The 72,089-nt window shown below is 37.2% G+C and overlaps 2 protein-coding genes and 1 long non-coding RNA gene across 4 annotated transcripts; 2 read left to right on the top strand and 1 right to left on the bottom strand.

Moving 5' to 3' along the window:
- Positions 1 to 16,160: 16,160 nt before the first annotated feature.
- Positions 16,161 to 35,466, bottom strand: LOC124172381 (zinc finger protein 501-like). Of its 2 annotated transcripts, XM_046551829.1 has the most exons (5): positions 35,180 to 35,466; positions 34,894 to 34,943; positions 34,649 to 34,780; positions 32,997 to 33,134; positions 16,161 to 19,565 (listed from the first exon to the last, which is right to left on the bottom strand). In XM_046551829.1, exon 5 carries the CDS (start codon positions 19,372 to 19,374, stop codon positions 17,899 to 17,901), a length of 1,476 nt encoding a protein of 491 aa, XP_046407785.1. In that variant the 5' UTR covers positions 19,375 to 19,565; positions 32,997 to 33,134; positions 34,649 to 34,780; positions 34,894 to 34,943; positions 35,180 to 35,466; the 3' UTR covers positions 16,161 to 17,898. The 2 variants fall into 2 exon arrangements, with proteins under 2 accessions (XP_046407785.1, XP_046407786.1); XM_046551830.1 differs by lacking the exons at positions 34,649 to 34,780; positions 34,894 to 34,943; positions 35,180 to 35,466 and adding an exon at positions 33,251 to 33,304.
- Positions 35,467 to 36,440: 974 nt separating this feature from the next.
- On the top strand, positions 36,441 to 47,425 carry LOC124172325. The gene is made up of 4 exons (XR_006868126.1): positions 36,441 to 36,534; positions 39,894 to 40,061; positions 41,011 to 41,130; positions 47,386 to 47,425. It is a non-coding gene; the product is annotated as an uncharacterized LOC124172325 (long non-coding RNA).
- Positions 47,426 to 51,467: 4,042 nt separating this feature from the next.
- Positions 51,468 to 57,223, top strand: LOC124172427 (zinc finger protein 260-like). The gene is made up of 2 exons (XM_046551866.1): positions 51,468 to 51,529; positions 54,864 to 57,223. The coding sequence occupies exon 2, from the start codon at positions 54,884 to 54,886 to the stop codon at positions 56,924 to 56,926; it is 2,043 nt and encodes a 680-aa protein (XP_046407822.1). The 5' UTR covers positions 51,468 to 51,529; positions 54,864 to 54,883; the 3' UTR covers positions 56,927 to 57,223.
- Positions 57,224 to 72,089: the final 14,866 nt, after the last annotated feature.

Here is a 72,089-nt window from a genome sequence, read left to right as displayed (position 1 = left end):
TTATAAGGCCAGCTGGATGCCTTAACATTATTTATGTCTTTTTGATGAGAAGTGCTTATCTATAAGTCTCCAATGAAGAGTAAGGTGGATTAGAGAGGTTAAATAAGGTAGAAGTGCAATATGGATATGGTGACTGAATAAGCCAATGCAATCATTTCTTCCAATTGCACCTTCTCCTTCATCACTCCCTCCACTTATAGCTTATTTTACCTCTCCACCTTGAGATTTTTTGGTTTTTCTCCAGTAATTAATAACTAAACATCCAGTTGGTATGCTTAAGTACAGACCTGACCTAATGGTATCATGCAGCTCCTGTACTTGTGAGCAACCATTCCAGCCCACTTAATTCTTTCTTACTTCCTACTCACTGACCGCTTTCCCTAAAAAAATACTGAAAATAGACTCAACCTGAACGATTTTACTCTCATATGTTGACTAAGCAATTTTGACGTGATGCTTCCTATCATTGGTGGTGAATACAAGTTTCAAGTGGGGATGGCAATAAAATATTTATAGAGAGTTTACTGTTAGAGAGGGGTCTGAGAAGTACAGAATTTTTCTGATTATTGGTGGGCAATCCTTATCCCTAATTCCTACAACTGCTTCACAGAGGAAAAGCCCTCTTTTAAAATGATGTACTGAAATTGGTAAATTAGAATGCAACAAACCCCAACTGTACTGATAATACATTCCTAATTATAAAACTTAATGGCACCCCTAAAAAGCCTATTTGGACCCATTGGGACATTGAGTATTTTAGAAATTAATTATGTACAATAACAACTACCCATGCACTGGAGAGGATAACCATCTCAGGCAGTTCTTGAACCCATGACCTTCAGCTTGCAAAGTGAGGCCTTTGCCCCACCACAACAAGGCCAGCATTATTGAGTTTAATTTACAAATACCCCTCGATGACTATCACTTGGTGTGACTGGACTCTTATAAAGTGATGGTGGAGTGGATAGATTAAATAAAGTTAAGGTGCAACATGTAGACAATAAACTATATTGACTCAGGATCAAATGTGTGAACACAACTTATTTTAACATTAAAAGAATACAAAAAAGTTTTTCTTTTCATCTACGATACAGTTGCAATTGCTAAGTTGGACTAAATTCTTCTCCATACTGCAACACTTTGTTTACTAGTACTTACCTTAACACCTACTTTTTTACCTCTCCACTCCAATGTACTTTTCATCATCACAGCCCACTTACTACTTTCTGTCAATGTCCTCGACTCTTTCCCCCATTATTCATCAAAATTAGCTAAGAACAAGTAACTAGGTAAAATAGATTCCATGAGCTAAGGTACCAGCAATACCACAGAAAGTTAGGATGGCCTTAAGCAAAATTGATGAAAATTTTATGTGAATTCAATTTTTTATTATACTTTTTGGACATTTTGAAAACACCATACAAGAAAGAGGTAGGTAGAGAGTACCAAGGTTATGAAGTTTATAAGAGTGTTGACTATTACTTAAGTGATGGGTTTTCTACTCAGATCAGGGATGTAAACTTGGGAGGAAAGAAAAACATTTGTGGTACACTACATAGAGAAGTGGCGGGTGGATAACATAAAGGACTTTTAAGTCAATATAAAATAGGTTCAGTTAGCAAGCTGGTTCATAAATACAAAGCCATTGAAGTCAACAACAGTGAGGTCATTACAATCACAGTTCAATCGTGGGCCTAATCATCAAACAAGTGATTTCTTAGGAGGAGCAATGATAAAATGTTTATGAAGTAAGGTTCAGTTGGCATGCAGGCTCATAAATACAAAGCCATTGAAGTCAATAACTGTGAGGAAATTAAAATCATAGTTCAATCATGGGCATAATCATCAAACAAGTGATTTCTTAGGAGGAGCAATGATAAAATGTTTATGAAGTAAGGTTCAGTTGCCATGCAGGTTCATATATACAAGGCCATTTAAGTCAACAACAGTGAGGAAATTAAAATCAAAGTTCAATCATGGGCCTAATCATCAAACAAGTGATTTGTTAGGAGGAACAATGATAAAATGTTTATGAAGTAAGGTTCAGTTGGCATGCAGGTTCATAAATACAAAGCCATTGAAGTCAACAACAGCGAGGAAATTAAAATCACAGTTCAATCATGGGCCTAATCATCAAACAAGAGATTTCTTAGGAGGAGCAATGATAAAATGTTTATGAAGTAAGGTTCAGTTGGCATGCAGGTTCATAAATAAAAGGCCATTGAAGTCAACAACAGTGAGGAAATTAAAATCATAGTTCAATCATGGGCATAATCATCAAACAAGTGATTTCTTAGGAGGAACAATGATAAAATGTTTATGAAGTAAGGTTCAGTTGGCATGCAGGTTCATAAATACAAAGCCATTGAAGTCAACAACAGCGAGGAAATTAAAATCATAGTTCAATCATGGGCATAATCATCAAACAAGTGATTTCTTAGGAGGAGCAATGATAAAATGTTTATGAAGTAAGGTTCAGTTGGCATGCAGGTTCATAAATACAAGGCCATTGAAGTCAACAACAGAGAGGACATTAATATGAAGTTCAATCATGGGCCTAGACGTCACTCTAGTGATTTCTTAGGAAGAGAAATGAAAAATGTTTATGAAATAAGGTTCAGATAGAAAGCAGGTTCATAAAAACAAAGCCATTTAAGTCAACATAAGTGAGGATATTTAAATCACAGTTCAATCATGGGCCCAATCGTAACACAAGTGATTTGTTAGAGAGAGCAATGATAAAATGTTTATGAAGTAATGTTTAGTTAGCATGCAGTTTCATAATTACAAAGCCATTGCAGTAAAAATAAGTGAGGGCATTAATAGCACAGTTAAACTATGGGTATTATAAGAGGAAGTTTATGGAGAAGCCTGTTTCAAAAAAGGAATCTGAAGGGAATGTATGGGAGCGGAGTTCCTATTTCAGAGTTCGATAAGACCACCGAATAACATTGAGAAACGCTTAATTTCTCCTCATCGTCGTTTTCCTCGGTGGGACCATCGCCTTGTTAGTGTTTTCCATGACGCTTTACAAGTTGAAAATTACGATAGAGCTCTAAAATGAAGTTAATAATGAACCAGCGGAATAGATAAATGTGCACCAATGTAATGGAGAGTGGTTCAAAAAACGATATATATTGAATGAAAAAGAGCACTACATACGGAAAATCCTCTGTACTGTGACGTGCAAATACGATACTTAATAACTCGATAGATATTAAGGAAAAATATAGCAGAAGATGGAGCAAAATAGCCATATAACGCTCGTTGCGATCTAATCTAGCAACATACTTTATCACCAGTGTGTCCGCCATCTTGGAAAATTACGTCACCGACGCTAGCGCCGCTAGTGGTGATTTGAGTCGCCAATAACTTGCTAAAATCTTGGGTATCCTGCTGCGTAGGCCACCTAGTCAAACATTCACGCATTCGTCGTTTTTTCATCCATCCCCTTGAAAAACGATTGATCGAGGTTCCATTGTATACCTTTATATTTATACATTCATCATGGGAAATAGAATGAGAAGTACGTTCAATATGCCTTATTCAATTCTAGTATTTGAGGTATTTGAATATTCGAGCAATGATTTACCACTTGAATTCAATATTCGAGATTGAGAAATCTGATATTCGACCCATCTCTACTTTTTTGTGTAATAATTGTCCATAATCTTTCACTAGTAGAAAATACAAACTAATGCTTCACTTGCATACACATGCAGAAGAGAAATCTTTTTCATTACTTATTGTGCAAAGTCGTTCCCTCATGAGAGAAACCTAACTGTACTCATGCGATCACAAATACCTTAACACTGCAAAATTTGATCCAAACACTAAATGCACACTTGCAGAAGTAAAACCTTTTTCGTGAAATGATTGTGCAAAGTCTTTCTCTAGGACGATCATTCTACTGATGCACTTGCATACAAAGACACAGTAGAAATCACTCTGATGCAAGATAATCTGTAAATATTTCATTCAAGGTTCTCTCCCTCAGCAATCACATGGTATACAATTGGGATAGCTAGCTTATTCCTGATATTATTGTGCAAAGTCTTTAGTGTGCAGCTTTTTCTCGCATTTGCATGCACACAATGGAGAGAAATTTTATTCACGATTAACTTGCTCAGATTCTTCTCTACAAGGAGTCATACAATGGCTTGCACACACATGTATGAAACCTTTATCCTACAGATTCAGGCTCCAGGTGCTTCACTGTTTTTACCAGCTGGGTGACTTATCCATAAGGATGGTACATATAATTTTTCACACTTCTGACACCTTTTGGGTATAGCCACAAAGTAGATAAATACAGAGGGACATTAGGTGGCAGTAACATAGGTTTCTATGTTATGAAAAATGGACACGGCGGCCATATTGAAAATAAGTAAAATTTTGCTGTAAATTCAAACAAATAGTACTAACGACTTACCATCCACCGAAAAAAGAGAGTTTAGAATTTAAAGTAGGCTAATCATTTCTTTACTAATAAAGGTAGAGCAAGGAACGCCAAATCAACGCACGAATCCGGCAGTTATTATGTAAATAACTGACAGTCTTGTTTTCTAAATCCCACCAACGACATCAAATCACCCTTTCCTTGGACCTGCGCCAACACCACAAGTTGTTATTAAACTTTTTAGACAATTTCATTTCGTTTTCAAAATAATACTCGAATATAAGTTTAGTTTCTTCGATCAGCAATGTAACTCAGAAAATATATGTAATTACCTACTTATCCCACAGGGTCTTTTGGGAAACTGAAGAAACTTAACTTTGCTTCCGTCATGCCCACATTGTTTTTGCAGTTAATGGCTGAACACCAAGCAAAACCTTTTCTTTTCATCTTATTTTCCACATTTCTTTAAAACACTAGCACACTACGTGAAAGCATTGAAAAGTGGAGGAATAAAAAAAAATTGTGCGACAACACTCCACGCCAAGCAAGAATGATAGCAACGATAGCAACCAAATAGCAACTCTAGCCACGTTTCCTTATTTAGAATAAAGATATCAGTAGTATTGATCTTTCGCATTGTGTAATTTATCCTCACTAGTGCTACTCCAACATAAGAAACTATTTTCATGAATGTAGTCTTATGACAAACTTACTCAGTGTATTTAAGAAAGTTATCATTGTGCATGTTTGCTTTACCTAAGTTATTTGGCATTCTGGTAGTTAATAACATGAGTAATCTTGGTAACTCTTACTTTCATGTGGATGGTCATTTATTGATAAGATAACTGAAAACAGAAGTAAAATAATATCAATTAAAATATGACATATTGGAAATGAATTAACTTGAAGTTTACAATTCCATGGACATGTGACATGCACATGCACCAAACATCAGTGACAACAGTGTGTTGCAATGAGATATAGATAGTTGGCGGAATGCAATCATCACAGAAAATTTCAAAAATAACTGTTGTGACTCAAATGATAAATGACAACCTCCACATGATAGGAGACCAATACGATCACTAAGTAAACATGCCACACGTTGAGACAGGGTTACAGGATATAAGGTGATATATGTCTCACTACAGCTATGGGACAGGAAATTGAAGCAATGTTGGAGCAATAAACCATTTAGTAGACAATGAGCATGAAGTTTGGGCATCAATTCATAGAAGAAAAAAATCTGGAAGATATGAAATAATTAAGAGAAAATGAAATGATAAGGAGAAGAACTACGTGTATGGGGAAGTACTTTATTATGAGCCACATGAAATGCACATACTAGGTAAACTGACTGTAAATGAATGGTACTTAGTAGTTACTATCTTTATCTCATAAGTAAGATAGTATGTGAGCGCAAACACAGTACAGAGAGAAAAGTAATGAATTTTGATGCAACTGTAGTGGAATTTAAATCCTAACTTCCCAATAGGAGAGGTTCCTTGAGACGACCAAAACAATCTTGTGATCCAAAATCTGACAAGAGGCGACAGGCTACAGCAGTGCCACTTTGTGGGGTTTGCCTTCAGGACATTTGAGAGCTTAACAAAAGTTTTTCTAAAACATTTCACATAAGATATATCACTGTAAATAATAACTAGGTAACAGTAACATGATTAGAAATAGGTGAAAGGAGTTTTAGCTATTTCTTTAGTTGATTTAAGGAAGGAATATTGCAGGAACAAATGCATAGTTTGTTAGCTATCTTGAAATTCAGTCCATTTGAAGCCATAGTCATGTTTAGGGAATGTGGAATGTGTCAAGCATGGGATATCTCAATGGTGAACTTCAAAATTAGAAAGATTTATCTGCTAAAGTGTAGGATATTTTTTACCATCATCCTGGAACCAAATCTTCCTTTCAGGTCAAGCAAAAGCAATATAAGACTTTATTCTGTGATGGAACTGTCAGTAAAATTAGGTTTTGGCAAGAGACTAATATGTATGTTGGAAAAAGTGATTAAGTTTGTGAAAGAGTGCAAGTGTTTCATTATGCAGTGGTAAGGTGAGTGTCGCGTGTTCCTCTTGTGTGGACTGCAAAGGGTAAGGACAACTTTGGAATGCTTAACTTTATTTGCTTGTCAGAATATGGAGGAAATGGAGGAACACATTTCAAATTCCATGAGTAGGCAGATGATTTTATTGCAGAGAATTTCGGATGCTGTAGGGAAATACTCCCATTAGTGAATATATCCAAAAGTATTTGTACCCAAATGAAATAAATTATTATTCAAATTTCACTGTTTCATTCCGTGATCATTCCATTTTTATCTTTTCTAATGATTTAGTGCATTCCTTCAAGAAGGATACGTTGGAATCTGAGAAAGTTGAGATACCTTTGCATGGTGAACTGGTAATTGAAAAGGAAGGGAATGAGGTGAGTTTTCCTCTTGCATTCACAATCTGTTGTGAAGACTAATGCAATGGTTTTGGTGGTTGAGTACTTGAAATCATACTAGTGATTTCTCTCACACACTTGTGTGACACCTCCTCGGTTGTCAAATTTGCACTTTCATCAGAATAACTTGCAAATAATTAATTCTTCAATATTTTGTTGACAACTAATAATTCTAATCTTTTTGTACCTGTTGAAGTCATCATAGCGATCCCCAAGCTTAAAAATAACCCCGCACAGAAAGTACACCCAAGGAGAATTACATCACAACCTGAAAGAACACCACTCAGCATGAATGATTATGGTGTACTGAAATGCATATCTTCGAATCCTCATCAACGGAGACCTGGGTAAATGGTGATGTTTCCAATTAGTAGAAGACTGCAAAGTTATTTTTAGTGAAGCAATCATTAACTTACATCCATTCTGAAGGTAGTTACAAGGTTTTGATCTCAAGGAAAAATTGTTTGGCACCGCTGGGATGAGAAGAAAATTTCAATAGTTAAAATTGTTGCATCTTTGAATCCAGTGAATCGAGATGTGTTGTAGAGTAGTTTAAAAAAGGAAAAAAAATTAAATGAGATTTATGGGATCGAAAGAACTAATTAATAATGCCATAGGACAATCTAAAAGATATTTATAGATTATATTTTATGTTATTTATTCAGCTTCTTTTGTAAACATTGTGAATAATTTAAGGTGTGTATATGATTGCCTACATAATAAGTTAATAAGTGCAGATTCCGTGCTCTTACCTCCTACTCCCTTATTTGTACCTCTGTAAATTAGTGGTGTCTCACCAGAACCTTTTTATGTGAAAATCTGGGTAAGAAAGAAACATCCAGAGGTGAGAAAATAAGGCCGATCCTTTGACCTCCTCTTTATCAATGTTTACGACTGTACTCACATTTTTCTCATTACGACTGTAAAAAATAAACCACTGATTTTCTGCACACTACAAAAACCCATGACAAAATACCTAGCATATCCTGAATGCTATGCAGTCCAGTCTGGCCTACGAATTTAACAGTGTTGCATGTTATAAGGATGACCACTCGTGGCTGGAAATTGCAGGCCCAATTGTAGATGTATTGTTTTCAACAAAATGTTACACATACGGCATATTTGACCCCTCAACACTGTGAATTGTACCCAGTACGCCTACTGATCTTCTTCATGCAAAAATTTTTCTCATAGAGATATTTTATTTTGAATTTAAAGAAAATCCGGTGTTTTTTGAAGGTATTTAAATAGTCACTCGTACTTTGTTTTTCTGACCCCCAAGTCAAAAGTATTTGGTATTTTTCATTTCAAATACATTTGGAGCGGTATTTTGTATTTTTTGTAGCATTTTTCTCGTTATGTCTGTAAAAAATAAACCGCCGATGTTCTACACATTACAAAAACCCTTGATAAAACATCAATCATATCCTGAATCTTATGCACTCAAGCCTATCCTATGAATATAGGAGTGTTGCATATTATAAGGGTGACAACTAGTGGCTGTATGTTGGAACGGGAGATTGTACCTTTGCTCTGTGAATTAAACATGTGGAACCAGACGTCTGACTTGTCATCTCATTCTGCCTTCTACGAACCTGGCCCTTCCTACTAAGCTTAGCACTTATAGTGTGTATTTTATTTTGCATTTCAAATATGTACAGAGTTTCGGTATTTACCCATTCTAAAATAAAAAAATACATCTTTAAAATACTTTTGGAGTAGCTCTGATAACACTTCCGTAACATTATGATTCAAAGAATACTTCTTTTTTGTAATAATAGTTTTCTTCATGTTTCCAACTATACATAACTTGCCACGGAGGTTATATTTTTTAAAGATTCTTTAGTTTCCATAGAAATGTTTTTTATATTTTAAAAGGTATTTACACAGTAATTCGTAGTTTGATTTTCTGACCCCCAAGTCATAGGAGCGGTATTTTGTATTTTTATGTAGCATTTTTTCATTTTTATCGTTATGTCTGTAAAAATAAACCGCTGATGTGCTACACATAACAAAAAACCATTGATAACACATCAAGAATATCCTGAATCTTATGCACTCAAGCCTTTCCTACGAATTTAGGAGTGTTGCATATTATATGGATAACAACTTGCCAAAATTTTTCTCATTGATATTTTTTATTTGGAATTTAAACACTGTGCTTTTTGAAGGAACGTTTTTTTCTTTCCAATAAATTTTCATTGTGATTTCATTTATAAAAATTTTATTTTGTAGTTTTCCATGACTTTTGGTTTCACACTGGTGAGTTGGCAAATTTGGTCTGAAAAGTAAACGCCTTCCTTCAACTGTAGTATCTTGAAAACTGCTGCCTACTCTGCTAGTGAGACGTCAAAAGGTGTCAACTCCTTTAGCATGAGATGTCTTTGTTATTAGCTCACTGCTCTCTCTTAGTCTTTTGCTTGTGTGTCATCACCTTGCGACCCAATATATACATACAGCTAATAAACCACATGCACCAATACCACTCTATTTCTAAGACTGTGGCCAACACAGAAGAATATAAAACAAGTGAACACATTCAATTCACAAGCAAATTGTTGCAAGGTGATAGTACGACATATTAAACTACCACACAATGATAGAATTATTAGAGACATTTGAGTGAAGCAAGATTGAAGCTGGTCAGTAAATGATGGCTGAAGTGAAGGACTGTCTATTTAAATCATTCACAATAGTTCAATTAATAAACACGTGAAAAGAATGTAATTGACACAATGCTTGAAAATTTGAAAGAAAGTCCTAGAAATCGATGCTTTCATTTCAACTTATGTAATGATCTTTGAAGTTGTTTTTGATTGAAGAAGAACATTGTTAAAGTTCTCCTTGTCAAACGTAAGAAAAAAAAACAAGGGTCAAAGGTCATTGACTACAATTCTTGTTGTCCACTACAAAATTAACAAAAATGGAGTCAAGGAATGGAAATTGTGGTGTTAGGTCAAATGCATTGTCGCTCCAGATAATTCGTCCAGAAAATTTATCCATTCTATTTATTTGATTTGTGTAATTAATTAAAACGTTTACTATTGGCACCACAACATGTAATGTACGACTACTCCTTCAGACAAATGCCATTGGAAAGCTGAATTATAGTTGCGTAGATTGTGGAACTTTCATAATAGCAGGCGTGACCAGAGATTTTACGAGGAAAAAAAATGATCAGATTTGAAAAACATGCTGAGGGAACGAGGATCAGTGATTCAGGGGTAAATTTCCAATTAATTGAAACTGGTGAAGGATGGCCTCGATATAAAAATGGATGCATTTATGATTGAGACTGAACAGAGGAGAGAAATTGAAATACAGGTACTACTAAAACATTCGCAGAAGAACAGGAGAGGTGAGATAGGCAGCTGAGAGAAGAACAAGCACAGAGGGATGGGACAGTAGGGGTGACATAAGAGAGTTTAAAGGATATGCAAAATGGGCTGGGAATGTTCTAGAAGGCATATAGTGGGAGATCCGACAAACATGGGCGTACCCAGCAAGGAGCAGGAGGCGACAGCTGCCCCCTCCTTTTTTGAAACTATTTAGGCACTGTTTTATTTTGTTAAAATATTGGTTTCATGCTTAAACTTTACTACTTGAACAACCATGGCTTGCCCCCTCCCCACTTATATCCTGGACACTCTCTTTCATCGGAAAAGAGAGGAACATACGCAAAAATGTCATCAGATGAGACAGGTGATCGCTGACGTAAGCGGTTTATGGTAGATAGCAAAACAAAATGCAAAAACAAATATTTTGAGGTGTAAAGAGAGGGTAAATAACTGTTGTGGGTAAAAAGTGTCATGACTATATGTATATTAAATGTATTTATATTAGTTTGAAGTGAAGAGATGGCCAAGAAGGAACAGAAATGGAACTACAGTACACTCAATTATCTGGGCAAATGATGGGGGAGAGAAAACACGGATAACCCAAAGTTTCACTTTAATGTCTTTTAATGCTCATAATTTACCAAAAACGGGAATATGCTGTTACCATGTATGCCGTTATTTTTATTTAAGACTGCTTCCCGGACTCATTGACAGCTTTCTTCGCCAGTTCGTGATCTTTTAAGCGACGACAACATGATTGTACTCGTATTATCAATGCTCCATGGAAGGCCTGGTTTCGAGAACCACACATCAGTGGCTGTGTTCACGGACACAGAAAAGTGGTTTGCACGAATGCTTCAAAACCACTGCTCGTCGTCGAAAACCACACAGTCAGGCACCACGCTGTGTAGTCACGTCTCGCACAAGTTTCCCGGGTTGCACTTTCTGCGGGACGTGTATCAGTGATCACAGAGCATGATCGCGCACTGCGAGGCTTAAAAAACAGGATCACGGATCTTCCGTGAACGCAGGTAACGTGATATCGCTTCTGTTTTACGAAATGGATTCTAACGGAAATAATAAGCACGATGTGTCCTAGCATTAATGAAGTAATTCCGATGAATTTGCGTACAATTTCATTTTTTTAATAGCGCGAAAAATGGTAAGCGAGAGTGTATATCATGCACGGATAACCCTGAGCACGAATTATCCGCAACTCGGATAATCAGCAACACGGATACGGTGCAGCCGGATAATCGGGAGTCGGCTGAAGTTGAAAACATACCATAATTTTTGCATTGGAGCAGTATGAATGTGTAACGCGACATATTCACAGTGCTGGTTAACCCTTTCACTGCTGTTCGATCTCCAAAAATGTTCTCCTCTCATGTGGCGAAAAGGTTAAAATGCGTTTCGTAGAGCCATGGAGAAGGTACTACCAGGATGGGCATGGTACACCCTCGGAAGGGTGCAACATGATCATTCTCCGAGCTCACCCTCGCTGGTCCATCTCCTCGACCTTCCAAGCGAGGGGCCTCCCTCCCCAAAAGTGTCCGCATTGACTGCATTTTGAACATCTTTAGCAATCAATCAATCCGATCATCAAAAAATGATTGTTTGCATCGCACTCTTGCACATCAAGCAATCAAATACGCTTTTGAACCGTGTTTCTGCGATGAAAAGTAACGATTCTATGAAAAAACGAGCCAGCGGACCACCGGAAAATGCAAAAGGGCAATGTAATCGTTTGATGTTGCGCGCTTTGCCTTTCCTGCTTTTTCCAAGAATTTTTCAAAATCATCTTTTAAGCCTCTAATCTCCCCATGATTTTATCCGCTGCAGCTTCCCCAAGGTATAACGTAACGGATCAACCATAGCCGTGATATTATAGCAGTAGAATTACTAGTAGGCTAGATGTATCAATTTCAAACCACGAGAACATCTTCTTGATGCGCTATCAAAGGGAATCCCGCCGATTTCCAGCAATTTGCGATTTTAGTGGACGGAATAAAGTACATCTTTTAACCGTGTTTCTGCGATGAAAAATGACAGTTTTGTTTACTTGGCCATTTTAGCAAAGGAAACGAAATCGTCACCTTTCATCGCGGAAACACGGTTCAAAGACGTACTTGTTTAGCAGAAGTGCGACGCAAACAATTATTTTTTGACGAACGCAGTGATTGATGAAGAGATTTTCACATTGCAGTCAGAGCGGTCACTTTCCGGGAGGGAGGCCCCCCCGCACGGAGGGTCGACGAGAGAAGCCAGCGAGGGTGAGCTGGTCGAGGAAAGGGTCCCGGATTAGCGACCCTTCGGAGCGCTTCGGCGAAAGTGCTGACCGCATGGCAGGGACGAAGAAAAACTTCGTTCACAGCAACCTGCCGTGCGAATGCACCAGGTACGTTCACAGCAGTGAAAGGGTTAGAAAATGAACAGGAAGGAGAATTGATGCGACGAATAGTAACATGAGGATATTGTTTTTTTTACTGCCTACATCGAATGATTATTACTCTTGAAGTGCGTATTACACGCTTTTAGAATTTTAAATGACGATACCTATTTTTCGCAATTAAATCAAAAGTAAAAAATTTCAAGCTCGCAAAAACGCGACGGTTAAGTATGAATGATGGGAAAAGCCCAAGTGACGTCATTTTGGTTCCCGCTGTCGGCGAGTGAGGTGACCTTGGGGTGAGAATATGTGAGCCGCAGAGATGCAGGCTGCTTGCTGGTAGCAGAGTTCCCTGGTAGTAGGTAGCGCTTGGCTTAAATAAGGATTATTATATTTTATCAAACGAAGGAAACTTTCTGACCATAGGCAATTTCATTAGGTGATTATCAAGACATGTTTCCCTGAGTTCTGTGCCTCATGCATGCATTGGTAATCTCAGACGATGTAAAACTCCTATCTATTCGCATAGAAACTAAGTCCCTGTGACGTCACGTGGAGTTGCATCGTATGGGCACCAATCTGGCCTTTTTTAAATGAGGATAAAATTGACCATTGCCATTCGTCTAAACTGGGATTTCTAAAACCAAATAATTTGTATATTATGAATACAAAAATGGTGAGTAACGAATCGCAATCTATGCCATTCGTTTCCTTTGATGAACTATCCTATTCATGCATTCGACCAAACATGACATGAGGTTACAATCGAAGGTGTTGGGGCTTTGATTGTAGAAAAAAAAGACTATGGTTACACAATAGGGTAGTTTCCTTCATAGGAAAAACGAAAGGAATTGATTGTGATTCGTTGCCCACCATTATTGTATTCACAATATACAAATTATTTGATTTTAGAAATCCCATTTCAGACGATGGCAATGGTTAATTTTAACCGCATTTGAAAAACGCCAGATTGGCGCCCATGCGATGCCACTCCAACAGGGTGTTTCAGAGGGTGCGGTCCGTAGATAACCAATGCTTCGTAGCGCCACAGACGAGCTCCCAGGCGGTCCGTTATTTGATACGGAGCAATACAGGTTAAGGTGTGACGTCACGGAAAACGTCACACACACGTTTCACGCCTCACCCCAGACGCTCCCTGAAAACTTGGGTCGCGGAGGAGCGAGTCAATTGTTGGCGGAAATTCGAAGGGAATTCACGGAGGCAGTGGAGAGCTTACTCACGTTGCAGCTGTTGGACGCTGAACGTGGACGCCTTCTTTCTGTAAAAGTGACTACGAAGTAACGTAGTAGGCGCACGTAGTAAATAGATGTAAATTTAATTATGATTTAAATAAATATATAGCAAACACTATCTATCCGCAAACATTCTCGTATCTCCCCCAAAATGAACTCAAATGTCTCTGGAAACAGCCTTTACATTCAAAAGCCAACAAATAATTATTAAAAGGGGCATGTAACATAAGAAAGGATTGTAAGAACATATATCGACAAATCAACTCATGCAAAAAATTAAAATCCGAAGAAAAATATGATTTACATGAAATGGATTAATGTTTTTTTAATAGTCGTTAGCCATAATAAGTTAATATGTTTCAACGGAGACAACGGTAGAGTACCTACTTTTTCCTTTACTCAGGTAATGAGTTTCAATTAGAAGGGGTAGGTGAGGGTAGGTGTGAGAAATATGGTCCTAAGTTTCTTGCTTTACTTCGTGGAACCTCGCTATTAGAAAATAAAATTCATTTTAACGATATTCGAACATGTTTATCAATATTCATTGACCATAATCGCCTCAATTTGCATTTAAAACCATTTCTTCGATTTCATAATCCCAGTTTCCCCGCCCTCGTTCATTTCCGTCATTTTGACTTTGCTCCTGACCGGTCCGAAAAGAAATTCTCGTAGCGAACGTAGCGCCTCTGGACCGGTGCTCCGGAGCACTTCCGTCGGTAGTGTCTGGTAGCGAAAGTATCATTCAGTGGACCTCACCCCATACGAGTAGATAGGAGTTTTACGTCGTCTGAGATTATGCCTAAGAATGCATATGAATAGAATAAAGAATATGCATGCCTAAGAAACAGAGCTCAGGGAATCATGTCTTGATAATCACCTATTAAAACTGCCTGAGGTCAGAAGGTTTCCTTCGTTTCATAGGGTATTAATAATACTTATTTAAGCCGAGCGCTACCTGCCAGCAGCCTGCATCTCAGCAGCGGACCCATTCTCACCCCAGGGTCACCTCACACGGCAACAGCGGGAACCAGAATGACGTCACGAGGAGTTTTCCGAGCATTTATAGTTAGCCGTCGCGTTTTCGTGCACATTAAAATTTTCACCCTTCATTTAATGGCTAAAAATAAATATTGTCATTTAAAAAACTAAAAAATGTGTGAAATACGTACTCCAGGACTCTTTCCATTTAGGCAATAAAAAATAAAAGAAAACCACCATACTGTTTGGTTGCATTATCAAAGTTTCGATGTCTTTTTCAAGAAAATGGTTAGGCACATAAACTGTTTCTGTAAAATATAGAAATTTACAGCTAATGCCACATTTTTCCGGGACAATGTGAGAGAAAACATAGGGAATATATAATAATGGATAACAATTTTTATTTTTACAGCTAAAATAAGGAAAAAGAGTATCATATAATTGAAACAGTGGTGTTTGGTCGACCGTGTTATCTTTCCTAGTTTTTCGTCCTGATTACCAATCAACGGCGTCTTTCATTTGTATTAATTCGATAAGCGTAAAGAAGGTGAACATTTCATTATGAAAGAATAATGGGCGAATCAAAACATTACCTCAATAGTTGACTTACTAGCATCCTTTACTTCAGCCATTGGTATTTGGGATTTTAAGGTCCTATGCCAACGATGACATAAAAATTGTAGTGAATATGGCATAAGATGAGCTATGGTTCCAATCTTAACCCACTGTAACCCGATGTTGCTTCACATTAGGATACAAATATAGAATAACAACTACAAAAATCACATCAAAAACACAAAAATTTTCAGCTCAGTTCAGGAAAGATTTAAACTACCCTTAATGTTGTATTGTTAACTTTAAGGGTGAAAAAAATAGCTGCCACAGCAATTATGAATGATTAGAAAACTTTATAATTGAGAAGTCTAAAATTGAAGAAGCTCTGGGTTAAAAAGGGTGAAATTGGATATCCTATAATTCTTTTTTTTCATATACCTACAGTGGTTATTAAAAGACTTTTCTAAAGTCCATTCCTTAAAATCTGTAAAAACCCTATGCAGCAGCCATACCATAATGACTTATGGAATCTGGGCCTTCTAATAATTTGCAATTGAGTGTTTATAGATGCCATATTATATTGAAAGTATTCTACTTTAGAAAATATCATCTCTGGATATAGTCATAGCCATACATAAGCAAAAATCTGCAGTAACCAATTTTTAATACCTCAGGGACCAATGAAACATGGATATCATGGAATTGTTGGTAATTGTAATGGAAATAAAATTCCCTACATTTCCTAGTGGATTCACTGTTAAGTACTAATGCTGGCCCACAATGTTTTGTATACAGATGCAGTTTATTGTCATTTGTTTAACACATATAGGTACATAATTACAGTAAGAAACAGGTTACCCTAAAACCTAACAATCACAAGGATACTGGGAAGCACATGGTAGCAACAACCATAACACAGACCCCTAAGTCAGATGCCTTAGGTAAGACACTTCCCATGTCCATCCTACTTTACCATCTAGTTTATCTATAAAGAGAAATGTATTCTTAAGATACAGTCCACAAAAATCAAATAATAGACTAACAAAGGATTGATTAAATTAAAATAACTACGATAGGCGAAGGGAAAAATTTTCAGTAAGAAAGAGTTGTGACAGTTGTATGACAATATTTTACAATATAAAAAGACAATATTTTACCAATGACAAATTATCATTATTACCATTCCCAACTGGGTATTTCCTCACCATTTTTTAACGATACTTCTGTAAAAGACAATGAATTATGCGCCTATGAATAGATTAGTTAACGGTAAAATGAGAATAATCGTGATACAAGTGTAACAATATTTTTAGGCTATTGGCAAAATGTGTACGATTTCAACCCAGATAACATCATTGATTTCATTAATAATACACATTGAGACATACCAAAGAATGAGAGGAACATAAAAAAAGATATTAGACCTTGAGCAGACAAATTCGAGTGAAACTCAGTGGCATATTGTCTTAATGCAGAGTGAGCTAAGTGGGTGGCCTTGCACTATTTTGCTACCCAGCTCCTTCAAAATACAAATCAAAAATCTATGACTTCTTCATGCATTCACTACTATGTCTCACCATCCCTATTGGGCATTTGCTCATTATAAAACAATGCTTGTGTAAACGATGATGAATTACGTGTCTCCTGAACTTTTTGCTTGAGGAAAAATGTCAACAAATGCAATCTTAATTATGTATCATTCCAGCGAGTATGCATGCCAGGTGCATTTCAGTAACCAATTTGAGTAAACCCTTCATACCATCAACTAGAACAATAATGCCTCTTAGATGTGGGGCGGAAATACCTCACAAAGTCGCTCTTCCCAGAGAAAGTTTTCCCACATTCCCTGCAAGAATCCTCCTTCCAAGAATCTTCCTCCTATCTGGGTGATGGTCGAGGGTGGACTTGTGAGCAAAAGCCTTGCTGCAGGCATTGCATGAACAAGGTCTAACTCCTGTGCACGTGAGCTTATGTACGGTGCATGGAGATTCTAAGAGAGAAGGATTGCAAGCAAATGCTAAATGCATATGGTTTGTCTCCTGTGTGCGTATGTTTGTGTGTGGTTAGCTGGCTACTGTGATAGAAATATTTGCAGGAAATGATACATGAATAATGTCAGTCTCCTGTGTGCATGTGCATATGGCTTTTAAGGGCAATAGTATGCGTGAAGGACTTCCTGCAAACACTGCAGAAATAGTGTTTCTTCCGTGTGAGTGTGTGTGTACGCATGTGCTTCCTAAGGTCATAATTGTGACTGAATGATTTACAGTGTATTCTACATGAATAAATTTTCTCCTATGTGCGTAAACATATGGTTGTACAAGGTGCTTCCCTGAGTGAAGGATTTCCTGCAGACACTGTAGACACTCCTGGGTGTATATGCATATGCTCGGTAAGGTGATAACTACGACTGAATGATTTACACCATATTTACATGAATCAGGCCTCTCTCTTGTGTGTAGCCATATGCTTGTTGAGGTTGCCTTTCAGAGAGAAAGACTTATTGCAGACAATACAGGAATAATTCTAATCCCCCGTGTGTATACGCATATGCTTGGTAAGGGCATCACTGCGACTGAATGATTTACAGCATATTTTACATGAATTAGACCTGTCTCTTGCGTGTGTAGCCATATGCTTGTTGAGGGTACCACTCTCAGAGAAAGACTTATTGCAGACGCTGCATGTATAAGGCTTATCCCCAGTGTGTATACGCATGTGCTTGGTAAGGGAATCACTGCGACTGAATGATTTCCAGCATATTTTACATGAATAATTCTTCTCCCCCGTGTGTATACGCATATGTTTGGTGAGGTCAGAACTGTGACAGAAAGGCTTGGTGCAAATGCTGCATGTATAAGGTTTCTCTGCCGTGTGGGTACGCATGTGTTTGGTGAGGTCATAACTCTGAGAGAAAGACTTATTGCAGACACTACAGGAATAAGGCTTATCCCCAGTGTGTATACGCATGTGCTTGGTAAGGGAATCACTGCAACTGAATGATTTACAGCATATTTTACATGAATAAGACCTCTCTCCTGTGTGTGCACGCATGTGTTTGGTGAGGTTGCTCCTCTGAGAGAAAGACTTATTGCATACACTGCAGGTATAAGGCTTATCCCCAGTGTGAATACGGATGTGCTTGGTAAGGACATCACTATGACTGAATGATTTACAGCATATTTTACATGAATAAGACCTCTCTCCTGTGTGGGTACGGATATGCTTGTTGAGGGTACCACTCACAGAGAAAGACTTATTGCAGATACTGCATGTATAAGGTTTCTCTCCTGTGTGGGTACGCTTGTGTCTGGTGAGGTTGCCCCTCAGAGAGAATGACTTATTGCAGACACTACAGGAATAATTCTTCTCCCCTGTGTGTACATGCATGTGATTATTGAGAGTAGAAGATTTAGCGAAACACTTATAGCACACACTACAGGAATAAGGCCTCCCTCTTGCGCTTGAAAACTTTCCCTTTTTGATGTCTCTAGTGCAAGAGGAGGAATTTAAGGAATCACTTTCTACACACGTGTCAGCTCCTACAGCAAACCTTCCCCCTTTTCTATCTTTTCCTTTCTCCAGAGTCCCTCCGGATACTCCCTTTAGATGCCCATTTCCTTCATACCTCAGCCCTTGTTTTCCACTGTTTGTCCCTTTTATATCAAGCACCATGGATGACTCATCATCCACGACTAAATTGCTGGCACTAAAATGAGTTTCAAGGTGTTTGATGAGCCCACTTTTGGTGCTGAATCCACCTGTGCAGTGGTAGCAATTATACGTAGTTTCGTTTGACATTTGTCTCTTTACAGAATTTTTCGCCTCACAATTACTGAACTCATCTTTGTTCCCCATGACTGCCTCTGCGCAACTCCTCCTCTTTTCAGTGATTCTGATCATCCTGAGGGCATTAGGGATTATTGGTGCATCACAACCACTTCCACCCCTCACCTCACCCACTCTGCCTCCACTGATTTTGGATGCCTGCTTGTCCATCATATGGAATTCCGCATGATGTTGACTTATCAGCAAGAACAGCTCCACATTTTTCCAAGTCTTCAATAATCACATTCCTTCATTCCCCTGCATAAGATGCTCCATTCGCAGAATTAATAACAGTCAGTGAGGCCGAGGAAGGAATAGTCACCACTTAGATGTTTCCCTAAACTTCCTTTCACCAGCTGGAAGCCCTAGAAAAGAATTTTAATATTTTAATCACAAAAGAAAGCTATGCTGGTCTAATTTATAAAAGCCCTTTAGTTGATAACTAATGAAATTTGATAGAAAGCAATATACCGGCCTCAAAGTATCAAGATGGGCCGCCCTTTTTATTCTATGTTCATTTTTCATTTGATCTAACAAAACGGTGTTGTGTCTTTCAACTACAATAAAACTGAAATTTGGAGCCAGTACTCAATAAACTTGATAGCACAAACAATGAAGTACATGAATAATGGTCATAGTTGAGCTTCCTATTGAATTATTTATGTACATAGAAGGAAGGTCAACCAGTAGTTGTAAAATTGTGTTACAAAATACACAATAAAGGTACAGTGCCAAGGGAACCTGTAAAGACAATTATGATACAGATTCCAAACAAAGGAAACACCAGAAAGTAAGAGGAACACCCAAACAGTCTGATTTCATATATGGCTAAGGCATTGCTGAGAGTTCTGAATCTGAGACTTGAACGAATAACGGAAAAGAATGTTGGTGACGAGCAGTTTGGCTTCAGAAGAGGTAGGGGCACCATACAAACTATTGCACATATAAGAACATTGTAGAAATGCACTGGGGAAGAGGAAAAGATGTTGGCTTTGGCTTTATGGACCTGGAAAACTTTAACAGGGAAAAATGGGATAAGCTATTGCGTATTCATAAGATAAAGAAAGTAGACTGGATTGTAATTCCTGATGGTAAGATGCAGAAGCATTTTATTCGCTTCCCTTATCTCAAATTTGAAGATGCAATTAAGCAAAGCAATGTAAAGTAAGAAAGCTGGGAGTAGTCCATTGCAGTGATGGCTGCTCTTGGGAAAAAGGAGACAGAGGACAATTGCTATCTGCCACCTTTACCATTGATTATGCTGAATCAATGAGGGTGCTTTTTAAAGTGGACAGAGTTTAGAGTAAATTCCAGGGTAATAATAATATGGAAAAGGTAATGAGTAAAAATGTGATGATATCTATCAAAGGATATTGTAATGCACAGAAATGCATCAATCGATGGCCTGTCAGGTCCAAATTTTCGGAATATTTTTTCTGTTGATAATGTATCAATAGTAATTACCCTGTAAGCCTCAGTGTTTACCTTTGTAATCAATTTATTACAATTCATACTTTCTATGTAAAGTAACTTAGAAAGAACAATCTAATACTATTATATACGATTTTCTTCAAATCATTTTAGTACTTGCTGACATTATGCAAAATGAATTATTTTCAGTTCGTAAGTCAATTTTAAAAGTACTAAAAATAAATTAATATCAACAATTTTTTTAAAGTAAGGAATTCTCATATTATAACATATTCAACAAAATATTTGGCTTTTTCTCCAATTCATGTTTCTTAACCATATTTATGTATTAACTGTAAATATATCACTTTGTTTGTTTAAAACCCTCCTTTTAAACACCGTGAAAACATTGAGATACATAAGTTGTAAGTGAATTTCGAACACTTCAATATTCGTGACATATTCATTTGGATTATCAAATTAACCCATTACCGGCCGAGTAAAGAAATACTTGAAAATATGTATTTTTTTCTTTTCATTTTACCTAATAACATGCTAAATAAGGTAAATTGAAAATATGGGCCTTCAAAAAAATTTGCTTACGGTAAAAAAAATGTTGCGTTTTCGCAACGTTGGCCGAATCCGGTATCTATAGGCAGTTATGCAACCCGCATTACAATACATAACCGTCTCATAGGAATATGTTGTTTTTACTGTCGGATATAATCCTATACCTTTTTATGCCAATTATATGACAAATATCGTCATATTGGATAAATAAAATCCTTAGATATTATGTTTCCAACGAGATGTTGTTATTTGACCTAAATCCACTATAAAATATACATGCTTTACGGTTTGAAAGAAATAATTCAAAGCGAAAACTTTCTCAAAAGAGAATGTATTTCACATTTTTTCATTGACTTTAATATTATCATTGCAGATTAAAGTACAATAATTAATGGCTAATTATGAAATACTCAAGCATTTTGGGTGTAATGGAACATAAAATTTTGTACATTCAAACATGGTTTGGCTTTTACACTGTTCCGGCAACTACTGAATTTTTGTTAACTCTATGAACAAATTCGTCCCTTCATGCTTCACGAATCTGCGATGAATTATATGGCCTAACTTTTTCCATGTTTATGGACGCGAATTGAATAGGGGTACGTCATCTACTGACTTATGCACTTCAATTTTTAGATGCGTCCCTGCTAGATACGATTTGAAGTCTACCAGTGAAATTTACTTCCGTTGCATAACCTGTACAATCTCTTGGCGTTAGTGCAAACGCTGTCCAGTAAGTTGATAAGCTAGGATCTTTTTTCCCCTGAATTCTTGTGCGGTAATTTGTATTTGCATTATCAAGTAGGTCCACACCTCTCACGTATTTACTATATTCCCCAATGACACGAATAGTATTTTCTTTTATTGACATAGAATAGTATGTGAAATAGTATTTTCTTTTTTCTGCTGAAACTTTTCCCTGTGCCAAATGGAAGCGAAAAACTTGTATTGCTGTCTACAGAGACAATCTAGTTATCATTCCATCGAGCTATACTAAGACCTTGGGCTTTATCAAATGTTTTTTTTTTCATTTTCCTCTCGGTTTCACGTCGATGGTTTTATTATATTCTATCAGGCACTCTTCCGTTATACGTATTTACTCGTGTTTTCACGGATGGCTCCAGTGACAAATAATCCTTTTTCTTTCAAAACAATAAATAGTCTCCAAGGTGAAAAGAAGTTATCGAAAAGCATACAATGATTCGAGGGATCAGGGATAACCTTGACAAATTCAAGAATAACACTTGCTTCCAATTTTCTATCACCTGGTTGAACCATAAAACCGTCTGAATAACATAAGCACCAAAGTTAAAAGCAAAATCTTCAAGGCTTGTTTTAAAAGAACATTTATGCACTGTAGTGACCAAAGTAAGGTACCATTTGCTCATTATTTCAAAATTTATGCGCAAATATGCCGAATTGTATTAATTTTTTATTCAAGTCGTCAAATTGAGGTCATTATTTACAAATCTGTCATTTTTGTCCAGACAGGAACTGTCTGAAAAGTGTAGATTATTTTTTTATTAATCTAAATACGTTGTGGTTCAATCATTGCCGAACCAAATCTACGCTTTATCGTCGTCATTCACCCAATATCCTGTTGTGGAGGTTGGTGAATCGTGAAGTAAGGAAGGATGAATTCGGATTAAAAGTACAAAGTTTTGTGTTCCATTGCACCCGAAATGCTTTCATGTTATTCATAAATAATCATTATTTGTTGTAATTCAATCTGTTGTGATAAAAATGTCAATTGAAAACTGGAAAATACGTTATCTTCTGAAAAAATATTCACTTTGACTCATTTCTTTCAAGCCGTAATGCATCTCTATTTTATATTGGATTTTGGTGAAATAATGCAGCATCTCATTGGAAATATAGTATCTAAGGATTTTAATTGTCAAATATGACGATATTTGTCAAATTCGAGGCATAAAAATGCGTAGGATTATATCTGACAGCAAAAACGGCATATTCCTACGAGACGGAAATATGTGGTAATGCGGGTTGCATAACTGCCTATAGATATCGGATTCGACCAACGTTGCGAAAACGCAACATTATTTCCGGATCTGATTTTCGCTTAATGTTGACTCCATGACGAAATATAAGCTTTAATATCTGTTAATTGAAATTTCTACGTCCATATGGACGAATAAAAAACTTAATAAAGGGAATAGTTACTCTTAGGAAAAATTATTTATCTTGCTTAACAGGAGACTCGAAAATTGACACATTTTGAGTATTTTTATAAATATCGAAATACTTATTAAATGTCATTATAATCTCACTAAAAATCAGTTTAAAATTATTTTTATCGAAAAAAGCGAATTCTACATTAATAAAATTCAATTGAAACATTTTTTTTGCATTTCTCAATAATGTTGCGTTTTCGCAACTTTGGCCGTAAATGGGTTAATTAGCCTCAGTCCTTTAATTTTCCAAAAATGCCATTTTTAATTTGTTTGAGTGTTTTGCATTCAAACGTTCATTTTCAGAAATGGAGACTAAAATCCTAGGGTTAGGGCTAACAAATGAAAAATCAGCCACATTTCACAAGTTCATCTGTTATTAATTTCATATTTTTCTACAATACAAGAATATTCAATTCAAAACGATCCCACGTCCCTTATATCACTATGAGTACTAAGATAACAGACAACAAACTTTTTTCAATTATATCCAAGGGCTTAACTATGACTGAACAGGAGTATACACATGTGTAAAAAGAGTTTTTAAGTGTGGAAAACTGCATTAACAAATTTCTCAGCATGGTACATGGACATCCATTTGTAATATGTACCAGGGGCACAGCCAGAAATTACGGCTAGGGGGGTTTCAGGCGCAACTATCACTTACGTGTAATATTTCTAACCCTGCCGCGTGAACGGCGGTGAAATATACAAGAATTGCCATGTCATTAGAATACCCAATACTCAACACTAATATTGCATTATGAACAAATGGGAATAGATAATTCATGATGGGAATTAGAAAGAGCATCTACCACCACTCGAAAAAGCAAAGTCACAAGTACAAAATAATAATGGGCAGCTTAAAAGCAAATGTCATGGTGATACCAGAAAACTCAACATTAAAAGAAGCAATATAAACAATTGGAAATAGGCGATCTATGGTGACAATTGAAAAGATACTCCCTAATGATTTGCCACGAATAAACAGGCATCCTAATCCATGAAACGTAAAATCAGGTCAGCCATAAATAGTATTAAATAAACGAACTTATACCCTCACCAATTACGTCATCTCTGTTCGCTGGTTATTTGACATCAAGTTAGCAGATACTTTTAAAAGGGATACGCTACGGAACCCCAATGCTATCCGTTAAAAGCATCTTGATACATTAAACCGAATATTTAAAGCTTATATCTCCATGAATGACACCCAGAATTAAGTACTAAGTCGTCCTAAAACATGTAACTCATAAAACTGTAGAGGTTAAAGCCAAATGTTTGGAGAAACAGATATCAACTTTCAAAACAAACTCGAATTATATTTTATATTTTTGGATGTCACATCCCAAAACAGATCCTACGTACTTACAAACCTCCATGTTTAAAAAAAAAGAATCACATATGAAACTTCTTATAGAGGCTTATGCCTCTAAACAATTACATTTGCTGTAGTTAGAGGTTTCCGGTTAAGAATTTCATATTTTCGCTACTTTTCCCAAAGATCATACAAAGCCAATATACAAAAATATATTAAGCTTTTAAGGCTTAAATTGCGAGGGTTTAAATATTTCTGCGACGTTGACAGAGAAGAATGTGATACTTCAAATGCCGCGAGAGGATTTTAATACACACGGTATGCCTACCAATAATTATATTTAAGGACACAAAAGTTGATAAGACAAAACAGTATGATAACAGCGTGTAGTACATATACCTGCGAACATTTAGAACACATAATATCATTACGACAGGGCCAAACAACTCCGAAATGCATATAACATTACCTAGATGATGGAATACTTGCTATCACACCAAGAGAGTAATCCTGATTAATGAGAGACCAGTTGCATGATTTTACTATGAGGTGGTGATATGTAACTATGCATTTTTAATGAGAACCATAAACAACAAAACACACTAGAAAGTCGCGCAGTATTCTCCACCATAAATATGGATATGATCAAGAAGCCTACTTATAAGGTTCTTGGATATGATACACGAATAAGAGGTTAGTGACACCGGCATGGAAACAGAAGATTATCTAGTAATATCTCCATATAAACACAAAAAAGACGGATTTGGCACCACCTCAATATCTATTTTTCTAATACGTCGGAAATATTGAGTCCTCTTATTTAAAGACAAAATTAACACATGTATATAATTACGTTAACATGTTTACCCACAAAATCTACTAACATCGACTTGAAGGAAGTCCTGCACAAACGGGAATGTCTAACTATGAGAACACTATCTTTTATAACGCACACAAAAAAAACAGATTTTGTTCTTCTCCGGATTACACAAAGCTACTTCAAACTCCTTTTCATTAAATAATCGAACCGTCGCTTCACATCATACCCATACATATAGGCTATATAGACTAGCTAATCACTCCAAGAAAATAATCTTTGTACGAGATTAATTGCATACATTACTTCACAATGAGGTTCTTACATGAAATTGTGCATTTTAATGGACCCATCATCATACAAACACACTACCAAATACACATCAATCTCCGCCAAAAATATGGATATTATACACGAATACGAATTCAGGGCGAGGGCCTAACAGTAAAAAAGTATCCAATAGTTTCCTCAACTTACACGACAGGAAAAAAAGGATCCAGCAGCAACTTTAAACCTATTTTGCAAATATGCAGGATAACGTTTTAGTTTAGAGTAAACAACAACACATTCAAGTAGGTACTTATATAGCTTAACCACTACCATCTTTACAAACAAAAAACTACTATCCTCGACAAGAAGGATTCCCGGAATCAAAATAAATACAAAAGGAATGTCTAATAACCACAGTACTACCTCTCAAAGCACATAAAATAGGGAGTTTACTAATTTCCCTCATAAACACAATTTCCCGATATGCTCTCGTTCACGAACTAATCGATATGCCACTCGACTCGACGTTATCGACTCAAAATTCGAATTCAAAACGCATTGACACATCGATATTATAATTCCCGTGGCGGTCATTTCAGAATGGATAAACATTGCAGCCTCAAATCAAACTTAAGATAGCCTGGGTGCTAACATCTGTTATTACCAATCTCATTACTGAATCTGTGGTTATTTCAACAATTATTCGTTTCATGAATTTCAAGGCCTTAGCTGATTAGCTAGCTAAAAGCAATACGACGTATGCATTTGAGGGAGACTATGATCACAAAATCCCAGAAGGAAACTACTTTCATTTGGATGATAAGTGAAAACACTGAGGAATACTCAAGGCATGGTCCATAAAAGTCAGCAATTAATAAATCACCTCAAATATATATCACGATGCAACAGCATGAATAGAGAATATTATCAACAATTTTCACCATAGAGTTTACATTACTATATAAGTGTAGAGTATTTACGATTTTCATGATCATTTGACGCCGTCACATCACCCGTGAAATAACCATGTTGACATAAGACCACGTATACAAGGTAGGTTTAGAATCGCGGTTTTATAGTTTTTTGTTAAGATTATGTATATATAAGACCAGAAAGGAATTTAAGCCAAATTTCAGCTCCCATACATTCGATTCGGCAAAACGATTCCAGAATTTCTTTATTTTAAAGTTCAAAAATGTATTTTTTCAAAATAGCCACGTCAGGACTCATGCAATAAACCTCAACAATATATCAGTTTAAATTAATGCAAATGGAAGAATTCTTCATTTTTCGACGAAAGGCCCATTGTATACGTAGTCTTCTCATGGTAAGATACACACTTAAAGCCCTCAGTCTAAACTAATCTTTGCTTGATTGGGCTGTTATAAGCTAGGGTGTCAATGAGCATTTATGTATTTTATGTCTATCTGTTGTAATGTGATTTTTAGGTGATATTTAAAAGTGTGCTTTTAATAGCCCCTTTTTATGGTATACGTATCCCTATTTTATATCGGACAAGGTAAGCAAAGACTGGTTTAGATTCCAGGGTTGTAGCTGCAATTCTTCCCGCTATTGAACCTTGTATACCATCGAAAAGTGATGAATTCTTGCATTCTAAACGTAAATTGATATAATATACTGTTTATTTGCATGAACTCCGAAATACCTATTTAGAAAACCCTTTCTGCATACTAAAGACATTTGGGAATTATGTTTGTCACTGATGCTGCCGATATGGCGCTTGAATTCCACTTTGACACAAACATCATATCACTTAGTGAAATTGTCATGTATTGAAGGGGAAAGAGGCTAATATTTAAAGGAGGATATTTGGCCTCTTGTAGATGTGTCTCTAGTGGTGAAAACCGCAACTACGAATCCTTCTAAATAAGTACACTAGTTTTTCCATATGTCTCATATTATAAAGTGGTGTTTACGTGTCAATGAGCATGAGAATTGTTATGTATATTGTGTTTAAGCTGTTGCAATGTAACTTATTTTTAAGTTCATTTTTGAGTTGTTTGCTTTCTTAATCTTTTCGTTGAGCATTGCAAAGTATTTTCATACATCATCGCAGTGAATGCAGTTTACCTGTGGGAATTTGAAATCTGTGTCAATGCTGATCAGTGACAATTGTTTGTACGCAATTCATTTCTGAACCTTTACTTATCTCTGGATGTAATCTATGGAGTTCTTTCTCCTTACCTATAAAAATTCCCCTTCCATAATCATTTTAAAATAGAGTAGTTTCCTTCATCAAAGAAAACGAAAGGCATTGATCGCGATTCGTTACCCACCATTAGTATATTCATAATAAGTACACAAATTATTTGGTTTTTTCAAATACCGGTTTAGACGATTGGCAAGGGTCAAATTTTATCCTTAATTGAAAAAGGCCAGATTGGTGCCCATGCGATTCCACTCCACGTGACGACACAGGGACCTAGTTTCTACACGAGAGGATAGGAGTTTTACATCGTCTGAGGTTACCAATGCATGCATGAGGCACAGAGCTCAGGGAAACATATCTTAATAATCACCTATTAAAACTGGCTAAGGTTGGAAAGTTTTCTTCGTTTGATAAGGTATTCATAAACTTTTTTTAAGCCAACCGCTACCAGCCAGCAAGGTACTCAGCTACCCGCTAGCATACTGCATCCTATCAGCGCTCAGAGCCTCGATCAAGGTCACCTCACATGGTGGGAGGGGGAACCAGAAATGCTATGCACGGACTTTTACCCTTCATTCCAACTTACGCGTTGCGTTTTCGTGCGCTTGAAAATTTTCACTTTTCATTTTATCGCGAAAAATAGATATCGTCATTTAAAAATCTTAAAGTGTGAAATAAGCACTCCAGGAGTAACAATCTTTCGATTTAGGCAATAAAAAAACAATAGGAAACCACCCTATTTGCAGAAAGCCCTTATATCCATTTTATTTATTATTTATCATGTCTTTATAAATAATCTAGAAAAAATGTGTCTAATTTTTCTTCATTACCTAATTTTTACTGTACTACTATCAAACTCTTTTTTTTATTTTCCGAGCAGAAATGGATGGATGCATTTGTTTTTGAAAAACTCATAGCATAAAGAAACTTCATGCCGTCATTCAAATTTGCCAAGGGTTTAATTTTCTGCCAATAGGGGACCTAACCAATCTTAAGTAATGATACACCATTTGCCATGCAATTCACAGTTTTTACATTTTATACACTTCTTCAAGCCATAAAATAATGATATTAGGCAATGAATGAAAACATTTGTATTAAAAATGATTATATTACTATACGTTACTACTAATTAGAGTTTTATACTCATACTTTATTTATAACAGGAGGTATTCAATTTTCCTTCTGGAGCTTGCTGGAGAATAACTATTCTTAACTCTCTTGATGCATATGATTGGCACATGTTTCAACGGAAGTGGTTGCCAGCTTCTCCTGTTCTCCTATTATCTTATAACGGTCCTCCTCTCTGAGATTGAGAATGAGATATGGATGATAGATAAGAGTATTTTCAGTACTATTAACTACGCAACAACATAAAAGGGGCCCAATTCCATTGCACACAAGCTTGACTGATGTTGTCATTTGAGGAGCATTGTAAACGGTTCAGAGAAATGTCTGCAGCATGGAAATGTCTGCAGAGAGTTCCATTCACTCATGATATTTGTAACAGAATAAACTCCAAATTACCTGTGCACAAATTTTGAGTTGTTGATGGACAGAATTTCAACAAACCTAATATGAAATTGTATTCTAGAGTGAAGCTTGATGCTACTTGAACACTTAATTACCCTAATGCTATTTTTTCCTTCCTATCAGCAAATCAGGACATGCTCACAAAAACATTTGCATCATTGAGTTTTAGTTCCCATTACAAATGAAATACACATGAGTTTTAATGAGAAGAAATTCCCTTGGACTGCTGCAAATTAAACCATTGCTGGCTGACAGTGCAGATCACAATGCATATTTCCAGAACAATTTTACCAAAGCTCATGGTACTAGGTGTTAGGCCTCCATTGTCTATAAGGATGGCAACACGTGGGAGAAAAGACATTAATGAACCCGCAAACGGTTGAGAGCCTCATGAAATCCTTTTCTTCTTAAAAACGAAATCAATGTCACCCACAAATAATTCTTTCAAGCTAATATTCATAACTGTAACAGACATTCCCACTTAACACTGCAGATATCGTCCCAAAAAGTGCCATGGTAAGTGAGAGATGCATTATTTCTGACATTATAATTTAAATTCTGTGCACCATAGGATGAATTTACTGGATATGGATTTCTTTCTGGGGGGGGGGGGGGGGCACAAGCAAGGCCGTATCCAGGATTTTCTTTCCTTCTTTATCCTAATTTATACATAGATATCATCCAAACTTGATGCTATTTTTATCAATAATTATTCAGCTACTACTCATAAGCTATTTGTAACACGCTTGTGAATTAATGTATGCACGCAATTTGAATACTGTCACTGGGGAAGTTATTGGAAGTCATTGGGTTTATAGTCAAAAGAAATGATATTAGACTGCAATTCTAAAGTTGTTTATCTAAACTAAGACCTAAAAGATTATTACTTTTAATTGAGGCTTTGAAGGCTACTTGTTTACTGAACATAAGATCTTAATATAAATTAATTACAACAATTAGAGGAATTCCCGCTATTAAAATCATTCCTGATATGAATATAATTGATTTATTGTTGTTCTGATTTATTCAAATTGTAGATATATTGTTTATAGTAAATGCACTATAAGTTATTCATGGATAAAAACATAGTGTGATTATGGTAGGTATGATTATTACAATAATCAATCAAGTTCTTTCAAGTAATAGACAAAAACTCTGATACCTTGGATAAGGTATTGGAAGTGGTAATTGAATTTTTCAAGAACGATTAAACATAAGTTGGTACCATCAAAAGCAATGTAAAGCTGAATATCTGGGCAAATCGCACTTAGCCCATGTGCTATGTAATGTGGAAATATATTGCACATCGGCCATAGACGTGACCACAAGCACGGGGAAAGTGTGATCCCTTAAGAAGGCTTTAAGAAATAAATTATAAAATTACCACTTTACAGAGAGAGGAATGTAAATCCAAAACTCTTTTTCGGTTATTACTGCATTTTACAATGAATCTGAGAATTTTAACGAGCCTAGAAAAATTTTCTAAAGTAGTTTAAAGTTGATGTATGCTATCTAGGGTCAGTCAACAGGCTACCTTAGCCAGTTGTAATAGGTGATTGTTAAGACATGTTTCCCTCAGCTCTGTGCCTCATGCATGCATTGGTAACCTCAGCACTTACCACACCTTAATAGGGTGGTTTCCTATTATTTTTTTATTGCCTAAATCGAAAGATTATTACTCCTGGAGTACGTATTTCATGCTTTTAGATTTTTAAATGACGATATCTATTTTTCGCAATTAAATGAAAAGTGAAAAATTTTCAAGCGCGCAAAAACGCGACGCATAAGTAGGAATGATGGGAAAAAGTCGTGCGATGCATTTCTGATTCCCCCTCTCACCTTGTGAGGTGACCTTGATCGAGGCTCTGAGCGCTGATAGGACGCAGGATGCTAGCGGGTAGCTGAGTACCTTGCTGGCTGGTAGCACTTGGCTTAAAAAAGGTTTATTAATACCTTATCAAACGAAGAAAACTTTCCGACCTTAGTTTTAATAGGTGATTATTAAGACATGTTTCCCTGAGCTCTGCGCCTCATGCATGCATTGGCAATCTCAGACGATGTAAAACTCCTATCCTCTCGTGTAGAAACTAGGTCCCTGTGACTTCACGTGGAGTGGCATCGCATGGGCGCCAATCTGGCCCTTTTCAAATGAGGATAAAATGGACCACTGCCATTCGTCTAAACTGGTATTTCTAAACCGAAATAATTTGTATATTATGAATACAGTAATTGTGGGTAACAAATCGCAATCAATGCCTTTCGGTACCTTTGATGAAGGAAACTACACTATTGAGGATAAAATTTGACCCTAACCATTCGTCTAAACCGGTATTTCAAAAACCAAATAATTTGTGTATTATGAATACAATAATGGTAGGTAACGAATCGCAATCAATGCCTTTCATTTTCTTTGATGAAGGAAACTACCCTATTATGTAAAACATATTATTTACCACAAGATAATTTGAATAAAGGTTTTTGTAATCAAGCACATAAAAAATTTATAAAGCACTGACATAGATAATTTTAGCCAACAAAATTGTTATCAAATCACTCAAATATCATACAAATATGAAAAAACCAAATATATAATATTTTAACATAACAATGGACAAGTACACTAAATAGCCATGGTGTGTTAAGTCATTTTTCTTAATATGCTTTAGAAATTTTAATCTTTTTGTTGAAATATTTTATTGGATACTTTTTGAGTAGCTAATTTACCTTTTAGTACTTGTATACTTATGCATTTCTCTCATCTCTTAATGTTTAATACGACTTTAAACTGGCAAATGAACTTTGAAAACGTCCGCAAATATGATTCTATAAACGACCTAAACTTAAAGAGTTCAAATTTAAATCCAAACAGGAGGTTTAAAGTAAGAGAAAGATATCGAAAACACACCCCAAAAAATTATTCGTATCTATTGATATCCTTAATTCGTAGGTCATAGTTGAATTCCAATTACCCACTAATTTTTTGCTAGGATTGGATTTTAAACACACAGTTGTACGAAAAGATAAAACATCTGCAGTCCTCACCACTGAATAACCAAAATCGGAAACACTACATGGGAAACTGGACTTATTTCACTACTCCGTCGATCATTGGAGAGGTCCTTTAATATCATTTAATATTGCTGATGAACTAATTTAATGCCCCATTAACTTTTGTGTCCTAAACAAATGATCCTGATAATAAATTTTGTATCCTATGCTTTTTAATAAATTTTGCATGTACGTACTAATTTGTTGCAGACATATATCTTAATACCTTGCCCGTCGAGGCTTCGTCAAATACACGATTTAGTTACTTTTTCACGTTATTATCTTAATCTGTTGAACCCACAAATACAAACATCTTACTAAAGTTTTCAATCTCATCGATATGAACGTGAAACTATTAAGGCTTGGCTACGCGGTAAACTAACACGAACAAGTTAATATCTACTTACTTGAATGATTTCACATTATTTGTAAGTTACACTAGAATTCCAATGAAAAATAAGATGCACTCACCCTTAAGTAATTAATACATGAAAAATTTCTCAGTTCTGCATCCAATTTATGACAAATGTTTCTGAAATCGTGGAATTCGATGAGCTTTTCCAGGCACAGTGGACATAAAGAGCCAGGCAGGCCATCTCCCACAGCAACCTAAGGAATCAATGAAAACATATGCAATAGACTTTGGACCTATCATGGAAAATAAGTTCATAGAACGGAATAAAAAAAGAACTAAGGACATCAATAAAATATAACCCGTCACTTACTTTTAATTCGACTAAATCATATAAGGCATCCTTGACAGTTATCTCGCTTGAAACAATAGAGGTAAATACATAGTAATAATAATCATATTTCTTCATGCAGAGTCTGCACGGGGTACTCTCGGAATGATTTCCTGAAGACTCCGAGAAATCATACTCATGCTTTCACTGCAATAACTCATTCAATCACTAAACCAGTTCACTCCAACAATTCATCCACGTATCACTCAGTTTTTTTAAAACTCCTAATACTTTAATATCATTTCCATGACGTACACCAATGCAAAATCATTAGACTTATCAAAGAAAAGGGTGTAATAAGCCCACATTTAAAAAGGACCCCAAAAAGAAATAACATAGCAGCAGGATAAACAGCAAATATTTTACAAGAATTTCAAGGTTATTGACAAGAACACTACATAAGGACGATTGTCTTCGTGCGCTCCGATCGTCATTTGCCCAAAATTCCTGTATTGCCGATATTTTTTGCAGCTGAATTATTCTGTTCTAAAATCAAAGAGTAGGTAAGAGGCAAAAAAATACATCGAAAACATATTCCTCAAAATTCTTCACGTTCATTGATGTGTGTTATGAGTTGGTCATTGGTAAATTCAAATGTATCACTTTTATGACTGAATGAATTGTAAACACTTGTTACACCAAAAAAAAAGCGACTTCGGTCGTCCCCATTGAGGTATCAAGAGCTAGTTAATTAATGCCTCGTCAGGATTCGGAAACACAATGTGGGAAATTGGACTTTTTTCACTGCTCCGTCGATCATTGGCGGGGTCCTTTCATAACATTCAATATTGTTAACTAACAAATTTAATGCTACATTAAGTTTTGTTCTCTAATAAGAAGTACTTTTCAGTTATTTTTTCATGTATTACATTGATGAAGTCACTAAGCATTTAGGCCTGTTTACACGATGCATTAACAGGTATGAGTTAATGTACGTTTTCATGAATGATTTTTGTGGACCAGAACGGTAAATGTACGAATGCATGAACCAAATTAGAACAAGTTCTCTTTTCTGTGCATGCATTCGCACAAGTTGGGTGGTTACACGGTGTATTTTGGCGTTCATTCTCGTGTTCATACATTTAAACATTAACCCGTACGTGTTAATGTGCCGTGCAAACAAATACATTGCCCGCCTTGACAAGGGATTCATCAAATACACGATTAATTACATTTTCAAGTTATTGCTATATTCTGTTGAAACCACAAGTACAAACATTTGAAAAAAATTCCATTCCAGTCCATATTAACTTTAAACTATTAAGGCCGGGCTACACGTTAAGTTAACACGAACAAGTTAATATCTGGTTACGTGAATGAGTTCACATTATTTGAAAGTTATACGAGGCTTCCAATGAAAAAAAAATAAGATGCACTCACCCTGAGGTACTTTCTACACGAAAAATTTCTCAGTTCTCCGACCGATTTCAGACAAATATTTATGAAATCATTGAATTCGATGAGCCTTTTCAAGCACAGTGGGCTGGCAGGCAGGTCATCTCCAACAGCAACCTACGAAAGGAATGAAACATATGCAAGAGATCAGAATTGCTGTGGAAAACATGCCCATAAAACGGAATAAAACAATAACTAAGGAGATCAATAAAATGTAAACCCTCACTTACTTGTAAGTCAACAAAATCGCCTTAGGCATCCTTTCCAGTTATCTGGCTTCCTGCAATTGAAAAGAATATGTGTAACAATAATCATTTTTCTTCATGCACAGTCTGCACGGAGTACCCTCAGAATTCCTTTCTGAAGACTCAGATAAATTCTCAGAGGTAATACTCATGTTTTCACAGCAATAACTCATTCTATCTGTAAAACCAGTTCACTCCTCAAACAAACCATCCACACAGCACTCAGTTATTTGCAAATTTCTAATACATTACGTTCATTTCTATGACTTACGCCAGCGCAAAAACTTCAGAATAATCAAGGAAAAGTGCATAAAAAGCTCACATTTACATTGGACCTAAAAAATAAATCGCTTTTCGACAGAAAAGACAGCAAATATTTTACACGGACACCATGCTCATTGACTTCCTAACTCTGACCATGGTAGCAAGATTTAGTTACCTACCGGACTTCATTTGCATTTTACACCGCTACAGGATTGCGCATACAACAGGCCTAAAATCGAAAAATGAAATATTTCCCACAATAAGTGATATATTATGCTACTCAATTACATTCTTTGAAAAACAAAAATATTTTTAACCTTTTTTAATTCTACATTTAAGAATTTTGAACTCTTTCTCATATTTAAAGGCTGTAGATGTACTGTGACCTGTGGACGCCGAACTTGGGCTTAAACTTCGTTTCTTGCCAAGTCATTGATTAACTTTTAACCTAACATTTTTACACTACAATCAATCGAAAATTTGACGAATTTATAATGAAATGGTCCTTTATTTTTTGAAATAGAAATAAATTACAACTTCACACACGGATGTTTGGCCTGCTCTATAGGTGCGCTCTTGGCGGATAAAATGGCAACTAGAAAACATCGGTTCTCTACAGAGGTTGATTGTATAGTCATGTAATAACAAGCTAACATTGTGGATTAATCTTGACGTGGATGTTTGTCCGAAGAATTTACAGTCGTGTGATAAATTGTTGAAAATTTTCTCAATCCATGCTATTGAGTCGTGATATATCTTTCCATCGATTCATCATGTGTTGGCTTTTGTGTTCCTTTCGTTGAGCTTACTAATGTATTTCATTTTCACTCATCATCTTAGTGAATGTAGTTTCCTTGTTAGATTATGTGATCTATGTCAATGCTGAGTAGATGATTTCTTTGACGATAAACCTAAATGAAAGAGTGAATGAGATTTTGAATCGACAACATGAGTCGCACCATCGGGATTTTCACTGAATCTTCAGATGGGAATCCAGAAATAGACCTTTGCAGACTTTGTAGGGAGAAACATGATTGTTATTACAGCATATTCACTTCGAATGTAGGATGCAAAATAACTGTGAAGGATGCCCTACATGATTTAGTTGGTTTACAAGTAAGTAGCACATTAAATTTTATCGATTTTCTTTACTATGGTGCTTACTCCATTTTATGTTTTAATCCCAAACTCTATTGATGTGTAACTTGTTTATTAACATCTCAGGTTGCTGTGGGAGATGGACTGCCCACTACCATGTGTCCACTGTGTTTGAAGAAACTTACGGAATTCAGTGTTTTCAAAAAGATTTGTTTAGAATCAAACGCCATTCTGAGAAAAAGTTTGCCGACAAGTTGCTTCAAGGTGAGTACTTATCGTAATTTCTTATTTGAAGACTGGTGTAGTTTAAGTATTACAGAGTTAAAGGTGAAACTCTTTGGCTTATGTCGACAGCAGTAGGAATCAATAAAGATGCATTTTGCGAAACGGTTTACGGAAAAGTGTAACAAGTCCAATTTCTCGTAAATGGTTTTTCCCCACCCGTCAATCCTAGGCAAGGTCCTATTAATGTTGCAGTTGGTGTTACAGTTGCGACGATTGAAGACATTTTGTCTTCTGGTAAAATTAAGTGTGTGCTAAACTACTAGGAAAGTAAAGCATTCAAATTCAATATTTATCAACTCAAAAAGGCAATCTACCCACTGTGCTATACCACGCTACCTTTTTAAGTATATGATTAGGTAATCGGAGCATGTTAAAGTGAACAAAAAATCCCTGACGAATTGCTGCTAAAGATTGAAGTGTCAGAGACCCATAAATTGGTTTGTCAATGCGTTGTCAAATAAAGTCACATGTGCACGTAAACTTATTATCTTTCTTTAGCTCCGAGTCTCTTCCTTACCTTTAACTATGACCTCATGAGGCTATGGTTATGTATAACTAAAAATATCTCTGCGATGTTTCGGAAATTGATTGTTTATTTTCAGGTCATCTTGTATGAATAGATGGTGGTTACAATGAAGGTAAGACTGGCAAAGTATTAGAAATTAATTTATGTGCGGAAAAATTAACACAGAAAACATTTTCATCAAAAATGTAAAAATGGAAAGCAAATTAGGAACTTGGATGTGGTAAATCTTTTCTGTATTTGTTAAGTTTGTTTTTATTAACTATTTTCCAATATTGGAATATAATTTTTATATTTGCATCAACTTTGATTATTTAAATTACAGCATATTTGACTAGAACCATTTCTGTTAATGCCTTAATTAAAATTATTTGCATTTGTACTTATAAAAACAGGTTTTTACACAATCAATTAGATAAACTTTTTTCTTTCTAAAAATGCCTTGTAAAATTTGAAAGTTTTCTACAAATTTTATGGTAAGCAAGTTTAAGTATGACCTTAGCATAAATACGTTCAAAGGTTACCTGTGTTAGGAAATACACTTTTAAGGTACTGAGATCTTCATCCTTCATAATGGTCTTCAAAATCTTTGCAAAGAATGTGACATGCAGAAGCTTACTCAAGAATTCTCAGATTCTCCTACTCCACCATGGCCGACATTTCTATTTCGACGAGTTGCCCAGGTGCCCTGATGTTGATGGACAACTCATACATCGAAACTTCGGCTGATTGTAAGATAGAGTTGGAGAACCTGACCCAGTGGAATTCCCATGCAACTTTAAACGATTCTATATGAAGGAAAAACCTGTTATAATCCTTTTTATGATATGCATGCCTGGCAAGGTTATTGCATTCTTATTTTTTTGGGGCTATCGATGTAAATAAAGGCTATAAATCATCCTCAGAGTAGCTTAATTCTTACAATGTATTTTGAGGTCTTTTCTTGAAACCTTTTTTTGTATTTGTTTTGATAACGTTTCGTGTATTAATTGCGTGATATTTGGAATGGGATGCTGTTTTAATTTGTGGATCAATTTTGCTCAATGAGTTTGGAGTGTGTTGACAGAAATAGTTTCCTAGTTCATAAGGAGTAATTAATGTTTTTTGCTAATTTTTGTGGATTACCTTTGAGTTTATGCAGGTAACTGTGGTGATAAACTTTTTCACCTAACTGTAGAGTTAAAGATTTACTTCGTGATGGGTATTTATTTTGTATTTTAATGAACGATGTGATTGATAATTTATAATTGTGGTTAATTAATAAGGCTCTGCCCACCCTATGATAAAAATGTAGCTATTAGAATATCTTATGGGTGAGGTGTAAAAGGAAGGATGTTGTCCATTGTTAGCTTGAGTTTTTCCCCATCATTGTGGCAGAGCTTGAACACGGGAATGGTTTAAGTGTTCATCTTTTGAGGTTATGCATGAATGAAGCCATTTTTAAATGTATTCATATGAGTGCAACTGCTGATCTGCCAGACCATGTACTATTGAATGCAACAAATAATAATCAGATGTTTCAATATCTGGGGAATTTGGTGGGTGCATTCAGCCTTTGCACTGTTTCCAGCTTGGTTTTAAAGTACAATGTTCTAGGCTTGTAATGTGAGGTTGAGCATTTCATGCTGTGGAATTACTGTTGAATCGTTGGAAACACAATTTCCTTGCTTGACACTAAATTCCCAATGCATGCAATCCCTTGGAAATGGCTTGGTGGGCAGCTCCAAATACAAAGCAGTCTCTTCTTGAGTATGGCATTGATCTTCATTGAGAAATGCCTCCAGTTGATTTTCTCTGGAGGTTTTTGGCCTTTCTTCACATAGACAGTTGTCATCATTGAAATGATTGTCTTTGAAGCAATGATACCAATTGTGTAACAGTGTTTCTGTTATAGCAGCATCTCAGTTAACTTTATGGCGCTCTTCTCTCAACACTAAGTATCTAATATCGTGACGTATTCATCATGGTTGTTGAGCAGTTTGTTAACCTAATGTCTAAGCTTGAGTCATGATTATTCTGGTAGTTCAAAATTGACCAACAATCAGTGCTATAGCCATCTATTGAAAGGCAGTAGAAACTTTGTTTCGAGCATAATACATAATTGCTGTGTGATTGGTTTTGCATGTTTTAAGGATAATAACAACAGGGTAATTTAAAAAAACCATTTCATAAAAAAGTTATGGAACAGAGGATGATTTTGAGGTCTGTTTTCTTTCTGCATAAATATTACACCCTTTATTCTCTTCTGGAGTTTATTTGAGTATTAACAAGAGGTAAGAGAACATAACAAATGCATTAAAAGCATGCTCCACATGTTTTTTTCCATGATTCTACTGTTGAGAAAAGAGTAAATAGTGAATTTGGCCTGTTAACAGCTACTACTACAAAAGTGACAATTGCAGAAGCCAATGGAGTGCAAAAATAAGGAACTTGATTTATTCATTTTGTTAATTGCAAAAAATTAATCTTCAGTCTCTCATTTGATTTCTCATGATTTGAAAAAATGGAAAAATGATACATCTAAATAATTTCCATTCTCCATCATGTATTTTGCTGTGAAAGGGTAAGCTTCCATGGTCCCCAAGATATTTTGAAAAGGCACTGTGTGAACTTGGAATATCAGGGATCTTTTTGTCAAATTTTTTTCAGTTTGCGCTGAAGTTTTTCAGTATTTGATTAACAGGCATACAGAGACCAGGCTATTTTTTATATAATAGCAGAGGCAATATGTGTAACATTCTTCTTTTCAATGCTTAGAGTATTCCATATTTGTGTTTTTAAAGAGATAAAGGTTTATCCGTTACTTTTTCTGCAGAGTTTTGAAGAAGGAGGGGCAGATGATGAGGAGTCAGTGCCTTGTGTGGAGACTAAAGACTGCATTCACGATGCCATTGAAAACACTTCAGAGTTTGCATGCTCAGCCCAAATGACTGAAGTATACATTCCTGTGCCAGACTGCTTATTGCCCAGGGACGATAAGTTGGTAAGTTATATTCTCATTCACAGTGAAAACTGAGTCTAATCACCTTCAGTTTTACAAATTTCTCGAGGGTGTGTCTGTTATAAATTTAAGAATTTTTGTGGGAAGTCACTGGCATAATGCAACCTTCAGATGTTGTTCTTTCTAGTAGTGACACATGAGGCAGGAAGTGGAACCACACAAATGTTTTTTCATGCAAGTCAATAGCAGTTGTACAGCATTGATGATCTGTTGACAGAAATTTTTCTTATTCTGTGGACTATACTTTTGTATAACCTTGTCAAATCTCTGTTCAAACCATTAGGGGGTGTGTCTGTTATAAATTTAAGAATTTTTGTGGGAAGTCACTGCAATAATGCAACCTTCAGATGTTGTTCTTTCTAGTAGTGACACATGAGGCAGGAAGTGGAACCACACAAATGTTTTTTCATGCAAGTCAATAGCAGTTGTACAGCATTGATGATCTGTTGACAGAAATTTTTCTTATCCTGTGGACTATACTTTTGTAAAGCCTTGTCAAATCTCTGTTTAAGCCATTAGTGGTGGCTATTACAAGGCTGTGTCTCATGATTGCCCTCTATTCGTTCAAGCCATCATCCTCCATTATTTCAACGGAGGAACCAGCATAAACTATTGTGGATCCTTTTTGTAAGCCTAGGTGAAGAAATGATGAAGACAATTCAATGTGCAGTGGAACCTCGATGTATCATTCCCACTGTTGTTCCCTTACTGTAAGTGGCCAATACTCTCATTCTAACCACGTGATGTTGGTGGTGTAGCTTTCCCCTCACTAGTTGAGCGTTTATATGCTGGAGTTTGATCTGTGAGTAGTAAGAAACTCATGATTATTTTGGCCAGCTGGAGTGGTCTCACTTAAACGAGGAGTTTTCATTATCGAATAAGGAAATTTTTGTTCTTCCTTTATTTAGTGACGCCCATTATTCTCTTCTAGTTTCATGTGAAAGATGAGAGTGAAGACCCTCTGAGTGAAGGGAACTCTCCTGTGCCGCTCATGTCAGATCCAGCTGCAATAACAAGTGATGCCGTAGACCCATTGGCCACTGATGACCTGGTGAGTGTACTTTTGCCAAGTGTAATTTAATTTTTCTACAGCACAATGTCATACCTTTCTGCATAATTTATAATTGCTTCTCATCTGAAACGTACTGCATTTTGCCTTGCCTGTTCAGTCATGAACAACTATGGAAGAGCTTTCATGTTTTAATCATTTAAATTATATGTAAATAACAGATTTTTTGGATTTTGCCAAACTGACAGCTCAACTTTGCTCACTGAGCAAGTAAGCTCTCTGTCATCTCGGCACTAAGCAGTCACTTGTTATGTGATCGTACAAACACAGTTTCATTTCAGTTTAGTATGGAGCGGAAGGGGGGATGTTTTGAATTGAGAGTTAAACTGAGTTTTATATAATTAGGTGCACTGAAACACATTGATCGTGACATCATGATGTAGCTGCTAGCTAGATTCCACGACATAACTCGCATTCCTTATGAGAGATTGATGTTCACAGGAATCTGATTGTTGAAGATTTGGATTTTGTGATGAAAATGAAGAGGAATTTACTGTGGGGATGAGGGATATGTTAGACCTTCTTTATCATTTTCGAATTGAGAGTTGGGCATCGGTGATGCAAGTCGATTGCCAAAAGATAAGTTATGTTAACACTTTCAACGCTGACCATGTAAAACTCAAAATCATCCCCCTGTGTGGCTTTCGTTTTTTTTTCCTTCCTGTCAACTGTACAGTGGGATAGACATGTGATGCAGGTTGCACAGGATGTGCTTTTTCCCAACGCCACCGTTTTCTTTCAATTTTTTGTGTGCGATGTGTCCAAAAAATACAAGGAAAATGAATTTGTAATGTTCTACTGGTATTGCCATTGATATTTTGCCACTGCCATAGGAAATTTTTGGTTTAGATGGTCATACACTCATGCCTTGTATAGCTCAATTTTGATATAGTGCAGATTTGTTACTCGAGGAAACATCATAATGCAGTGTAGTTAATCAAAAAACTTTATCGCTCTAATGATAACACGTGAACTTGCGCTCAGTACATACAAAAGTGCTATCATTTTGCATATTTTAATGGTATTGCTTGCCTCAAATCATCTTTGTTTATATATTTATCGAAATCCATTGCTGTGTAATGTCCAATAGCATTACTTGGCATTGGGTCTAGATAGTCAGCCTACCAAAGTTATTTATCTCCTCGCCTTAACAGAATGACAATAGTTAATTTAAATCATTAATTATGCGTAAAGCTAGTGTAAATGAGTTTTTTTTTAAGCGATACGGTATGAGACGTAATTTTTGCCATCATAGGTTATCAGGCGATTGACTTCCAGGTAGAGGGTCTATGCTAAAGCCCTACAGGTCATCGGTATTCACGCGGGAGAAATGGAGTTGTAGCCGAGTTGCATATGAATATTATCCACACATAAAGGGCCTGCTTTAGTCTCAAACACAATGGCATCATTCCCTCCCAGCAGTCGTAGGCCCTCTGTGTCACAGGAATACAGTGCTGCAGTAGGTGATTTTGATGGAGCCATACAGAGGGAAAACCAAGAGAACAATGGCCAAAAGTAGGAATGCATGTAGAAAAATCAAGAAGTTATCAATAAAAACCATAACCTAGAAGAGAAATTAATACAGGTAAATTGAAAGAGGTCAATTGCTTTGAAAATGGAGATCATCAAAGAAATATTGAGTGGAAGTTTAAACTCACAATTATCTCTTACTGTTCTGCAGCTGTAAATTTTGAAGCCACTAGTTATAAATATGTTCCATACTTAGAATCTGATGCATTGTTTCCTTACCTCTGTATTTGTATTCTCAGCTTTGAGTAGGACATTCTGTTTTGTAGAATGCTCCCTGTGCCTTTACTATTCCAATGTCTATTTCTTTCTTGCTTCATCCATCACTGGTAGCTGGACTTCCTGTGGCTTATCAATGAACTGGTCACTCTGCTTTATGTAGCTTAGCATATCAGTCTGTCTGTAAGGTTATGAAACATTAAAATTGCATATTATTGAAGCCATAGTAAGTGGTGTAATTATACTTGAAAGTGGTGATGTTATCATTATTTTTTATATTTTATCACGGATGTATTCCTTTTCCACCTGAAACAACTTCACGTGTTTGGAAGCATTGTCTTATGCTTTTTGAGAAAATAAGTTGCAAATGGTTCAGTTATTTCCATGAAAACTAATGATGTTCTACTTAAATTGCATTGCAAATATTTATTTAGTCCCTGGATGTAAAAATACCTCAAGAAAACCACTTATGAGTAGGGATAGGAATTTTTGGTGGTTTCAGAGGGAGATAAGCAGTACTTTGAAATTGGAAATCAGGTTGTTTCAAATAGACGTTTCGGTGTTTTCTCAAAAACTGCAAGTTTAAATACATGCTTAAATTAGTTTTTATTTCAAAACCTAGAAAAGGGTCAGTACCATAGTTTAACCAAATATATCTCGGTTATGTGACACTTCCCTTGTAGCTGTGTTATGACTGCAGACAATCACCTCAGTGGCGGAACCGGGATAGTTGATCTAAGTTGCAAAGTAAGCTGTAATACCTGTCTGTAGTGAAATGGGGAATGTGATATGTATAAAAATTGCATGCTGTTTTGTGTGGTTAGTTAGCATTAATTCTTTCTAATATGTCAATTTCAGTCTAGATTACTTCTTTTACAAATTCCACTGGATCTAGAATAACATAGGTAACACTGCAGAGTCAAATCAAGCCACCAAGATAACTGAGAGTCAATGCCACTCAACATTTTGCATACTTACACTACATGATCTACTAGATTTTGTTTGTTTCAACCTTCAAAGTATACTCAAATGAAAAGTTCTAGATTCTCTTGAGCTAAATGATGATGCTTATCATCCAACACTCTTGTGTATGTAGAAAAGAGCCAATCACAGTCGACATTTACACAAGAAATCCGAATCGATTTCATCACAGCTTCACTAAATGTTAGAAATGTTTGTGACATCCCTAGCAACACTGCTGTAATGTCTACCTTTAGCTTTCCACTTACAGGATTCTTCAAAAAAGATTTCAGTTCTTTGTAACATCGCATTACACCAATATCATCCAGTTTGGAACACAAACTTATTATCTTAATTTTCTGCTCAAGTTCTTCAGTGATAATCATTTGTGCTATATCAGCTGGGTCAAATACATTGATATTCTTACAAAACTGTTTAGGGGGATCAATAGCCTGAAACTCCAGTAGCTTGGTTACAGCATGGGAAGCTGCACTGGACAGGACTGCACTCACTTTACCCCTACTGACTGCCCTTCCACAATCCTCTAGCAGTTTAATAAAATTGCTCCCATAACTCCCTCATACAATGAGTTCAAGTGCTTGCTGAATTTCCCTTAGCTGCCCATCTAGAATAGGTACAGCTGGCTGTGAGTGTCCCTCCAGAAATGTGATCATTTCAACAATGTGTTTGCCATGTTCTGTGATGAACATAGCCTGTATTTGGATTGATTCCTAGTCTTCTTCTGAAATACTATGGAGAAAATCAACCCATCGTTGTCACGTGTCATGTCCTCACTGTGCCTAAACCCTACAATGGCCTTTTGCATGTGTTGCAAGATATGCCACAGATTCACACCATGAGCTCCACCTGGTTAAGAATGGCTGAGGAAATAGTGGCACTTGCTTTTAAGGGTAGGCTGTATTCAAATATGTTATCTATAAAGGTGCTTCCTTTTTCATGTGTTTAGGAGTGCCATCTTCACTTTGGATACTGCTTGATGCAAAATATGCAGATGTTTCCCAAGAGTATACAGTACTAAATTAAGTTCATGGGCCCAGGACTGAATTATCAGAACATTGTCTGACAACAAATCCTCCATTGCATGAAAACATTTTGTCATGTAGCGAGCAGAGTCGGACACTAATGATGTTACATTATCGAGTGGTATTTTATACTTCTTCAGTGTGTCTAAAATTGTTCTTGAGCATGTTTTTGAATTAGCTGTTTCCAAAGTACACACGTCACCAACTACAATGTCCAATGCAGTATCAAGAAGTTCAACAATTTTTAGCTAGATCACAAAAACATTTTCTTCTCTCTTGTCCATTATTTTATTGCAAAAAACTATCACCTACTTGTCCTTCAGTTGAGTCATCATGTTGGCCTTTCATTGTATTTTAGATCAGGAATATATTTGTCCCTTAGTTGACGAATGCATGAAATTTCTCCAGCACCTGTAGCGAGGTAAAATTATTCAAAGTGGTAAATAAAATGTTAGTTTTCCTATTACTATGGAAAGGATTAGAATGCCTTGACTGAATTTACAAAAGGCTGCTGTAATGGTATACTTGCCATCAACGAATTCATTCAAAAATAATAAACAGTAGCGGGTGTAACTTTGTGGAAATCCATAATCGCAGGAATAAAAGGATCAACAACTTTGCTATTTCCACATGGTAATTAATAGAGACCGACCATGGTTTCGTCACAGTGACCTTGATAATTTTACGCTGCAGTGAAACCATGGTCGGTCTCAATAAATCACGATGTGGAAATAGGAAAGTTGTTGATCCTTCTGTTCCTGTCGTTCAAAAATGACTTCATGTGCTCATTTTCCAATTGGTAGAGAAGAATGTCAGCTTTGAGAAAGTTTCATACTACCCACTTTCCAAAATGATGATAAATTTGGTTTTTTTCATGGCAGCAGTTGATGCAGATAGAGATTGATGTTTTTAACTTTAAAGAATATCCATACTTACCAAATTTTGCAGCAGTTAGATGCTTCGAAGATTTCCAATGTTTTTCAATCGAGTCTTTCCTTTCCCAAGCTACCTGACAATTGCAGAATTTGAACATAACCATACTTTTATCGATACAATAAAATCCATCCTTTTGATACTGAAAATACCTGTCCCTTTTCTTAATTTTTTAGTCGGCTCTACAATAACTCGTCAAAATAACTAGAATGTCTGACACACCAGCAGCAATACTTAACAATGGACACTGGATAAACAGTTATTTGACAGACATAGCTTAGAGGTAGAAATCGAAACAGCAGGTATTCAGGCTGGTGCAGTCCATGGGTGCATTCATCAAGCTAGCGCCGGGCTAGGGGACAGTTCTACTTGGGATTTACCGCTGAAATCTGATTTTAATGCTCACGGAGTGACAACAGTTCTAGTGGCATACTTCAGATTCCTCTACTAATGTAATATTCCATTCGTGATGTTGATAAAAAAAATTGCATATATTGCTCTTCTATTGTTCAATTCAGAGAGCAAATATATGGTTATTCCCTCAGAGTAAGGATGTGAGATTGCCATATATTGCCTAGTATTGTAGCAAATCGAAAACACACGATGCCATCCTCCCGGGATTGTATCGTAACATTAGTTATCCTCTTAGGAACTGCACTCGTCCACATACCTAAGGAATACTCGCACTTGTGTTAATATTAATCGAATTGAAATCATTCTGTGTAATGTAATGCTTGTTCCTGTGCTTGAAATTATAGTTTCAAAATTTTCTCCAAAAAAATAAAGATTCGTATTTTGGGACACAATTTGTGACATTTCCTGAGTTCAAAAGTCTTATCCTCAGTTACTTTGAGTTAGTTTGTAATGTCTTACCTTTACCAGGACACTTTGTGTCTAAATCCGCAAAATTCATGATGGCAAAATTTTCCCATCCCTACTTATCAGTTGTCCATGCAGAGTAAATGAACCTTCATATTTTCACATTGAACCTATGTAAGCTTTGTTCTATAAGGAGTTTATCTACAGATTTCTCTTTTTTGTTAACTCAGAATGGCCTTCTGTTACATCTTGTCTGAGTAAGTTTAATTTATTATTCAAAATGTTTGATGTCTCTAAACTGAATTATAAACCAAAATATACACTAAATTTATCCTCCATTTTTGCCCCTATTTCCATGAATGTATGTTATTACCTATGAGCTCTGGATTCTCACGCAAAGTTCTTTCGTAAAATAAGTTACAGTGACAAATAAGATTTTATCTGGAGTTCTGCATCTCCAGAAATGATTGCACTGAGGATCATCATGTGGCTTTTGGAGGGATTTTGCGATGAAAATAGGAAGTAATAGGAATAAAGTAAAGTGATAATTTTAACAAAATAAGTATAAATGTTATAAATTCCTAACATTAATTACCTTGAGGCAGCTTGCAGGGTAGTATGAAGACTATATCCATTTGAAACTAACTTTAATTTTATTTGTGTGATAATTCTGAAAAGCATTTCTATGTTTCTGTATCTCAATCGTTAATGATGATGATTGGGGATTATGTTGCAGCCCAATACCTTAACTGCTTCCCAAGGCGAAAAGGTGGAAGCTCAGGGCAGGGGAGCCATGGTGGCAGACCTGGACTGGACGCTGGTCGGGGCAAAGGAGGAACCATCTCCTGAGGAGAATGCCCAGGTATATATGGAATTATTGCTATGGAATTTGATTAATTGTTGGAGGAGATAGTGGGCAGAAATGTTAGTCAAGAAAAATGTGATGAAATTTTGATTTTTACACAGCTTTAAAGGTAACCCATTTGATTGAAAGTTACTAATTACTCGAATAAGTTTTCTTATTTTAAAAAAGTGTTTTTTTCATGTTGTACATTTGTATTGTAGTCTTCTTGCCTTATAAAATCCTGGGATGGATAAACTAAACCTTATTAGCCCTCCAGTGGGGACGTGGGGCTCCTTGGTGGCCCATAGTGTTTCATTTGTTTGCTCTTTTTCACATGATGACATAAATTACCTGTGATTGTCAGAAGCTACCCATTATTTTGGCGTCAAATGCCTCACATAGATGCTTGTTATTAACCTGCACATGGTTGGCGTTTAATAGCACACAAAAGGATGTTGGCATGTATTGGTCACGAGCAAACAGTGTTTGGCATGTTTATGCTACTTTTATTGGTACCTCAACAAGTGGCCCACTTGCTTGCCTTCATTGCAAGGGGGTGAGGTGCAAACGATCTAAAGCTCTAGCTTTACAAGTGATCAAGCTCAACTTTTTTCCCTGTGGTGAGTAACAAAGAGCGGTACTCCTGCAATGCAAGAGTGTGGATTCCCAGAGGTACATGTTTATTGGAAGAATAGTGACCCTTCTTCAAATTCCTTTCATCTTATTTAGGCTGAGGCACAAGTATTTACAGGCAGTGTAACCTATTTGATTCAAAGTTATTTATAACTGGAACAATCACATATTCTTATCTGAAAGTAAGTCATATTTTCCTCTTTATTTTGTATTTAATTGTTGTAGTTTCCTTGCCTTGTATTTTTTCTATGTTAAATCTTGGTACCGATGAAGCAAATATCAATATGATATTTATTTTACTATAAACTATCCTGTGACCAATAAATCATGCCTCATGAAGACGTTTATTTAACAATATGAAATCCCAGGACTGATAATTCATTGCTCATAAAGAAAATCAGGTCTCACATTTCAACCAAACTCTGTATTGTTGTAGTTCATTGGGAGTTGTCCACAAATCTCCTCCCATATTAGGTTATATAACCAATGCTTTTAAAAGTGGAATGCAGTTCAACATTTATATACCTAATATAATCCCATAGCAATGGTCTCCCTTCAAGTAGGAGCGGTAGCCCGGTGTTAATGTCCTAGGTTTGATGTTTACATGTAGCACTTTTCAACATTTGTTTCTACTTTTCATTTTACAAATGTCAGCTGTTCATCATTATCTCCATAATTTTCACTGAAAAATTTACGAGGGGTGTTTTTAAAGTAAGTACCGTTTTGTCATAAAAAAAACTACAAGTAAATTTTTTTTTTCTAAATTAATTTATTCACTTGTAAGGCCATACTTTACTCCACATTTCTACATAATTCCCATTATTATTGAGGCATTTATCGTATCTTGGGACCAGCTTTTGTATGCCATCGTCAAAGAAGCTTGCCGCCTGATTAGACAACCACTGCTTCACGGTCGTTTTCATTTCGTCATCATCAGAATGGCGCAGTCCTGCCATTAAGGGTGTGTTGCTAGTCGATTTTTTGACTTGCAGCGACGCAATCAATGCAGCAGCGGACTGTGCGACTGTACAAAAAATGCACTGCACTGTTCAAAACAAAAGGCGTGGCATGCTGAGTTCATGTGTCGTTTTGCTCCATGATAATGCCCGTCCTCACAGAGCCAATCAAACTCAAGACTTTATCACTTCTTTTGGCTGGGAACAATTAAACCTCCCTCCATACAGTCCCGTTCTAGTGCCGAGCAAACATTTGTTTATGTACTTGAAGAAACATCTGGCGGATCAGCACCATTGCGATGATGATGAAGTGAAAATGACCATGAAGCAGTGATTGTCTAATCAGGCGGCAAGCGTGTTTAACAATGGCATACAAAAGCTGGTCCCAAGATACGATAAATGCCTCAATAGTAATGGAAATTATGTAGAAAAGTAAAGTATGGCCTTTCAAGTGAATAAATAATTTTTGAAAAAAATTTACTTTTTTTATGTCAAAATGGTAGTTACTTTAAAAACGCCCCTCGTAGTTTTCTATGTGGAAATCTTTTTCTGCAATGCAGTGTCAGATTTTATCCCATTTTTTCATTCAGATGCCTAGTTTCCATTATGTAATTTCAATTTATTCATTGCCAAAGAAACCTTAATTATTATATGGTATCGCATGAACTAAATTGCATCCATTACAGAGCTATCTAATGAAGATAATATCACAATGCAGGCGGAACATAAATCAAAGACTGTTTACTTGTTGAAAAAAATGGAATAATATATTATTCCCTGAAGTGTTGCAAATATTTTTATTTTGTAAAGCCGATGTCCCACGGTCAAATTTGCGTCAAAATATTTGCATCAAAATTTGATGCAACTGACGCGCACCCTGTCCCACGGTCAAAATTTTGTCCAACTGGCTTTTGGTCCTATCGTTTGTACAAATCACCGATTTGTACAAATGGATAGGACAGGTTCTAATTTTTCATCCAATTGGATGAAACCAACCAATCACAGGGCCTTTGACAAAAAAGCATTGGCAAGCGCTGACACACAGGCCAAATAGGTTAAACTTATTTATCGTCTGCATGGGTATTTTAATTAATAATTATGTATATTATGGACAAAAAAATAAACTTTGTTGTATTCCACACAGTATCCACCTTTTCAGGTCGTTATCGTAATCGTAAACCTCTAGATAAACACCTGAAAAGATCGAAACCGGTTGAGTTTTTTAATTAGTATTGTATTGAATACTAAAAGGTTTAGTTTTAAATTTATAATATCACCATACTACGAAGTGAATTCACAAAACATTATTTCAAATATATGTATACATTCGTGATTGTCTATTTCATCGCCTGGTGTGGCCCTAAAGGTAAATATGAGCAAAAATTTGTCTTAGTGATAGGCGATGGAAGCTCTCAACTAGGAAATCCGTAATAATTAGTTGATCTTTAATAGAAAGGAAGCGATATTTAGAATCGCATTACCAGGAGGGATGTTTTGGAAATATTAAAAGATTTACTTAAGGTATCGAGGCCGAATTTTACGCTTTGTGGAAGGCATACAATGCGAGCGAGCAGCTGGAGAAATGACTAATATGAACTGACGATTGTACCTGTGGAACACTACAGCTGCCCATTTTCTATTACTATGATTATAGGATAAGAACCTTATTTTAGAAACTGCTAGATTAGGAGAGAAAAATGTGATTCAAATGCACGCTTACAGCACTATTCATAACATCTCCTCAACCACAATGTCCATCATTTATTAATAACATTTTCCTCGCGGGAATAAACTGCCTCACGTTTGTATCCTGGCGTTTTATTCTGCCCTCAACCTTGCTGATAAGGGACATGAAAATATCCTTACTTGTCATCAATTATATTATCGATAATAAATGGTAACATCGGCGACCAACTCCTTCTCCAACATATTTAGCATGCTTATTCCAACGCTTTTATACCCCCTTTCCAGCCAAGGCCAAGTTCAGCATTCCTTCTGTTTTCTTTTTTCGCATCTTTAATGTTCAAGAGGCCAATTCAGACAATTTCGCCTGCTAAAAAAGAAAGAATCCTCCACCTCCACAAGTTTCCTAATTGTTTACATAAATATCATCTTTCGTTTGTTTTTGATCAAAATGAGATGCATCGTGGGACACCCCCAGTCCAGTTGTATCAAAATATTTGCATCAAAATATTTGGACAAACATTTTGATGCAAATATTTTGATGCAAATTTGACCGTGGGACATCGGCTTAAGGAAAACATTTGTGTGGAATTCCAAATTTTGTAATAATGTGGTGCATAAAAATGTTTAAATCAATCCTTTCAAAAAAAGTCCTGAATCTCTTTTTGCGCATGATTAATATCTTGATGATTACTTCCAGCCTACTTTCAGTGAGGATGGGGACCCATTTGAGAGTTCAGCTACTGCCCATGAGTCTGCATTTGGTGAGTACTCTCACGGGTTGCAAATAACTCTCTACATGGAGGGATTGATGTTAATGTGGAGGATATACAAGTAAATGCTATTATTTAGCCAACTTTTAGTGTGACTAGAGCAATTATTGAAAATTTGACAGTGTCCCATAAGTCCACAATGGAAGCAATGGATGAGTGCTTAAAGGGCCTCAAATAGTTGCATTCCAGTAAGGCTTAGGTCACTTTCAGACTTTCAGGACAGTAAAGCACAGGTGCTGTGCTTTAATATAATCTAATGTCCCTACCGATGCCTTCATACCAGTCAAATCATGCGGTGTTCTCCACTGCGCCCATTTCTAACTGGCCAGGCATTGCAGCATCAACAGCGTCAACTGGTCGTGAAACTCAGACCACTTTCAGATGAGAAAACTCTGGATTTCCTTGTTCCATGCGGAGAATGTAGGAATGTGGAAAGTGATGTCTTCTGAAATCGGCCTTATTGTGACTGATTCTGAAGGATGAAGAACCTGAATTAGTCATCCATCCATATTTACTGTTGTCTTAGTTTTAAGTGGTAATTGGATAGGGGAGAATTTGTATATTTACTTACCTTTTTTGTAGTCATTTGAATCGTTTTTAATGGTCTTCCCTAACAAAATATTTTTGTTTCACTGAAATTTTTGGGTATGTAAATGAGCAATGGCTAAGAATTTTTCTTTATTTTCTCTATTTGGCATTTATGACAGTTAAAGAGTCATATTAAGTGAATAAAAAGAATGCTGCCTTGCTTCAACGAAGCTTGGAGACTAGTTTATTGAAAGAAAAAAATTTACTCGTAGTACCACACACCTTTTTTCCAGAAATGCCGGTGAAAAGCGGTGCGAATCCTCAAAATTATATACCCAAAAAGCCAGAATGGAGCATTTTGTTTGAGAATTGTGTATGAAAAGTAAATTTCAGGGTTCATTGAAAATGTAAATATGGAACTTGGTCAAATGAGGGCAAAAATTAGCTTTGCTTTTGGACCATTTTCAATTCGTGGGAAAATTAGCGAAAATCTTTGAAATGAATGCATTCCTATTCACCCTTTTGTCCTTGGGATTAGCAGTGGTGCTTTGTTAGGTTTTACTGACAACTAGGCATGAAGCTTCCTTGGAGGAGAAAATATGGTTGACGTAATATTAAATTTAGAGGTATGCTCCAGAAATGAAATCAGTATGGCTAAGAGACAGCCGAATTCTTGATAACAATCAAATAATTCTACATTCAATCTGCATAATACCCTGAAAGGCGTGTGGTAGGGGGTGTTAGGACTTCCGCTGTTCTTACATAAAAAGGAGATGCTCTATGGGAATTAGGACTAGCGTTTATTAAAATCCTTTACTGCTCGGGGGAAAAATGAATTCTCATATCTACCCGTTCCGCAAAACAACTCTTTTAATTTATCGTTTCTATCGGACCTGGAAATATAGTGGGGCTCTAATATTTTGTCCTCCGTGTCGCTTCTAAAGAAATCCATTCTCAACTGTTCAAGAAATCTAAGCCTAGCGTGTGGCCTTTGAGTCTCCAGTGGCTCCCAGTCCAATTCACATAACATCTGAGTAATGCTTTCTGTACAAAGGTAGCAGTTTTTGACGAACCACACAGCCTTCCTTGGTTTTTTTTCAGTTCGCTGATTAAGTCTTTCTTTGCCGGATCCCATACGTTTGTTGCATTATCTAGATGCGGTCGGACGAGTGCAAAATAGCACCTTTCTTTTACTTTCTCATCTGAAAATCTTCCCACAATACGCTTGACAAATCTCAATTTCTTCCGGGCTATGCCACAAGTATTTCTTATGTGTGTTCCCTACAATAGGCTCAAGGTTATCGTAACTCCCACGTACTTCACTTCGTATGTTGCCTATATGTTAATAACATTGACTGCATAAACATGGTTATAGCTGTACGAATTGAGCAAGAAATGTACCGTCATGCATTTGCTAAGATTAAGTTTGAGTCCCCTATCTTGCCTCCACAAAAGAACGTTGTTTCAGTACAATGATAGAATTTCATAGTCTGAATGATCACTAATTTCGCGATAGATGACAGGGTCGTCAGTAAATAAACGTGTTATACTGCTTATGTGGGAGCAGAGTTCATCAATGTATACAATGAACAACAGGGAGGAAAATCTATTTTTCCCTTAGCCAAAATAATTGCTGAAAGAAAAAGGCCTACATACGTTGGTGCAAAAAAAAAGAAATAAGAGGAATTCGGAGAGAAATTTTCCCTTGCAAAAGCAGAGCAGGGAATTTATCTCTCTTTAGTTCCCAGAAGAATTGACGATGTCATACTGACCCAAAATAATAAACTAGTCCTTATTCTTTCTAAAATACGTCATGATTATGCCATTGATGCTGAAAGGGATAGCCAAAATAAATCTGATATGCTTACATCTTACAACAACTAAAATTGACGTTGATGTAGTGGACGTCCAATTCTGTGCAAAAACTACACTGCAGGACGTAATACAAGATGGCAGCCTTCGGTCATTGTTTTTTATTAATTATTGAAAATTTCTGCTTCCATTGCCCTTGGCATTTTAAAGGTTCATTAAATATCTTCTCAAGTTTTTAGGAGTGGTTTTCTGCAGAAGAAAGCCTGGGAAATGATTAAACTGCATATAATGAAAAAGAGTGGAAATGCTACTATCCCAACACAAATAAGAGCTCAGGCTTGCGTGCAATATTTGGAATATATGCCCCCAGTGCCGCTCCAAACCATAGCTTATCTCATGACAGTTGGGTATATTTCACTCAAGGGAGTTTCTTTTGGCTCTTTCTTCATTGCTTTTATATTTAAATTTTTAATTACCTCTATGAAAACTAATCCAGGAAAATTTCAAAATAATTTTTCTAGATACTCATCTGTAGTACCACAAAATTGATTGTGATTACCATTGTTAGGAATCTTTTTAATTTAGAAAATACTCACCAATCATTAAATATTCGATTGAAAAGAAAATATTTTTCCTTTTTAAAGGACCAATTCTGAAAGGGGTCTAATTTTATTCTTTTCCTGTAATTGGAAGTCATATGTGTGATGCGTATGTGTGTGCTTGATTATTTGTATACGTATCATTTTAACCCATGATTTCGTCTTTTTTGTTCTACTACACCCTTGTTGCCCTCGTCATTTTTATGCTGCGTTCTTTTCCCCTCCATTCATTTATATCGAGTCTCCAAGTTTAAGTCCAACTTGGGCAGCAATAGTACCACCGGTTTTTAATTTTTCCATCCATTCAATGGATTTTAAATAGAAGTTGTTGTAGTCTTAAATTTCATGTTTGACGGTGTTAGTTGCTATTTAAAATTTTCTTCCAGGGGTCCCGGCTGCCGAAGAAATGCCCGAGCAAACAACGTCAACTTCATACCGGCTTGCAGAAGGAAATATAAGGAATCATTCAATTGATGAATGCATTGGTCCCACAGCTGTGGTGACACAAATTGATTCCAAGGCTGGAACATCCCATGAAGAGATAGAGAAAAATCTGATAGACAGAGACTTGGAAAAATGTGGTGCTTCTGAAACTGATGAGATATCAAGTTGCTTAATTCCTGATGACAGACAATGTAATACCAAAGACATTGAATCACTTAAAAGCAGCAGAGTTGGAGCCGCAATGGCTGTTGTAGGGGAGAAAAGTGGTTGTGACGCACCAAATACCTCGCAGAGCCTTAGGTTTATCAGAATTAGGGGAAACAACAGAAGTGATTGTGATACCATCATGGGAGGCAATGAGGAGATAGATACTTGCTTGATCAAAAATCCAGGGAACAGTTACAGTTCAAACGAAGATTCATATCATTGCTTCTACTGCAGTGATGTGTTCGAAATGAAAAATGAGCTAATTAGACACATGACAATTCATTCTGTTGCTCATAATTTTGATGCTGCAGCAGAATCATCAATCGTAGATGTGTCTCTGGAAGCACTTCCATCAAGCGGACACAGCAGTTCTTGCGAGCCTACCGCCTCAAAGGCTTTAAGTGAGCAGGAGAGGAAAAGACTAGAGCCCATGCCAAAAGAAAATGTGCTCATCAAGGAAGCCAGTGGAGGAAAAGGGGATGAGAAAAATATAAGACGATTGACAAGTTTCACTCTAGGAGAGAAATCAACTACACAAAGTTTATCTTCAAAGTCATCTAGCATTAGAAATCTACGCAATCACGTGGGTTCGAGAAAGGGAGAGAGACCATATTCATGCAGCGAGTGCACTGAGTCCTTCACTCATAAAAGGGACCTCACCGTACACAAACATACACACGCAGGAGAAAAATCGTATTCTTGTAGCACTTGCTGCAAGTATTTTACTCATAGAGGTCATCTCGACATTCACTCGCGAACACACGCAGTAGAGAAGCCTTTTATGTGTAAGGTCTGCGGCAAGTACTTCTCTAGGAAAAACATTCTCTACGCACACGTACGTACCCACACAGGAGAAAGGCCTTTTTCATGCAACGTGTGTGAAAAGTCTTTTTCGATTAAGAGTAAGTTAGTTAGACATGTGCGCACGCACACGGGAGAGAAACCATTTTCTTGCGACGTGTGTGAAAAGTCTTTCTCGGATAAGAGTAGTTTAGTTAGACATGTACGTAGGCACACAGGAGAGAAACTGTTTTCTTGCAACGAGTGTGGAAAGTGTTTCTCGAAAAATAGCAACTTAGTTAGACATATTCGTGCGCATACGGGCGATAAACCGTATTCTTGCTACGAGTGTGAAAAGTCTTTCTCGTATAAGAGCGACTTAGTTAGACATATTCGTACGCACACGGGAGAGAAACCCCACTCATGCAGAATCTGCAAGAAGTCTTTCACTCGGAAGAGTACTCTCAAGAGTCACACGCGAACACACACGGGAGAGAAGCCTTTTTCATGCAACGAGTGTGAGAAGTCTTTCGCGGGTAAGAGCGACTTAGTTAGACATATTCGTACGCACACGGGGGATAAACCGTATTCTTGTAGCATTTGCCGCAAGTGTTTCACTCAGAAGAGTATTCTCGACAGTCACTTGCGAACACACACGGGAGAGAAGCCTTTTTCATGCAACGTGTGTGAAAAGTCTTTCTCGGATATGAGTAGCTTAGTTAGACATATTCGTACGCATACGGGGGATAAACCGTATTCTTGTAGCATTTGCTGCAAGTGTTTCACTCAGAAGAGTACTCTCGACAATCACTTGCGACAACACTCGGGAGAGAAGCCTTTTATATGCAATGTGTGTGAAAAGTCTTTCGCTAGGAAAAGTCGCCTCACCTCACACATTCGAACACACACGGGAGAGAAACTTTATTATTGTAGCATTTGCTGCAAGCATTTCACAAAGAGATGTTCTCTCGACAGTCACATGCGTTTGCATATGGGGGAGAGAGGCATTAAATCATGACACGAGTGTGAAAAGTCTCTCTCTAAAAAGAACCACTTAGTGACACATTTTCGTTTACATTCGAGAGAGAAGCCTTAGTCGTGCAGAGTGTGCGAAAATTCTTTTCACAGAAGAAGCAATGTGGTGGGACACATGCAAACGCACGCAGAAGAGACTTTTTCACGCAGAATCCGCAAAAATAATTTTTCACTCAGAGTCGTTCACTTAGGAGTCACATGCGAAACAACGCGTAGGAGAAACCCTTCTCGTGCGGCGAATTTGAGTATCCCTCTCGACAAAGAGCCTCTTTGATATAGACATATGTACAAAAAACCCGAGAGTTGCTTTATTTCTGCGACGTCTGCAGCAAGTCTGTCACTCCATGATGCGACCTAGTATCCTATTCATACACACTCAGTAGATAAACCTTATCAATGTAACATTTGTTGGAAGTGTTTTGCAGTAAGTGGTTACCTTGACAGATATACATACATGCTCACACGTGTGAGCGCAGCCTTGTTTATGCATAGTCCGCATCACGTTCATCACTGCAAACAGTGGCCCTGACCACCACATGTGTAAACGCACAATTGTGATGTATTATTATTATTATATCGTATTTTGCACCAAGTCTTTCACTGTTATTTCTAATCCCAACTTCCACACGTGCTCCAAATTGAGAGAATATTCATGGTTGTATGTTGCGTGGTTTCACTCTGATAAGTCACGTTTACGCATGGAACATTTTCATGCGGACAGGATAATTTAAATAAATGTTACAAATGTTCCAATTAAACCTCATGCAAAGCTGCACGGAGGAGTGTAATCGTTAATTTTCGCCTGCACAACGAGAAATGAATGATGATATTGTGTCAATGGGCCATCTACATGTTTCTATGAAATGCGTGCCCAGTAATGTGTTTCTGGATTTTCGTTATGAATATAAAACAAGAGTAGTTGCAGAAAAGGGCACACCCAGGCTATCAGATTAGGATGAAGCAGCCTACACTACACATTTTTGTTTAAACACGTCCACAGTATTCACTCCAATGTTTCTGGCCTTAAGTCCAGTCTAAATTGGTATCTTCCAATCGGTTCCAAATTTTCTTAGACCTTATCATGTGTTCTTTGAATATTCTTTGTTAAAATAATTATCCTTGTCCACATTTTGTAAATAATGTGATATCAGTGCACAATAAAAGGCTTATGGCCGAGTTTGTTAATTTAATGAATTCAGCGTGTCATTTATTTTCATTGTTAAAAGATATGCAATTTTATTCCTATTTCTCTGTTTTCACTCGCGGCTGAGCGATTCGTCACGATTTGTCGGAATGCACCGTCAATAGGACAGCAAGGATAATCGTGGGCCATTAACCTTAGAATGGTGAAGTTGCGAGAAAAGGCAGCAATGGAGGTGGAAGATGTCCAAACATTGGCAGAGTGCATGGGGATGTTATCGGAGGGTGGGAGAGTAAGCAGAGGGTGGGGAGTGGATGCTAGGTGGCGCTGAGCGCACTTGCAGGGGTTGGTAATGAGAAAATGAATCAGAGGACATGTCGGACGCAGCCTAAAGTAGTACTACGGAGTGAGCGAGCAAGGGATTCATCTATTTTTAAAATTTGGCCGCAATCCGTTCAACCGTATGGAAACAAATAGCGGACAGATAAACATTTATTAAAGATTACTTATAAAAAAGATTTAAGCCCGTATGACACTTGCCAATTTATTGGCCAATATATCGGCGTGCAATATTGGTTAAAATATTGGGCTTTAGGCATCGGTTGACACGTACCAATATTTACACCAATATTGGCCGTTATAGTGTTCTAATACCCCACTAGAGAACGCCACATAACACAAAATGACAAAAGAGCATCTCAAGACGCAGGTTAATTGCCAATGAGCTACAGAATGGGAGGTGGCATAATAATTGTAAATTTAATAACTATTTCGAGGGGCTACAAAGATATTCTCGAATTGCTCGAAATTTCATTCGGGTGAGTTCCTTGAATGATGAGAGATAGGCAATATGGTGATCTCATAGGTGAGCCAAGATAACGTAGCGGCTCGTTTTGGCTGGAATATGTTCATCGAATAAACAGAGATTGTGTCATCAATTGGGACTTTCACCCGAAACTTTAGCGCTCAAATCATGAAAAATAGTTTAATAATTGTAAAATAAACAAAATATAGACGCTATCGAGGAGAAACACGACGTTTTTATTCATTAAATATCCGAAATGTTATTTCCGAATTACCCACTTTAGACAGTTGATGTTTGTGAATTTATATTCTCTCAAAGTACACATTAATTATTTGAGCTATTTCATGGGTTGCTATGCTTGTAAAGTTTTTATATATGATATTAAAATTCCGAGGTGAAATGTTTTGCAAAGAGCTTCTAGTTTTGGCCACTAGGAGTCGACAAGACTGAGTTCTGATTGGAGATTGGCCTCGAGAAAATAGAACCTATTCTAAATTGTAGATTGGCCAAGAAATTGTGCCCAATATTGTGAAACTGAGATTGGGCTAGAAATTGGCGTGTGTCAGTGGGTACACAATCCAATATCCAATGGATTGGCCAATAAATTGGCAAGTGTCATACGGGCTTAAGCGTATCCTGACATGATCTTATCGCCGAGGAATGTCATAAGTTCCTCCTACAAAGCTAGGTTCACATTTTTGTATTTAGAATTTATGCTACTTTGTATACAAATGTGGTAAAACAATTTATCTGAGGCAAATAAAGAAAACGTCCAGTCCACTTTCAAATTTCAATACCTTTTCAGAATGAAGATATGCATTTTAGGTTAACTTGAGGTTTCCCTTTTCTCCACTCACAAAGATTACATGATGTTACATTAGAGGGTGACCTTGCATAATTTGTCACCTCCACAGATGCTATTGGGTGTTTATATTTATTTATTGCCAAGGCCAACAATCTTTTTATGGATAGTTACTTACATTATGCTTACATTCCACTGTAAAATAAAATAGACGTTATTTCAAAATTAAATGTATTATACTTACTTAAAAGTTTGTCGCCAAAATATTCGATCCGCCATCTTCAGATAAGCAACGATAATTTGTCACCTCCACAGATGCTATTGGGTGTTTATATTTATTTATTGCCAAGGCCAACAATCTTTTAATGGATAGTTCCTTACATTATGCTTACATTCCACTGTAAAATAAAATTAACGTTATTTTAAAATTAAAGGTACTATACTTACTTAAAAGTTTGTCGCCAAAATATTAGATCAGCAATCTTTAGATAGGCAACGAGAACTGACCCCCGTGCATGGCGTCTGATATATCGGATAATCGGATAAGATAAAAGTTATTAACATATTGAGAAAAAATTCAATAAAAATAATTTAATTACCCTGTGGGGCGACTGAAAGTTCTTTGAATGCCATATCTTACATAAATCCTTCTTAAGTCGATACATTCAAGTAGTCAGCTGAAATATTAGCAGCGCAGTAAAGACAGACATCCATGTCAACTTAATATAGTATCACTATGTAGCGCATATCAATTGGAGCCCAGAAAGAAAATATATACGGAGGTTCGACGAATCGGACGCTATGCACTAATGGGTTATACCTTAGGCTGCGGAAACGTTTTTAAATGGTCTGCATTGTGATAGCGGGAAGGACGTGTGTCAATATTTGACCAATTTTCTCGCCACTGGCAGCCATATCTTAAGATTTCAACGCCGTCCTTTCTGCGGTCGCTTGAACTCGGCCAAACCTATACCCTTTTTTCTGAACTGACGGCGGCTGACCGTGAGCTTGCTCGAAACCCACCCACTCTTCTAGCCAATTACAGAAGTGCGACAGAAGAAAGTGTGTAGGAGCCCACAGTCTCTCTCCGAGCTCCGTGCAGTGCTGATCCCTCTCCAGCTCGCAGTGTTGCCAAATCTAATCCGTTGGAACCGCACAGCGTTCGTCCTAGAACCTTCCGCCGCTCCCGAAAGTACCGTTATTCCCAAGGCTGGCAACGCCGGTCGGCCGGATGGAGGGAAAAAGGGAAGGGGATGGAGGAGAAAGGAGAAGTGGAAGGGGCAGCGCTTCTGATGGTCTATTTTCCACCCAGCCGCCATCAGTTCGGAAAAAGGGTATAATGGCAGAGAGCACAAAGGTGTCTTTCGGGGACTGGATACCCTCATCACGGGGAGCGCTGCCCGGATTTTCCCTTCTCCGAGAGGGAAAGAGCGCCCTACTTTCCGCGGCGCATTCACGATGAAATAATTACAACGAATCCTTGCATTTCCTAGGAATTTATTTATCTTGCTGTTGTACATTAGCCGGGGAAACTTATTTGAATGCATTGGTCTCTCCTTCTTGTACTATCGGCGGTGGGTCTTTCGTCCCCGCGTAATAACCAAGGACATATTACATTTACGGTCTGTCGTCAGGGGGTAGGGTGGGCAGTCCCGAATTAAGAGGGTTCACCACCTGTTTGACACACACCCGGGGTCCACGAATAAATATTTTTCCCGCTCAGGTCCCGCACACAGTGGCAGAAAAATGTTGACGCTCCCGCAGTTAAAGGTTTAAAGCTACTGGCTGCGTCCGCCGAAGATGAAGATGTTGTGTCAACATTTAATCATTAAGTTAAGCTGCGATATAAGCAAATTTACATGTCGAATAAGCAGTCGTGGAGAAAAGGCAGCAGTGATTCGAGCAGATATGAGCCTATCCCTGGGCAAGATAGGCCAACTAAATGACACACAAAGCCTCTGGAAATGCCGTGATTTGGCGATGGGAGGCTTCTTAATTTGCCTCGCATCATCTAGAGGAGAAGGCAGCGGGTCATCTTCAAATGAGTAAAGGCAGCTCCACGGCGGTCAGTACAGCGACACTCATTTCACTGCAGGCGTGAGAACAGTTACGTGAACGGCTGTAGTACTGCGATGAGGAAGGCAAGGGGAAACAACCACATTATTATCCCGAGGAGTCGCTGTCTCTCCAACGTTATATTATCACTCACGATGGAATTCCCTTGGGTAAAACATTCCAGAGGTAAAAGTAGTCCCCCATTCTGATGTCCGGGAGGATACTGCCCGAGAGGTTTTAATAGTCACCTGCGATAAAGTTTTGAAGATAGGTATAATGGCGGAAAAATTGACGCACGGCTCATCAGAGTCTGAAAGCGGCCAGTTCAGGAACCACTTGTCTTCCAAAATTTCCTAGCGTTTAGCGTTTTCGAAGTCAATCTTGGGCATGCTTCGCGATGGCGGATATACAAAATTGTCTATTTTGGTGGGCGTCTAGTGCGTTTCCATTCTGCATTTCAAGGATGTATACATCCAAGACATCGGAAAAAGGTGCGAGGGTTCTGGCAAAACACGGCATAGTCACATAGACACACCAAAATTCTTAGCATTTAGCGTTTTCGAAGTCAACCTTGTTCGTGCTTCGCAATGGCGGATAAACGAAATCGTCTATCTCGGTGGGCCTTAGGCGCGTTTCCATTCTGCATTTCAATGATATTTGTATCTGCTCCTGAAGGAGAATGAAGAATGCAGACCGAGAACGTGCAAATGGAGCATGCTATCCCCGGAAACAGTAACGAGGAGGCTGATGAAGATGCATAATTCGAATCGATTGATGCAAGAGGACCGCATTCTTTCCAACACAAATGAGACCTCCAATTCTATAGAAAAGTGGGAAAACTTGAATGAAGTGCAAGAGCAAACATGAGCAAAAATGGCTGTTCTCGAGCGATTGCAACTTCTCTAATCAAAGTTAAAAATAAGTCTGTTGCTTTGCCCGTCCCTGCCTGTTTGTGATAGTGCCTCTATTAAAAACTTGGATTTATCATTTTGAGTCAGTGTATGGCGAAATTCCTGAGAATATTCGGAGCATTGGTATATTTTTAGTGAAAAACATAGTACCTGGGTGTAATGTGCAATCCATCCAGACATTGTCCAAGTGTTATGTTGCCATATAAAGAAGGTCACTTTTTATTAATACCATATTTGAATATAGAAAAATTAATTAGTTCGACAAATAAATATTCAACAGAAAGATGCTGATGAAATGTAGTGTCCTAGAAAATAAAGGTGATGGTCCCTCAGAAAAGATTATTTTTTTCCACTGTTGACCACTAACCTTGTCTTGTCCAATAGCATTGGTTATTCAAATGTTATTGTTTTCAAATCCTACCCTATGTAAGCACTAAAATTACGTGTGGAACTATTCGGATGATAGTGCAGTAGTGGGAGCAGCAGGTGAGTTCTATATAGGATTAGCTGATAATTCTTACGATGGAGGGTTTGCTGTAACTGCACATGCCTCCCCCTAGATCTGCCTATGATGAGAAGTTTCGAATCCACACGAAGTTTTATTTTCGGCTAATGTTTCAAGCCAATAGTTTTATTAACCTTGCCACACCACGCATACAGAAATCATCTTTGGATTTAATATGTTATTGTTTCCAAACCCTACCCTGAAACTTGGGCAAATCGAACATCAAGGGACCAGTTAAAAACTTTGAACCATCCAAAAATTCGATTACAAGAGGTCCTTCATAAAAAAATCCAAAAAATAAAATTCTTCTTCCCAATCATAACTCACTCACTTATTGCCCTATGCTTCCTTGAAAAATCAGTGGGGACACACATTTGGACTCCCAAAATATCCTGATTGAGAAAAGCTATGCCTCTGGATGGAAGCCGCACTCAATGAACAGCACTTGTCCATGACACCATCATCTTCCTCATCACCCCTAAACAAATGAGGTGCATATATTCCAATGGAAACTCTGTGACCACCCTAATTCCAGGTATCCTAAGGAGGATTATAATTATGAATTATAGTTCCTCAAGATTTTATAAAATAATGTTGTTATTGTAAAAACAACTGCAGAAATGGAGTGAGTATGCCAATAAAAACATTTGTGGTGCAATTTTCAAAACAATCCTACAAATATCTGATTTTTTGTTCCACTTTGTCGCAATCCGGACCACTGTGAGCCGTTTCTATTACGAGGTTGGGATAGGAAAGGGTAAGTTCCCAGAAAAAAAGGATCAGGTGTTGAGGAGGTGGAGTACGTGTGTGTGTGTATAGCTGCACAAAGGGAAGATCTATATTTCATTGAGAAAGAATGTGGAAAACAGAGGAGAATGGTCGCGTTGAATTCTTTTTAAAGGAATAATTTCTCGCTGTACTAAAATTTCCGAAATAGTTCTCAGAAATAAAGTCTCACGTTTTAAAACTCACTTTCACAGGTAATTAGATTTACATTATAAACCCTTTAAAGAGTTTCATTGTCCGAGCTAACCCATAAAAGCTCTGAATCAATCGCAAAATATTTTTTATACGAAATTGATGATAAAATTACAGATAATGTACTTCGAAAGAACATAATATTGCTTGATGTAAGAAGTCATCAAATCCGGGGAAGAGGTTTGAATTTTCACGCATAAAATAACTTATCTGTTTGCGTATCATTTTCTTTTACATTTGTAGCAGCAAATACTGTTTCATAAACTTTTCTTCGTTGTTTTAAGGAAGGACCAAAGATTCAATATTGTGTTGTAGTTTGAATGCGTGTACCGCAATCAAAATGCAATTATTTGTACAAATGACAATAAAATGCGTCTTCTTGTAAACAATATATTGCCAGCCATGGTTTCTCAGGGAAACATTTCTGCTTTCCAGCTGCTTTGGAACCCTTTTGAAACACCAAAATCTCTCATGGAAATGCTGTAAAACTCAATTTCGACTTATTATACCAAAAATTGATAATATGAAGACGTTTTCAACTCATTTGTAATCACCTTTTTAATTTCTTTTTGCAGAGAGTATTCGTAAGGCACTGCTTTCTACACGTTTGGAACTCCTTTTTAACGATTCGGCAGGATTTCCAGACGTCATCATTCGTATTGTAACTGCTATGTACTGAGAAGATTCATGTGTAACTGCTTTCCATACGTTTGCATTTCTTGTTCAATGACTCCATGTGATTTATAGACGTCTTTATTTGTTTTTCAACTGCCTTCTTCGCGCCAACACAACATAGGAAGGTTCAGTCTGATTCGTTAGGTCAAGAAAGCGAGAATTCTTTAATATACGCAATATGAATGTGTAAGCGGTTAAAGAAATAGTAAGTCAGTTACAGTGGCGCCGACTCCATGGGGCCTGAGGGGGCCCGAGCCCCCTCAAAGATTCGTTTGGGGGGACGGAGCCCCCTCTATAATTCAAGAAAATAATTAAGTTATATTATGCTATGTGAAATCACAAAAATATATTGTTAATTTTTATTTCCCATGTTTGACGGAAGTTACCTTTTAAAATAAAGACAACAATGTGTGTTGAAACAAATAATTATAAGGTTGATCAGGTTAACTGAATCAAGAGGGGTGAATCATGGTAGTGTTTCAGTGCTGCGACACACTTTGAATTTAACCTCTTCCCGGGGCAAGACCTCCAATATGGGCCCCCCCAATATTTTTTATAAGTCGGCGACCCTGGTCAGTTAATAGAAGCAGAACTCTTAAATATTCACTCGAATGAGGTTAAATGATAATTATTCTATTTTCCTTGTAGCTTAAATCATATTTTTGGGGCAGTTTTGAAATGCGACAAGGTTATCTTCACTACGTACCCAGAATCCTGGTTGTATAAATTAAGGTATTCAATAGCAACTTCATGGCAAATGTCGTTAAAAACGGTGTTTTTTGGCGTTTCCAAGTTGAATTTATTAATTTATTATTTTAAAAACATCAATTCTTTGAAGTACATTCCGCACTCAAATGTTGAATTTTACGGTACTTTTTGCAAATTTTTGTCAATTCTTTTTTAATATTTTCGAAAGATGTAGTATTTTGCATCGATTTATATACATTATCACTAGAAGGACGGCAGGGGTCATTTGACCCATTTTCAGAATTCAAATTTATTTTTCTCTTATTAAAATATTTTTTTAAATTTTGAAACTTTTTGACTTTGTTCATTTTGGTCTACATTTTGATAAATTAGTGAAAATTCAACAATAATGTTTTGTTTTAAATTTTTATGACGTGTTATACCTAGAAGGACGGCTAGGGGTCATTTGACCCATAATTGGTTTTCGCGCTATTTTCATGCTCGTGGGCACTTTAGTGCCATGTATATCATATTATAAGCAAGAGGCTAGTGTGGTAGATGATTTGCTTCATTTTGAATCAGGAAGTACCCGGTTCAATGCCAGTTTCGTCCCAAGGACTCCTATGTGTATTCGAAAACCTAGGCATAACGACTTGTTGTGCACAATCTTTCGATATTTTTTGGGCAGCAAAGGGAAATAAAACCTTTTCAATCCTTGATTTGCGTAAATTCATGTAATTATGATATTTTAATTTTTTTTTATTTATTGTTCAATGATTATTGTATTACCCACACCGGAAAATCGTCACGTATCCCAAGAATTGTTTTCCGTCGTCCAAGATTCAGAGCTCTTAGAGACATTATTTTCAATATCGACTCATCAGGTTTATGAATAACTTACATTTTTCTGGCCTGACGACACTATCACTTGACCTAGCCCCTTTGCCGTGCGTCCATAATTAGTGCCGCCTGACCCCGTCGGGGTTTGGGGTGGGTTGAATGCACGCTGCGTCCTGGGGAAAAATCCTGTCTCTTTTTGAGAGAGCGGAAGAATTGGGTGGACTGTAAAATTCTACTGTAAATCCTACCCTTGGAATCCCTACATAGGTCGGAGAAGAAGCATTACTGCAAGTTCCTGGAAGATACGAATCAGGATACGGTTGGCGGTTGAGTCCCTGCCTTTCGAACGGCAGTTAGCGTTACTTCTGAAAATGTTGTCCTTTTGTATGAATTTCTAATGCTCTCCAGCTCTCTATATCTCCAATGCAACTAGAGAAGATTCTACCATAATGTGCTTTCGTTTGTAAATTTTTTTGCATGCATATCAGTAGCGAGTTGAGGAAGAAAGTAGGAAGTCGAGAAATATATCAAGAGAAGAGAGTCGTCGCGATTCAAATAGCTGAAGGTAATATTGAAGATCAGTCTGGAAGTGAATCGTAAACATCAGTTCAAGGACATTCTGACCAATTCATCAACATCTGCATGTGATGGAAGCGACGAAGCCCAAGATAGTGAATCCGATGGCGACTTTGGCGTGATCGCAAATGCACAGCTATATCCAACAAAATGCAGCTGTCCTTTTATGAGGTAAATTCCAAATAAACCAGACAAATTGGAATCGAGTACTGGGTTTTGACAGATGTGAAATGAAAATACAGCCTAAATGGATTTCCATATTGTGGCAAAGATGATGATTGGCCATCAAATCAAGCGTTGGGGAAATAAATAGTTACTAAAGTGACCGTAACATACAAGAATTCAGGAATAAATGTAACTTGTAACAATTATTTTCCATCCATCCAGCTGGCAGGAAGTCATAAAAAATGGAAAACCTCTCTTGCATGGACGATCTGAAAAAAACAGGCGTGACGCACAAATATCCAGGACCCCTAAAATAGCCATGTAATCCATTCAACGCGAGTGTTAAAAAATACCTTAGATCATACTCTTACGTAGAATCAGGCAAACTAGAACAATAATGTACTTTCACTCAGCAGCATGATCTCAGACGACACTATTTCCGAAACGAATAAAAGAATACCAGAGACCATCCTATTTCATAATAAAAACAAAGCGGGAGTAGATATCATGGATACCATGAATCAATTTATTTACACGTCTCCAAATCCAACAGCCGGGCTCCACGGGCACAAAAAAGAAAAAGGTTCCAAATACCATCAAATTGAATCATTGCACCAATTTCCTTTCCATTTTCCAAATTCCTTTTCATGTGCAAATGGCTGGTGTCTTAACACCTTCTGCCACACGCTTTTAAGCGGCTTGCGGGTTAGTGTGTAGATTTAGATGTAGATGAATAAATCGTCCAATAAACGCATTCAGCGCAAAAAAATATTTTGTGGAAACAGCGCTGAAAAAATACTGTATGTCTGAGATTTACAACAAAGTAATGAGTTTAAAAAATTTTAATGCAAATTTTGTAAACCCAGTACCCCTATTGTTTAAACATGCAACACAACTTTTGTATTGAGTGTATGTATTCTCGTTATGTGATTTGCAATCGACTACTACATACGGTTTAATTCATGATTCTTTAAAATAATTGTTATTAACTTTTGACGATGGAAATAATATTTAATAATGTTAAATAGTGTTTTTAATGAACTGATTCAACAATTAATACGATTAAACTGAATATTGGTTGAAAATTAGGCGTTTTATTCCAAAATACATTTAAGGGGTCAAATGACCCCTAGCCGTCCTTCTAGGTAGCGCGAAACTCCCGTCCTCCTAGTGTTATACAAACCGGTCGACGTATTGTATTCCCCATCCCCGGGCAATGGTTTATGCCCATCTTTTGCTCCGTATTTCAGGACTTCATTTACGCAAAAAATGAATCCCTCCTCCGAAAATCTGTTTCAATGTCGCGGAATTGAGACAAGTTCAGATACCCCGAAAGAAATTTAATCGTATGTTGCATCAAATTTTCGGGTTTTTAAAATGACGGTTTTTAAGAAAAAATATCCAAAAATGGAGGCATTTCACTCAGAAATGAACACTGAATGATCAACGCCAACCAACTAAGACCGGAGTTAGGCTCTCGATGTGGACTTTCTTGACCACCAAATTAACTTTCCCCTACTTCCGTATGAGTACGTATTCTGCATGTTAGTACTAAAATAAATAAGCAATTGCGCATGCCGATGGTCGCGTGCGGTCAACCGGAGGAGCATAGCATTGTGTTCAGTCATAACGTGCACTGGGTGAGGCATGTGCCGAAGAGATAAATTTACATCTCCCGTAGTATTGTAACTATTGCAGCATTTATTGTGACCATTCAGAGCATTCATGAAAAATAGGAATGCATTTTTGTGCAGCTAACGCTTGAGGTAGGATTCCACAAAAGATAATAACTTTAAGTTGATTTCCGGCAATTACATTACATTTAGCTAAATGCGCAAGTGATTCATTTGTTTGAATACAGAAGATTACATAAAATAAAATATTTGCCTTTTGTAAGCACTAAGCTTAGAGGAAGGGCCAGGTTCGTAGAAGGCAGAATGAGATGACAAGTCTGGTTCCACACGTTTAATTGTCAGAGCACAGGTACAAACTCCCCCTCCGAGCTACAGCGTAAGACTCCTCGTGTCTATTCCCTCCAAGGGGCTTCCTGTCGTGTCGCGTCCGTCCCGTGACCCTCTCGGTGTCTTCCTATTGGCCGGGAAAGGCCGCATGATAATGCATTCCATACGCCTTACCGCGCCAAGATACTGCAACGTGTTACGGCATTAAGTGTTGGAGAAATACGCGGAGACCAATTCCCAGGCGAGAGCAAGTTGTTAATCGGAAGTAGGATGTCAGAGTCATGCACGAGGATGGATCCCACGCGAGAGGTTGCATCGCGTTATGAGTTTCAGATACTGGACCCATCACTCGAACGCGACTCTGCGATTCTTCCATTACCCCGAGAGCGAAACCGAGCTGACACGAGACGGCAAGTGACACCCTTACACCGTTGAATTTTAGAATACTGGCAAATTCCAACCGATTGCTCTCCCTACTACACCTTCCCACGTCCATAATGCAATTCTAGACCTATCGCTCAACTTTCTATCACCTCTCCTCCCATCTGAATTCTCTCCATCCTTACATCGATCCTTTTTACCTGCCATACAAAAAAATTCACCTCACAAGTTCCGTCCCATCCGTCCGGCAATTGAATGTTTTCCTTTATCTACTGGTTATTTATGCTTTGTTAGCTTATATATTGTTATTGTATTGTGTCTTATTCATGTAATTGTAAAAAAAATGCTGTAAATTGGCATCGTGTCTGTATGTGAAAATTTTCTTAAATAAATAAATAAAAAGAACAAGATCACAATGTGAAGGTTTTCGGGGTCACAACCACGTAGTTTTATCTCTGCGGACGACAGTTTTGCTGGCATTGTAGCAGGCTTCTTCAGGTCAACCAAGTGGAGAGCAAAGCCAAAGGTAAAGCCCCCGCAGGAAACGATTGTGGGGTGTAGCGAGTCAATTGCACCTTTGGCAGAGCATATAACGAACAAACTTGCAGACCCCCTCAAGTTGCGGCTCCAAGAACACCAAAGAGCCACAAGGAATCAACAACTGCGCCTCTCGGCCATAGCTGAGCACACGTGGAGTAGACCGAATCACTATCCCGACTATGACAATGCGAAAGTCATTGCCAATGAAAAGAGACACTTCCCTCGGATCATTAGGGAAGCTATGGAGATAATTAAGACACCAAATAACCTCAATGGGGAGAATGGATACCAGCTCCCTAACACATGGAGAAAAGTCCTCAAGAGTAAACCCGGAGAGACAGGACAGAGCCGGGAGGTGGGGACCAATGAGAAGCCACCTGGGCCTCATGAACCAGCCAATGAGAAGAGACCGGCCTCCGACGGGGTGCATAGGAGACAGTGATACCACGAATCTCCACTTCATTGACCTGAAGAATCCTGTTACAATGCCAGAAGAACTGTCGTCCGCAAAGATGAAACTACGCGATAGTAACCCCGAAAACCTCCACGTTGTGATATTGTTCTTTTTATTTATTACTTAGGTGTTTTTTGACATACAGCCATGACGCCAATTTACGGTACTTGTGAGGTAAATTTCTTGCAGGACAGGTAAAAAGGATCGATGTAAGGATGGAGATAATTCAGATGGGAGGAGAGGCAATATAAAGGCGAGCGCTTGGTCCAGGATTGCATTCTGAGAATAAGAAGGTGGAGTAGGGAGATCAAGTTGGTGGAGCGAATCCGTATTCTGAAATTCAACAAAGAGGAGTTCAGGGCAGTCTGAAGTCGAATATTGGCGGCCTTAGTGGCTTTCACACAGGGCCGCAATAGTTCGCTACGCAAAATTTCACCTTCAGTCTCTAAGTCTTTTCTTTGTTTGGATGGGAGCACAGAATTGATGGCAAGCCGGACTCTGCCTCCTCTCAAAATGGCAACTCTTTCCCCGCATATTATGCTGGTAAAGTCTTATCGGGTTTCCCACCAGGTGAGATCTTTGTAGGCCGATGTTTGAATGGCTGCCTATGCCATCGAAACGTCGGCATACAATCATCTCACCAGATGGAAAACCCATGAAAACCTCACCAGCAATTCTACTATCAGTGAATATGTTGCACTCTCCTTTTTCTTCTCTCATTCTGTCTACCTAATTTGTAGTTTCTTAAAACTGCCTTATGTTACCATTATTTTACGTGTGATATTACGGTAATTTTCATAAATATTGTGTGATGAATTGACCCATGGTCCTTGTATGCAGGGACTGTACGTTAACCCTCGTGCAGGCAAGCCTGATATTTTTACATGGCCGGACACTTGGCGTACTTTGACCACGATATATGCATTTTATATGATAACACTTGATTTTTGTTAAAATCCATCTTTCTTAGTAAAAATTACGTCAAGCTTGTACATTCATAGTTGAGACAGATAATAAGGTACAGATTTGATACATGGCCGGTTGTGCGGCGTAATTAATAAGCCATGGGTGTTGAGTTCCTAATGCCGAACGTAAAAAAATCTGCTACAACACTTCGAGCTTTGAAAAATCACACTGTAGACCTTTAAAGTAAAATATAGGAATACACGAGGCCAATTTAGACCAGAATGTAAGTACAACGGTGAAATCCTTGGTTTTCGAAGACTGACGAACTTAAATTGGCCAACAAGCTACATAGCTCGAGTGTTAATAGTATGTATTTGCATCCTGCCGTATATGCAACACACAAATTCACAGTTGTGTCGCCACGCAGTCTGGCGCACAGGAAAATGAAAAGTCAAAGCAGTGACCCCTTTTGTTTGGTGCAAGCCGGCCAAATTGCATTGAGGGAAAATAAATAATACTCGATAATACGAGCGAAAATTCCGCACTTTCAAGGTACGTATCACGGAATCAGTAAGTTAAGGAAACGGTATAATTGGGTTTCAAAGAGAGAAGAAATCGTAACATAAAGTACTTTCTCTGTACTTTTTCTCTTGCAAAAATGCACAAAATATATGAATACATTACAGACATGAGAGTTTTTTACCACTAGAATTGTTAATGGCGTCTGTTGATGGTTAATTGTACGCAATTCACAAAACTTTTTT

This window comes from Ischnura elegans (genome assembly GCF_921293095.1).
Source record: "Ischnura elegans chromosome 13 unlocalized genomic scaffold, ioIscEleg1.1 SUPER_13_unloc_1, whole genome shotgun sequence".
In the NCBI taxonomy this organism is placed as follows: Eukaryota; Metazoa; Arthropoda; class Insecta; order Odonata; family Coenagrionidae; genus Ischnura; species Ischnura elegans.
Note: the sequence above shows the minus strand (reverse complement) of the source record. Positions and strands in the feature narration are given on the sequence as shown.

Bases quoted from the DNA above. Each gene is read 5' to 3' on its own strand.
- LOC124172381 (XM_046551829.1), bottom strand. From the start codon at position 19,374: ATGATGGACAAGCAGGCATCCAAAATCAGTGGAGGCAGAGTGGGTGAG.
- LOC124172427 (XM_046551866.1), top strand. From the start codon at position 54,884: ATGCCCGAGCAAACAACGTCAACTTCATACCGGCTTGCAGAAGGAAAT.